General features: G+C 36.3%; 2 protein-coding genes across 4 annotated transcripts in view; both read right to left on the reverse strand.

Moving 5' to 3' along the window:
• Positions 1-5,854: 5,854 nt before the first annotated feature.
• On the reverse strand, positions 5,855-36,031 carry tgfbrap1 (transforming growth factor, beta receptor associated protein 1). 3 transcript variants are annotated; one of them, XR_012407390.1, is made up of 12 exons: positions 35,907-36,031; positions 32,450-33,151; positions 29,847-30,041; positions 22,321-22,475; positions 22,148-22,230; positions 19,915-20,260; positions 17,976-18,033; positions 15,158-15,301; positions 14,465-14,611; positions 14,201-14,360; positions 12,566-13,002; positions 5,855-7,886 (listed from the first exon to the last, which is right to left on the reverse strand). XR_012407390.1 is itself a non-coding variant. In NM_001083554.1 (12 exon segments), coding segments are annotated over 11 exon segments (2,592 nt in total). In that variant the 5' UTR covers positions 33,138-33,151; positions 35,907-35,938; the 3' UTR covers positions 7,442-7,703.
• Positions 36,032-46,403: 10,372 nt separating this feature from the next.
• The window catches only part of fhl2b (four and a half LIM domains 2b), a 25,785-nt gene continuing 99 nt past the window's right edge, over positions 46,404-72,089 (reverse strand). The window contains exons 2-6 of the mRNA NM_001006028.2: positions 67,093-67,267; positions 55,024-55,198; positions 51,380-51,549; positions 50,773-50,959; positions 46,404-47,415 (exon numbers count right to left, since the gene is read on the reverse strand). Of these exons, the coding sequence (NP_001006028.2) occupies positions 47,264-47,415; positions 50,773-50,959; positions 51,380-51,549; positions 55,024-55,198; positions 67,093-67,248 (840 nt within the window). The 5' untranslated portion in view covers positions 67,249-67,267 and the 3' untranslated portion in view covers positions 46,404-47,263. The remainder of the gene's footprint in view (positions 47,416-50,772; positions 50,960-51,379; positions 51,550-55,023; positions 55,199-67,092; positions 67,268-72,089) is intronic.

Here is a 72,089-nt window from a genome sequence, read left to right on the forward strand (position 1 = left end):
CGCATATTGGGCAATCTTTATTGTCGAACCCTGCTTTAAGAAAACTACAATGTAAAAATTATATCCAACCTGCCAAAGGGGCCAGTGGGAGCAGCTGTAGCTGTCCAACCCACCAAAGCTGAAATCTACCCGCATTTGGCGGGTGTTAATGTAAAGCCTTGTATGTGTGTATGTATATATATATATATATATATATATATGTATATATATATATATATATATATATATATATATATATTTATATATATATATATATATATATATATATATATATATATATATATATATATATATATATGTGTGTGTGTGTGTGTGTGTGTGTGTATATTTATATATATACGTGTGTGTGTGTGTGTGTATATTTATATATATATGTGTGTGTATATTTATATATATATGTGTGTGTGTATGTATGTATATGTATATATATATATATATATATATATATATATATATATATATATATATATATATATATATATATATATATATATATATATATATATACACACACACACACACACATATACACATACTACTTTCCCAAGTGTGTATAACTACTGTAAGAAATTATTAGCATTCGATACATACTTTCAGTAGATTCAGAATGAATCTAATTCTGTTTATTTGAAATGAACCTGCTCCTACGTAGGTTTGAGCTACCAGAGCTGTTACTATAACAAAAAGTCTCAGATGAGTTTTAAAGAACGAAACGATCCTGGATCGTGTCGAATCGTCAATATCCAAACAGACCCCAGGAGAAAGTCTTATTTGTTTTGTTTTTTTAATTTTGGCTAGAATAAAAGCATTTTTTAATTTCTTTAAACATTTTAAGGTCAAAATTATTAGCCCCTTTAAGCTGTATTTTCTTCGATAGTCTACAGAATAAACCATCATTATACAATAACTCTCCATTAAACAAAAATTGGGGGAAAAATAAACGGGAGCTAATAATTCAGGGGGCTAATAATTCTGACCTCAACTGTGTATAATTTTTTCCTCTTAAAACATTGTATAGTTTTAGGAGCGAAGTTATTTAGATCCTAAAAAAATTTGTACTGAAAAATTAAGTAATCTTACTGAAACTGTGAAGTGTTGTCGTTAGTTTATTGTGTGCTCGTCATAAATTTACATTTAGAGAACATACCGACATGTGTTGCGTGATATCGATATGTTGGTTGTAGGAGTTACATTTTACCACCTCAGAATTGTGAATAGTGTCAAATGGCGACAACTACAGCGAAGATCAAAAAAGAACAATTCAAGAGCTCAGATGCAGAAACCTTTTAAGTGTCTTCGGGAATTTTCTTCTACAATGAGCATTTTTCTCCACCTCTTATGTATCTGTTCAGTTATTTCATGTTAAAAGTGATCTATTAAAAAAAATCTACTCTTTAGCATTAAAGTGAAATGAAAGGCAAATATTAGAAGAAAATTTTAGATGGTTTTTGCATCTAAACTCAATTCAAGAACGCCTTTTAAAAACGTAGATATTAGCTTAATTGTTGATCGCCATGCTTGTTCTGACTCACTTTTTACATATATGAACACAGAGAAAGCACACGCATCATCACTATTCACTCACAGGAGTTTCATTCAGGTTTAGCTCAGGACTCTGGGCTGGCCATTTCAGTATTTCTCAGTTTTTAGCTTCAAATTAGGCTTTGAGACAGATCTCCTTGTCCTGCATGAGAATTGCTGACTGATTTGATGAAGGGAAAGAGTAAACCACAGAGGAAGCTCCTCATAAACGTCTGCTTTCACTATAAAAACCCCAAACCAAGATATTTGTTCTATAAACAAAACTAACGAGAAGCAATCAGCCGACGTAAAAAGGTAAAGCGCTTTCATTTAGGTATAGGCTTGTTTATTAAAATGGACGTCTTTACATACTGTACATTCCACCCACACTGGCGTAGATTTACAAAGCAACCGACAGTTATTAATACAATATGTACACACCAGAATCTATGTATATTTATAGTTATAAAAGAAGTAAATATAAAGAGACGTAGCAGTGTAGAGGATTCCAGTTGCTCAAGCTCAAAACGTTTAGTCTCATTTTAGACAGTTAAGGGGAGGAACGATTCGGTTCGCATGAATGACAAGTAAAACTTTTGTAAGAGAAATGCGTCAGCAATTCAAAGCAAAGACCCAATAGCGAACACACACACACACAAATCACTACACAGGCATCGCGTCAGATATTTATTCAAGAAATATTTAACTCGTTTGGATTCAACCGACGCAATCTAACGGCAATTCGTAGCTTTTTATTAGTGGCTAATTCGTATGAATTTGTACAATCTAATTCGTACAATTTAGTACGATTTTCTCATCCACCAATGATGGTTGGGGTTAGGGGTGGGGTTGGGTGCCACGCCTCCTTTTTAAAATTGTACAATTTCGTACGACTGAACACGAATTAGCCAATAAACTGACAAAACGTAAAATACTTTGTGAGATCAGGCAGGGTTCAACTTACAGCCGTTCTCGCAGATTTAACCATTCCTTTGAAAACATATCCCAGCTTTATCAGGTTGTAGCCGAAGTTGTTTAAAGTATAAATAGGCAGTGTTTATTCTGTGCTTTTTCACTTATTGCGTTTTTAAATCCCCTACATTTCGATTTTTCACAGACCTATTGTGTTTTCATAGTATTCTCAGGCAAACCCCTCAGTGTCAGTTTGCTATCTTGCTTCTCTAAAAATGAAACTATCGCTAGGCCCACACGGAATTTGCGCGAGCAGAAATCCACAGATTTCCACAGATTTTTAGGCCATCGAGTCTATTTATTTGCTTGAGTAAATGTGAGTGCATTTATATTTATTCAGTTTGTTTCAATAATTTCAGTAATATCACTGACTAATATGAAAGTGTTCGTTTGATTTATTTACAATACAGTTTGTAACGTAATATTTTCTGTCTTTTAATAGATATATGAGAGACTTGCTTTGTTTACCAAACAAGTAGATCTATATGGATTTGCATTGTAAATATTAAATAAACGTTAAAAAAATTGATTGTTTTTCATTTCATGTATTAAGGTTTTATTTACGAAACTCTAAATAATTCCACAAAATTCTCTGCAGAAATAGCAAAAAATGTCCGCAAATTCCGTCTGGCCCTACTAATCGCTAATGTTATCATGAGAAAATATGTTTTGATCATTAAAATCATAGCTTAGCATTCTTATGACATGAGGATTCATGTCCACATCAATACATGCAATGACAAACGGACAGTTGACGTAATATGTGCAACTTTAGCATTTAGCTATAACGTACACAAACACAGCACAGCCTGAGTTGGTTTGATTTGGAAACCGTTTTAAACTGGAGATCACTTGTATCTTAAACTCAGATTCAGCGGGAAATATTCCACCAAATCAGATTAGAAAGAACGAGCAAACATAAATATATCTTATGTTGTGATGTCATTAATCAAAGACTTTCATTGAAGAACTTCTAATACTGTGATGTTTTCCTGATCGGACTGTTGTTGAGTGTGGATATTCTGGGAAATCTTCCCTTTTCATCTTGAAAAAGCACTACTAAATGGTTTAAAAGAGCTGATCAAATTAGGAATATCATCTGTTTTATTTAAGCAGCTCTCCTTCAAATATTAAATGAATGATGACTATCATTTAAGGCTGGAAGCTGTCATTCCCCGAACACAGAGCAAGCAACTTTGGTGTTTGTTTCATGAAAACTATTGACTGGCTTAATATAGCGTAGACTCGTTTTTAATTATTCTGCTTATAGGAAACAGTCAAGACACTGAGTGTTTTGATTTTAAAGGGATAGCTCATCAAAAATATATCATTTGCTGTTAATTTATTCATGTTAGGGCATTAGTAGAAGACTTTGAGCTTAAACTATGGCCTTTGGCGAGTCATGAACTTGGAGCTCAAAAAATGAATAAATACAGGCAAATTTAATCAATCCTAAAATGTCTACCATGAAGGTGGAAGGTGGAAGTTTCTGTTTACTCCAATCCTGAGTTTTAGGTAACAACTTTAACCCTTGTGCACTGTTCAAATTTGCGACTCTTTCGTTATGTTCGGGATGAAAACATCCACCGAATGAAACTGCTGTAAAAATGCAGATTAATATTTAACTTTTTTTTTTTTTTTTTGCATAAATCTGTTAATCAACCTTAGTCCTGATCAAAACTAGTAAGTCAGGGGTACCCAAACTCAGTCCTGGAGGGCCGGTGTCCGACATATTTTAGTTCCAGCCCTAAATAAACACACATGAACCAGCTAATCAAGCTGTTTCAAGGTGTACTAAAACTTCCAAGCAAGTGTGTTGAAGGAAGTTGCAGCTAAACTATGCAGGACAGCAACCCTCCAGGACAGAGTTTGGACACCCCTGTACTAAACCGTTTAGAAAGACACAGGAATTTCACTCTTGAATTGCCAAGTTCATGAATAATGTCATTGATTTGGTGAAAAAAAATAATAATAAAAATATATTTCAATATAAAAAGTAATCGTGGACTGGATGTTTTTTTTTTTTCCTTTTATCTCAGTCTTGGACATGTGAACGATTAGTAACAACATTGGCTTCGATGAATTGTTTGATTTTCATTTTCTCTCCCTAATTTACTGATGGTGGCTGTTTTTACCCCATTGACTAACATTATAACCACATTCGAGGGTGAATAAATACACAGTCTTTGTTTTTGTTTACTCCATGTAGTTCTGAGAGCTGAGATGCATATTTTGATTTTCTCAGACACATCCAAGTAAGTGAGCAAAGGTCACTCTCACACGTACATATATATATAATTTGCAGTTATACTTCATGTGCTTTCACACCTCGACTTTTGTTTCAGAACCTGGCACGTTTCCCCGGTAAGCGTGGTTTGTTTGGCATATGTGAATCCAGCAATCGTGCTCAGATTCGCGCCAAAGCAATCGGTCCGAGATCGTCTGCATGCTTTCACACCTAGACTTTTGTTTTGGAGCCTGTCTCATTTCCCCAGTTAGCGCAGTTTGGCATATGTGAATCCAGCAATTGCGCTTGGATCCACGGCAAAACAATAAGTCCGAGATCGTCTAAATGAGGGGGTCTCGGCTCGATTGAAACGAACTCTGGAGCGGATCGATTGTAGTGAGAAAGCAAAATGATTTGAAACAGGCTATATCATAGTGTATTATGGGTGTGTAATAATACGCATATGACCTATACCGCTATATGAAGAAAGAATTACGAGTAGCGCGGGATGTCATTCCTACTTGTACATGTGCGTTTTGTGTCGAATACGAAGGTGAAAGCATGTTAACTTTTAACGAGAGCTGTTTATCCATTAGGAAAATTGAACAAACTGCAGTCTTGGTTTATCTGTTATTTCTGTCTATAATGTAAAGCCTATAATGCATAATTCTAGCCAACGGCTATGTATGAGAAAGTCTTACCTCTGATTTATATTTGGTGACAATGTCTGTGGGTGTCACCATTCAAAATTAAAGCACAGCTTCTCGCTTATAATGTCTTGTTACTCATCGTCATAAATTAAAACAAGGACGCATGACAGCTAAGTGGGATTCAGAAAAATAAACTGTGAAACTCTGACCAATGTGAGGAGAGTTTACTTTGCTGTGTGAAAGTAAACAGCACCGAGAACAAAGTGCAACATTATAACAATTTTAATCCCAGTTTCACAACAAGAGAATCGATCCACAGGTGTGAAACATGGTGTGAAAGCACCCCAAGCTTTGTTTTTTGTTTTGTTTTTTGGTTAAAGGGTTAATAAAGATCTGAACTGATGACCAACAGTACAAATGACAGATTCAACCCCTTTCCAACAGGGAAAACCACCAACAATCAAAAACGCATGATTACACGGTGTCATCGTTTGAAAATATGGTTATAATTGAAGTCAATGGAGCAAAAACAGCCACCAACAGTAAATTAGGGAGAAAAAAAATGAAAAATCACATGAAAAAACAATATACAAAAGGCAATATTGTTATTATGTCCAAAACTTTGATTAAAAAAAATCCAGTCCACAATTACTTTTTATATTGAAAATACGTCATTGTTTTTTTTCCAGTCCACAATTACTTTTTATATTGAAAATACGTCATTGTTTTTTTTTTGTTTTTTTTGTACCACAACAGTGACATCATTTGTAAATTTCCCAAATTAAACCTTTAATTTTCCAAGCAATTCAGAAGTTTTAAATACATTTTTACAGTAGTTTAATTTAGTAGGTTTTCATCCCTAACATAACAGGAAGGGTAACAAATTTGCCCAGAGTGTATTGTTGAGTTTTCTAAAAAAAAAAAAAAAAAAAAAAAATATTCAAAGCATTTTCTTAAAATACGTGTCAAAATAAGATGTCACAAAAAAATCATTCTGTTAGCTGAAACACAGAAAAGGTTATGGCCAGACCAATCCCAATTCTATTTTCTATTTTTATTTTTGGGTAGGGGTAAGGGGAAGGACTAAGCTGTAGAAATGGGGGTTGGGTCTTAAAATCACCCCAGAGTGGATGAAAACATTCCCAAGAGTACATAAAGGTTTTCACTCTTTGTTGCCATTGTACGTTGGAACAGGTAATGCTCCAACTGAGCTACCTTCCTGGTACCTAAAAACCCAGAATTGGGAGAAAACTCAACTGACTAAACAGTTAATCTGGCTTCATGGTACAAGCTTCAGTAAAAAAATGCTGGGTTCCATTCAATCGATTTGAGTTGGGACAACATGAATGAATTAAGTTAACCCATTAGATTTTAAGTTTGTGAAAGAAAATGCTCAGCAGTTATGTTGTTTCAGCTCATTAGTAGAGTAGTTTGACAAACAACAAATGCAAATTTGAATGTGTGTTATCAAATGAAACTATCTGTGCAAGACACAGAACATGATTTACCAAATGATTAACTTTAGTCAGTCTGATTAACTTTTGCCTGTGATGAAAGTGGTGCTAACTATCTACTTCCATTTTATGAATCACCAAGGACCACTTTAAACTGAAAATCTTCATTAAGGGGATGGTAGATGAAACGGATGATAACATTTACTCACTCGTTCATTTAATCTTCTGTTGAACGCCATAGCCAGAAGAATATTAGCATTTTGCCCAACACTCTTCAGAACACTTTGTTTGGGGTCCAAAAGGTAGAAAAAAATTCTGAAAGGTTTAGAATCTCTTACGTGCAAGTAAATGAGGAAAAAAAAAAAAAACATTTTTGGGGGTGAACTATGAGTTTAACGTTCTACCACTGAATTTAAAAAAGGAAATCTACATCCCAGATAACCTGAAGGCGAGTAAATTAACCTCAAATTGTAACTTCTGGGAAACTATCCCTTTACACAGTTTTGCAAACAACATTTACCACAGACATCACCCATTTAAAAGCAAAGAGAACTTCGAGAAAGCCACTGGACCAGTCATCATAAGGCAATGCTAATAAGATCAACCAAGAGACGATGTCAAGTTTTTAAGATTTTTTTTCTCTCGTTTCTTCATTAAAATCTCATATCCATTGTCAGTGTTTTGTGTACACAGAGGGATTATGGAATAAACAGCATCTCATTCACCCGAACACTCGTTAGTTGAGCGACTCCACCAAGCACAGGGAAAGCAGGTGGCACCAGAAGCTCTCGTTCGTGCTCTGAACAGGTGCCCTATGCGTTGTGTGCCATACAGGTGCAATGCCAGCATCCGTTGACTGCCCCACAGTGCTGTTCAGCTTCATGTGTGGTTGCTGTGGTGGGCATTTTCGTGTGGCAAGTCCAGGGCTTTCTTAGCGACACAGTTAATGTGGACGGGCGTCCCACCGGGCAAGCAGGCGCAGTCGGGCTCACTGAAGGTGTTGTGGCACAGCTGGCATCCCTTCTTTTCAGACACTAATACTGGGCCACCTCGATACTTCAGCTGCACAACACAAAACACAGTGCTTAAAGGGTTAATGATGTGTACTTTAATGCTGGGTTCACACCAAGCCTAAGGCTGCGTCCGAAATCGCATATATCGCTATATTGCATACCTCCAAATACTCTTTAGTAGGCTAAAACAGTAATATTTCAGAATTCATAGTATTGGGAAAAACACTATGCAAGAAGTACCTGGATGAGCTACTATTTTCGTCAAGATTCTGAAGTGCGCATCAGATGGACACTGTGCTATCCTATGATGCTATGCGAGAGAATCCATGAATGGGAGTAAAGCAACGCAACTGAAGCGAGTAGGTCATGTGATAAAGACAAATGGTGGATGTAGTACATCCAAGTTCCATTCATAATAGAAGTAGAACATCATTTTCTAATGGTTGTGTAGAAAATTCTAATTCAACTGTAGTACCAACTCGAGTAGTAGGGGTGTAACGGATCACAGTTGATCTGTGATTCATATGGATCACAACCCATAGTTCGGAACACATATGGCCCGCAGGATAATACATTTTTCTTACTGGTAGATTAATCCTAAATTTGTAACAATTACAGAGAGATCGCCTTTCACGTCATTCAAAACACATGTGTGAAAGCATTTAGATTTCCTGTAAAATTTATTGATGACGGAAGTCGTGGTAGGCTATTCGGGATGTGGTGGGTTTCTTAGGTTATTAAAGGTGTTTTCTGTCTCTACTTGTTTAGCCTGCATCAACGCATTCAGTGTAAGCTGCACAATGAATCATTAAAAGATCGGGATCTCAACACCCACGCAACAAATTATAAATGATGCTGATTTGCATTTGTTTATTATCACAAAAATCAAGAAAGAGATTCAGTCTTTGGACTTTCGAGTTAGTTATGAAGTTACAAATAATCAAATAACACAGAAGTACTGGGAGAACAGTTTAGATATAACCACTGATGTCTATGGTAAAGATTAAAAACTCTGTGATTTGCTTATATTGGCGCTCAAAAATGAAAGTTGTAGGCTGCAATTAAATTATTTAAGCAACAGGTGGCAACAACCAGCCATAAAAAATATAGCACTGAATATTTCTTCAAAAATGACACATCTAAGAATGAAACATGAAGTTTTATGAGTGAATAATTTAGGGTCAATGAGACTAAAAATAAATATGGGTTGTACAAATCATAATGTTAGATTTATACATTTAGTGTCCTCAGCTACAGTAGTAGTAACAGTGGATTTATCACAGTACAACATTTTTATAATTTATTTTTATTCAGCTGATTATTTTTTCATTTTAATTTATTATTTTTTTTAATTACAGGTTCTGAGTTCAGTTTTTTTAATAGTGCTTTTTTAGTGCTGTTTCTATAATAAATGGAAGCAAATTACATTTGTCTCCTCCCCTTTTTTAGCTGATCCAAAAAATGGTCCAATCGGTGACTTAAACCATAATGTGAACTGAACTGAGATTTGTGATCCGTTACACCACTGTAGAGTAGTAGGCGATTTCGGACGCAGCCTGTGATGCTACAGCAAGGAAAGAGACACGCAGTTTTGTGGGAAAGAGGTCTGAACAGAATTGCTTGTTTGTTACGCCAAGCCCTGTCTTTTGGGGTTATCCTATCATGATTGCAACAGAGAAATACTGGGAAATCCCTGTACACTGATGGCATTTCCTGCCGTTCAGCCTTATAATCTTAAAATGTGGCAGGGCAACTTGCCTTGCCTTGCCTAAAATGTGCACAAAATCAACTATTTTGTCATCACTTTAGACATTAGGCTAGAAAATCATTCAAATACTTGCCTAAAGTGACACTTGTGAACTGGCAATGGTTTCTGCTGTTCTGGCATCAGCTACTGATGTGAAATAATGGCTGAAAAAAGTAGTTCCTCGTTCAAAAGGGTTTTTGCACTACGTGTTTGACTTTCTTTTTTTATATACACCATTATGCCATCAAACTGTTGTACAAATGCAATATCACACTCATATAGGAATGGGTACCTAAACTCTGTACTTTATCAGTTTCGGTAATAAATTATTAAAGACCTAAGTATCCATAAGCTCTGACGTTAACGGTTCTTCTATCAGTACTGTAGAATTATTGCTGAATAAACATTACTTACAGTAACAAAATTTAACGGACCAACCTTTTCTAATTTGCAATATTTGATATTCGTCTGCACAGTTGGCAATCTCACAAGAGAATGCTTGTGTTTCCAGCGAACAGGTCACGTATAAAAGCCTTCACAGTTCTCGGCTGTGCGCGCGCACTCAGTGGAGGCTTGTTTTGGCGTTGTTTTCTTGTATAAGCGGAAACGCAAGCAATCTGGCAAAGTGAAAGTATCTTTTAAAAGTGCATTAACTGCAATGAAAAGAAATGAAACGTTTTTGACTGCCTAGCTAATAACGGTAATGTTACATAATCCACATTGTTATGCCAACAGACAATCACCTAAGTTAGTATAATATTAATAGTAAATAAACACAAACATTCGGTTGCAATGAATACAGTATTTTTTTCTGCAGAAGCCTAAATAAATCTTAAGCATTAATAATGGTTTTACATCAGCTGTATTTAGAAATATAGCCTACGAATAGCCTAATAATAAACTATGCTTATTTAAAAAATGATTTAAAAAACAGCTTATTTTCACATTGCAAGATGCTTTAAAACTGTATTAAAAACACATTTAACTCCCAACACTGTTTACTCATTTATGTAAATGCATTAAAGAAAAATCAAACATTAACTCCTTTAACTGCATTTTGTAACTCAAAGAGGGTATTTTCAACTGCAGGGAGCCCAATAAACAAAGACATGTCCGACTTCTGCCAGAAAAGGCAAACATGTTGATTTTTCTCCAGAAGAATGGTGAAAAACAGAGTCATTTTCCTTTAAACCATTGTACATTCTTTTACAGGAAAAACATTATTTATTTGTTTTACAATTATTGGCTTAGTTTTATTTCACATTAACAACTTAATAATAAATTAAGTGTTTTTAATTCTGTTCAATTTGTTTTTGTTGTTTTTTTCATTAAAAAAAAAGACTACAAAAAGTACCGATAAGAGAACCTTTAAAGTTCAGAACCGATAAGTGGTATAAATAAAAACAGTAATACCATTAAAACCTTAACGATACCCATCCCTACACTCATATACTGTGATATGTCCATATACCTTCACTGGTGGGACACTAAGGCACATCACATGCCTCTCACATGCCTCTATATACATATCATATTACTTTTTCTTCTATTTAACAAATTACAGACCTTTTTCTTGACTGCTGCATGGAGGGCGCCATAGCGACCAGAGTCTTCCGGTAGAATGTTTAGAACTTCCGTTTACATCAATAACAACAGGTAAACTGCGCTTCGAAAATGGGTTTTAACAGCGTTTTGAGTGGATTACGGAGTGCTTTTGTGACACAACTTTGAAAGGTGTGTGTTAAAGCCATTATAATCTGTCAGAAGTGGTTCAAGCGCGAGAGAAAAACATTCTCCTAGTTCATATGTCTGCCGTCAGAAATACAGTGTGTGTGTGTGTGTGTGTGTGTGTGTGTCTCTCCCCGGCCTGTCAGCTGTTAGCTCAGCGGCTCTTTAATACACACGCACGCATGCAATACTTCACTGCATCATAGAGCAAAACAGATTACTGGCATGAAACTTGACAGGTATGCAAGTCATGCAATATACAGAAAAGTCCTTTATTGATACTCTGCTGGCTGATTTGCTGTTCAATCTAATTGGAGCCATTTAGGTTTCATTTAGTGTGTTGTATTTACCACGGTTTTTCTTTCATTTCAAAATGTCACTTTATTTTCACTGTCACAGTTATTAAATCAGTGTGTTGGTGGTACAGTACATGAGGCTACATGTGTGTCAAACATTTTGGTGAACTACATTTGTTTGAGCTGGTTATATATTTGAAAGAAAGAGAAACTGATGCCTTTAGCTATGACGACCGTCTGACAACGAGGGGAAAATGTCTCACAGCAGTTGTTTTCCATCCTATTAGATCAAACGTATTTAAATAATCAGTCCAGGGGGTGGAGCTGATCGACAACAGTATTAGTTCAAAGATGATAAAAGCAGGTAAAATAGATTAAATCTATCGTTTCGAAGCTGCCCAAATGTGACTGTTTATATGCAAAAGCTGCCGACCGGAAGTTCTTTGCATTCTCCTTGCGCATACACGCAAAGCATAATGGGTAATTTTGCGTTCTAAAAAAAAAGGTCTATAGCAGGGCTGTCCAAACTCAGTCCTGGAGGGCCGGTGTCCTGCATATTTTAGTTCCAACCTCAATTAAGCACACCTGAACCAGCTAATCGAGCTCTTTCTAAGTTTACTAGAAACTTCCAGGCAGGTGTGTTAAAGGAAGTTGGAGGTAAACTATGCAGGACACCGGCCCTCCAGGACCAAGTTTGGACACCCCTGGTCTATAGCTAAGAACTTTTTGTTTAGTTTTATTTTTTAGTTTGTTTGACCATATGACATTATTGGTCATGCCTCATTTTTTATTGGTCAACCAAATATTTGCTTAAAAGGAAATATGAATTAAAAAACCCTGACTTTTTTTTACTTTATGCTCTTTTTTTTTTACATTTAATTATATTCTGAATTAAAGCTTAATTAGCAGTGCATTTTTAATAAACACAATATTAAAAAGTACTCATAAAAAACCCACCCTGTCATGCAGAAGCTGGAGGTTTTGGGCTCGAGCCAATCCCAGTGCGACCTGTGAAGTGCAGCGTGCGTGAACAGTGGCCCTCATGGCCCCGCACAGAAAAGGACGGAGTAACGGCAGAGACCAGTCTTCTGGGAGAAGCTTTAACACACGCACTGCGTCAAACACTTCAGCGTGTCGGTTAAGCAAGTCAACGGCAGCTACTGTTTGTGCTCCTCCAGGTACATCCGGGTCCAAGTAAACACTCAAGAGTTGGTGGAAAAGGTTCTGACGGTAGGATGAGTCCTGAGACGCAGAGGCCCAGGAGCAGTACTCCTCAGCCGCAGAAGAGTCTTTCAGCTGGTGCACTAAAACGTGTAAAGCCTTGTCGTGTTCCTCTAACTTCCCATGTAGTGTCGCTCGCTCAAGTAGCAGCAGCTCAGAGTCTTGAATTTTACCTACAGGCACACAAGCAGAAGTTACTGAAAGCATACTGCAGCTCTTAAATGGCAGTTCATATATATCTATACGAGTTTTCTTTTTCTGTGAAGATATTTTGAAGAATGTTGGTAGTTTTAGTAGAAGTAAATATATTTAGAATTTATTCACAAAGGATGTTTGAAATGTATCATAATGTACTCTTTTCATAAGACGCGTTTAACAGTCATAAGCACCAATTATCCTTAAGTTTTTAATACTTAGATTTTTAAAATATGAACATTTATATGTATTTATGCATGTACTTTATCATATCGTCTTTGCATCAAATTACAAAAAAATTTATTACCATTAGTGTGAGGCAATGCAATGGAGAGTCTCTGAGCAGGACAGTAAATTAGGCATTGTTCTTTTTCTCTGGCTGCAGTTATCAGTCCCACATCATTTATATCCTTTTTCTAAAAGTGATGGCACCATCGTGAAGTTTTTCTTTTGTTATTCAAGCAAATAGGATTGTAAAAATATTATTTGTTGTACTCTCCCATTTACTGTTCTCTAAGTTTACTCAACTTCTGCTACTGATAAACTCAGAAATGTGAAAAGGGTCCATACTAGGGGTGTAACGGATCACGGTTGATCTGTGATACGTATGGATCACAACCCACGGTTTTGGAAAACATGTGGCCTGTGGATTTATACATTTTTCTTACTGGTAAATTAATCCTAAATTTCTAATGATCAGAGAGAGATAGCCTTTCGCGTCATTCAAACCATATGTATGACGACATCATTAGGAAGAAGTTGTGGTAGGTTATTCAGGATGTGGTGGGTTTCTTAGGTTATTAAAGGTGTTTTTAGTCACTACTTGTTTAGCCTGAATTAAGGCATTCAGTGTAAGCTGCATGATAAATTATTAAAATATCAGGATCTCATTATCCATGCAAAATAAATGATAAATAATGCTGATTTGTAAATGTTTATTATTTCTACGAATCGCTGCATTCAAATCTGAAAACGCAAAAATCAAGAAAGAGATTGAGGGTTTAGTCTTTTGAGTTAGTTATGAAGTTACAAACAAATACTGGGACAGTTTATAGTTTAGATCAGGGGTTTTAAAGCTTTTATTATTTAGTTTTACTTCTATCAAAGTGTCAGCGTGTCAAGTATTAAAATAATCCCTTACAGTCTATTGGAGAGGCAAAAACAACTGAGACCTACCTAGTAGTAACTGGACTCTATACAGATTAGACTCTTTTAGCAACCGTTGTAGTTTCTGACGGGCAGCCGACAGCTGTTCCTCAGAGGTTGAAGGCCGTGAGATCAAACCCAGCACCCTCTCTGCATACAGAACAGCCAGATTTGTGTGATACTTCTCTTTCTGTTATAAAAAAGACAAAAAAAAAAAAAAAAAAAAAGAGTTGGGGAACCTTGGCACAATAGCACAGCACTGAACTAAGGAACATAGATGTGTCACTCTCTTACCTGAAGTTTCTTTTCTAGCACAAGGTGTTCTAGAAAGAGCAGAAGGGCTTGACTGTGCTTCTGCAAATATGTAATCACATCATCTGCATTCAGCTGGCCCCTCCTCTCTTCTGAGGTAGGCCTTTTAGTGAAGATCTGGACGCCAATCTATATGTGATTCAGAATATAGATAGTCTGTTATGACCTCAAGTCTTTTCTATCCGCTTGTTAAAGGAAGACTTTTTTGGAAAAAGGCTAATTTTACTAAGCAAATTTTACTAGTTTTTATAGAACGATGTGACTAAGAACTATACCCTCATTCTGGCATAATAATCAAGAAACTTCGCTGCTGAACCATGGCCTAGACAATAACAACTATTCATTTTCTATCAATCATACACAGTGTAACTACAGAAAAGTCAAGCTTTAAAGAAGAATTTTTTGAATGGGATGCAAATGGTCTAATATAATTCAATGATCTATGCTAAGCTAAGCTAAAAGTGAACCCGCCAGACCTGAAGATCAACTAAGTATATTCAAAATAGTAAAGCTTGACTGTTTAACTTTAGGGGATTTTTAAAACTTTGGCATCTGATAGAGCATTTGGAACCAGATAAATGTGTTGCTTGACATCAGACTTAAACAAGCAGATTGATAAGAGTTAGATTTCGCTCTTATTTAAGCAGTTTGTTATAGTGAGGATGAAGTACACACCTTTTGATCTTTTTGTAGTGCCCAGTCTGCATACCTCCACACAAGGTCAAGGTTGGAGCAAAAACTAAGAAAATCCACAACATATTCAAACAGATCTGGTCGCGTTGAGTCTTGGAGATCTCCATTGACAATCTTAACCCACATCTATAAGAAAGGACCAAAAATACGACTCTTAGTCAACCATTAGCTCATAAACCATATCCAGGTGTAAAGTTACTACACCTAATTGCATCTTGCTTAAAAAAAATAAAACTAATTTAAAAACAACAAATAACAACACTTAAGAATAATACACACAAACGACACAAAATACATACAAAACAAATTAAAATAAATACATTAAGGTTCTCATAGTGATAAAAACTCAGTATTAATGTACCCTATGCATGAACCCACTTATCATGGGGGTTTACGGAGATTGCTCCAACTGGCAAAGAGTCAACAGTTTTATCTGAACTTTATAAATTTGTATATCTGAAATTAATAATGATAATATACTATCAAACCGGCCTGATATACACATTTTCCTTCCAACTGCAGGCGCAGTAGGTAGTGCTGTCGCCTCACAGCAAGAAGGTCGCTGGGTAGCTGGTTCGAACCTTGAATCAGTTGGCATTTCTGTGAGGAGTTTGCATGTTCTCCCTGCGTTCGTGTGGGTTTCCCCCGGGTGCTCCGGTTGCCCCCACAGTCCAAAGACATGCTGCAGGTGAATTGGGTAGGCTAAATTGTCCGTAGTGTATGAGTGTATGAGGGTGACAGGGCGGCTGGAATGTGTAAAAAAAAAAGTCGTTATCATATGGACAAGTCTAAAATCGCTTGTTCCAAAGAGCCGACCCCGCAACTATATAGGACCAAGGACAAAGAAGAAAAAGAAGAGTTTAACAGCTAACTGCAATTTGACTGCATTATATTTCAGTAAAGTGTTTGCAACGGAAAAGACAGAAGTTGTTTTGAAAGATGTTCTGAATAGTTCACAAAATCAAAACAGTGAATCAATTCATGAAGGAATTGGTTTGACTGTTTCAAAGCTTTAAAAGCCTTAAAGGTGAAGTAGATGATCTGCCTAAATGCTAACCAGTTAACATACTGTAATATCTGACACACAGTCCCTCATTTTCCACCCAAAGCAACGCCTCCTGAAATCACGAATGTGCACATTAAAGATGACAGAGACCCACTAGATTATGATCATGCCCTTTGCCAGTTAGAAAACTTCATAGTACTTTATAATACTACAATTCTGAATGGCAAAACTGTATTATATCTACCACGTTTTCAGTTGGGTAGTTAGCAAGCCAAACTTGTCATAATGTGCAATATTTTATGCATGCAAGGATTTGTCCTAAAGAGACAACTGTATGCTTAGTGGTTGGCCGGCGGCATGCAGAAATTACACTTATTACTAAGCCACACTTACATGCCATTTTAGACCGAATATTTAAAGTAGCATGGTAAATAATATTAGGGGGCGCGTGACAGGTTTTCATTGTACAAAAATGAAACAAAGGGGTTTAAATAAAAATCTTTTTAAAAAATCAAGGCGGAATAATGTCAATAACTTATGTTTTGTATTTAAACAAAAAATAATAATCTACATTCTCGACGCTGTAAAAGGTACTGCATGAAATTGAAAACATCAATCTTTCGCTGGAAGATTTCAGTGGCTGAACGGCACTTCTGTGCATATAGCCCATTCGTATAACAACACATTCTACATCAGCTTTGCGTGACTAAAATACTTTTTGAACATAAAACTACATGTCTAAAAGAAATACTTCCGCCATGGTTTTATCCTACCTCCAGTGTGCAAAAGTGATTTCAATATTGATTCAGGATCTTTTTTAAGTTTTCATTCAACATCTATTTTTACTGCTGTGACTGTCTGATGTGCAGGTGAGTGCGGCCAATCGAACTGAAAAAGATACACATCATGCAGGCTGATTAATGGCCAATACACAGCCATTTATAGACTACAAGTCTCAACCCGTGTGTGCATTAGATTTGCTGATTCTGCAGTGCATTCCTTCCAAACCCGACAGAAACTCCTCATTAAATTGTTAGTGGACATTTTCTACAACTTCATATATGCTTGAATGCAAGTACAAATAGTATCCTAATGCAACTTTTAAATTACATGATATGCATACACCATTGATTGATTGGGGTTTATTAAGTGTTTTAAATAATAAATTATAAGAATATAACAAAACATGGATACATTATATTTATCAAATTGACAATAGGACAAGAATCGAAAAGTAAAAAAATCCGGTCACACTTTACAATAAGGTTCATTAGTTAATGTGGTAATTAATGCATTTACTAACATAAACAAACAATGAACAATGCATTTACTACTGTATTTGTTCATGTTAGTTAACGTTAGTTAATGAAAATACAGTAGTTCATTGTTAGTTCATGTTAACGCATGGTGCATTAACTAATGTTAACAAGCATGGGCTTGGTTGTTAATAAAGCATTAGTAAATGTTCAATTATGATTAATAAATGCTGTACATGTGTTGCTCATGATTAGTTCATGTTAGTAAATGCATTTACTAATGAACCTTATTGTAAAGTGTTACCAAAAATCCTAAGTAATCAAAATATAAAATAACAAAGTAACCATTTTCAAATTATACAAATAATAACCTGTGAACCTATGAATGATTTATTTTGAGGTAATCAAAATTATGCTGTGGAGTTATAGCTGAAATTGCATTTAACTACGAAATTGTGACATTTTATAATAAGTAAACTTGAAAAGCTCATCACCATCATTAAAATATTCATACAACAAAGTATCAATCTCATCCAACCTGTAAAGCAGCAGCATCTTGTCCATTGTAGTGATATAAAAGACCAAGAGCATAATACCTAAAGAAAAAAAAAACACACAAGATTAAAAGTTAAATCACACATCAGGTATGCACTGCCATGGCCACTTAAAACCAAGACCATGGATTATTTACAATTTTTTGACAGAAATCACATTTAAAGTGTTTTTAATACCAATTTTGTTTGTTCATTTTCAGTTGTACAAGGGTTTTATCTTTAAATCAGACCTTTTTGCTTAATATAATTTTTATGATTATAAACAGAAGGAAGAAACACACGCACACACACAATACCTGTCAACAATGGGATGTGAAAATAAGTGTTTGTTCATTTAAGACACTATTAGTTGAAAAATATTTTTGCAGAAAAACATTTAAAAAACAATGAAATATGAAATATGGAGGCAGTGCTTTTGCGAGCTGGCCATGGCTGACACGTGAGTGACTGATCGCCATTGAAATGTAGATGTTATATATAGAACTTTTCTCTTCACATTTTTTATTTAATCTGCATTCATATACTTTATGGTGCTCCAAGAACTGTAAAACCTAAAATAAATTTACATAAAAGTATATTTTTTAAAGCATATGTGTGGTGGAGGGTGGTCAAGTTCACTCCATCCCCTGAAACGTTCTAATAATGTTTTAAATGGGATGCTAAGGAGGACATCAACATAACAATAAAATGTTATGAAAACTTTTAGAAAAATGTTTAAACAAAAAAATGACATTCATAGTCAACATAAATGGATCATTCTTTGATAATAACACCATTCTGAAACTGACAAATGAGTGACTGGTCGTGATCAAAACGCAGACGTCACATATAGACTGTCTTGTCTCTTTGAATTTCTAACTCATTCTGCATTCATATAGACTCACTGGCCGATTTATAAGTACACCTGTCCAACTGCTAGTTAATGCAAATTTTTAATCAGCCAATAGCATGGCATCAACTAAATGCATTTAGGCATGTAGACATGATCAGGACAATCTACTGCAGTTCAAACAGAGCATCAGAATGGGAAAGAAAGGTGATTTAAGTGACTTTGAACGTGGCATGGTTGTTGGTGCCAGACAGGCTGGTCTGAGTATTTCAGAAACTGGTCTGATGAGCCTCGATTTCTGCTGTGACGTTCGGATGGTAGGGTCGGAATTTGCCATTAACAACATCAGAGCATTGATCCATCCTGCCTTGTATCAACAGTTTAGGCTGGTGGTGTAATGGTGTGGGGGATATTTTCTTGGCACACTTTGGGCCCATTAGTATCAATTGAGCAACGTCTCAACGCCTGTCCATCACTTTAAAACCACAGTGTACCCATCTTCTGATGGCTACTTCGAGCAGGATATAACGCCATGTTATAAAGCGTGATTCATTTCAGACTGGTTTCTTGAACATGACAATGAGTTCACTGTATTTAAATGGCCTCCACAGTCACCCGAGCTCAATCCAATAGAGCACCTTTGGGATGTTGTGGAACGTGAAATTCGCATCATGGAAGTGAAGCCGACAAATCTGCAGCAACTGTGTGATGCTATCAAGTCAATTTAAACCAAAATATCTTAGGAATATTTCCAAAACCTTGTTGAATCTATGCCACAAAGGATTAAGGCAGTTCTGAAGAAAAAAGGGGGTCCAACCCGGTACTAGTAAGGTGTGCCTAATAAAGTGGCCAGAGAGTGTATGAACACAACTGTGCAAAAAAATATGTTTTTGTTAAAAAGTATATGTGTGTGCGTGTTTCTGTACGCGTGTGTTGGGGGTGGTGGTCAAGTTCACTTCATCCCCCAGCACATTCGATAAACCTAAATGGTTGCCTCATACAGAAATGGTGTTAGTTTCTTAAAAAGACAAACTGGCAACGCTTTATGGACTGCTTTATTTAATGGCTACCGAAAGACGAATAAAAGCGAGTACCCACTTGTGATGCTTCTCCAGCCAAGGGGCACTGTCTGCCAGGAGACAAGCGTTTTCGGAGGCCAGCAGGTCCAGAAGACTCTCATGGCTGGTCTCTGCGTACAGCTTCAACAATGCAGTGTCTACATCTTCATGGAAACCATTAGCGATGTCGCTGCTGCGGACCTCGTGCAGGTAGCTGATGAGGAAACGTTTGAAGCGTTGTACCTTCTCCTGGTCTCCTTGCGTCAGGTGGTTCAAGTCGGCAAACTCGTGAAGGGGCGGATGGCACCGTGTGAAGGAAGAAGAGGCAGGTAGGAGAAGCGGATAAAGAGAAATCAGCTCCCGTACGTCAAGCTGTCCCTTCCTAAGATGGGTGTCAGATAAAACAGAGCTTCTTAGAAACATGCATTGTTGTTTTTGATTACAATATTTTTGTCAAATCATGTAAAACTGAAATAAAAAATCTAAACATGATATGAAAACTTGAATAACTGAAACTTGACATCTTACCAACGTACTGAAATAAGGTTAGGTCATGTAATTAAATTACTATATAATATAATATAATACAATATAATACAATATAATATAATATAATATAATATAATATAATATAATATAATATAATATAATATAATATAATATAATATAATATAACATGTAAGACTTATGAAAACCACCAGTCCTACTGCAACCAAGCTACTCTAAGATGTGATCGAACTGACATTTCTTTGTATGGGAGTCGTCGCAAGGAAACCAATGTCCATGGCCTCTAACGTCTGTCGCTAACGCACCTTTTGAGGTCAGAGGAGTGAAGTTTAACCGCATAGCACTTCGCTAGCTAGCCGTTTGTTACACTCACCCCTAAACCTCACTCCCATCCCGGATGAGCCCCCACATGTCCAACTGCACCTATCTTATTCTGAGCTGGGTTCGAACCAGCGATTCTTTGTATGGGAGTCGTTCGCAATGAGGTTAAAGACCATGGCATCTACTGTCTGTCACTTAAGCACCTTTTGAGTTCAGAAGAGTGAGGTTTACCTTCATAGCACTTCGCTAGCTGGCCTCTGTAACAATTACCCCCTGCTAAACCTCACTCCCATCCCGGATGAGCCCCCACATGCAACCCACCAGTCCTACTGCACCCATCCCATTCTGATCTGGAATCGAACTGGTGATTCTTAGCATACGAGTCTGTTGCTCTAACAAGAAGGCTATAGTCCATGGCCTAGTGCACCTTTTGAGGTCAAAGAAGTAAGGTTTACGTCAAAGCACTTCACGAGTTGGCCTCCGTTACATTTAGCCCCTAAACCGAACTCCCATCCCAGACGAGCCACCAAGTGTAACCCAACGGTCCTACTGCACCCATCCCATTCTGAGCTGGGATCGAACTGGCGATTCTTCTTATGGGAGTCAGTTGCTCTAACAAGCAGGCTAAAGACAATGGTCTCTAGCATCTGTCCCTAGAGCTCCTTTTGAGATCAGAGGAGAGAGGTTTACCTCACTCTATAATATGATACTCTTAGTGTTGATGCAATAACATTCAAATTAGCAATTGCATATTTGCAATTTTATAGCAATAAAAACATTAATTATTGTAAAAAAATAAATAAATAAATAAAAATGTCCTTTCATGATTATTAACAGATACAAGATACTTTTGTTGTATGAGCGGTGTTTTATGCACTAGCAAATGTTCCAACTAAATGGAATATTTTTTTTAAGTAGATAAAAAAAATTGCTAACTAGTGGTTACCTTATTGTTAAATTAAAAAATAATAACTATAAAACCACAAAAACTAAAACAGAAAATAGTGAAAAAAGACAGAAAGAAACATTAGTGAAACCTGTCCATTTGCTTCAATTAAGTGCCCGTTTTAATAACAGAAGTGTATGTTTTTTTTTTTCCTTTTAAATCATTCCAGGTGCATCTTCGAAATATTATGATTGTGCTAGCAATCTGTGATTCAAATGAATGAATATTTCTTTCCACATGACAGATGTAGCGGCTTAAAATACATGCCGAATTCAGCATGGTATATCCTCTGGTATTTATGTCGGCCATTTAATCACCAATTAGACAAGTTTCTGTTCTCCATCCATTAGCATACGACGATTAGGGTCAGGTGCACACAGGGATAAGAAGCAATTAGCAAAGAAGTTAATTAACTCCATTCAGTCATCCTCTGAAACATCTGGGCCTGAGTAGCAATTACCAGTATTAATTACACCACAAAATAATGTACTTCACCTAAAATGCTCTTTTGCTTCTAAAAACTGAAGCTGGCCGAACTGGATGAATCCTGCTTGTTGAAGAATTCTCCTGTGCAATATCTACAACACAAACAGAGAAAATGATCAATCCTTTCTCCAACTGAGAAAAGCACTCTTCCTTCTCATCGTTGTCAGAAAAGTTAGTCATACCTGATATTTTTCTTTGGGAATGTTTCTCTGTGCCGCCTCTGTGAGGGTCAGTGCCTCCTCCACTCGATGGCTTGTCAGTAGATCTTGGATCTGACGCTCCAGAGGAAGAGGCACCAGCATGTACACAGCTTTTGATGAGGCCACCACCACCTTACCTGAGAGAGAACACCAGAAAAAAATACATATACTGTAAATAGAGAATGATTGTTATCTCAATATTATTTTCCCTAAATTAAATGCCAACAAACATTTGATAAAAGTTAATGCTTATATGATGAAAACTTTGCAAACTGAATGGTTTTCCAGGACTGAATCAATGACAGATACAGTGATGTTAAGTTTCTCAGATGAAATCAAAATCACAATTTAGCAAAAGCTGAAACTGTCATGCACAGTTCTGTGATCAGCAGTAATCTAACATTCATAGGCCAGGGAATGCACAAGTGTGCAAACTGTAAACATACCTCAAAGAAGAAAATCAAGAAAAAAAAATCTAAATGACATGATATCACAGGCAAATGTCTTCTGACCGAGTGCACCTTAAAAGACATGAATGACACTCTTCATAGAGCGTGAGATGCAAACAACTCTTTAGGATCTACATAATTTGTAAAATAAAGACTTGCAGGTTAAGGAAACAGCATCAGAGGAAGCTGCCACGGGCCTTGGTGTAAATGAAAAGTACAAAAAGTGTAGATAGATAGATTGATCTGTGCAAAAGCTGCCGATCTGCTGTGTGCTGCTGACACACTCCACTCGCACATGCAGTGTGAAACAGGCCGTAGGAATCGATTCCAGAGAGAGTCGCAGTGGATTCCAAAAATCTAGTCACAATACATCGATTTATTGATGTTTAAACCAATACATCCAGCCCTAAATTGAATAAACAGAACATATAACTGCTTTCATTGATTCAGCATGAATAATAAACACAATATATGACAATTTATGGTAGAAGAGTTCTTTATATAATTGTCCTGATAATGAACTTTATTACTGCTTAGGATAAAAAAACGTTGTGTTTCTTACTTGCGTTGTGTTCTTATCTTCGTTTGGAGGATTCATTTCAAGCACTTGCTAAAGTTATAAAGTGAGTTTGAAGTAAAAGACATGTTAATAAATGTGGTATTTTCACAGTTTTTGAAGCATTTACTTATAAGTGCAGTACTTCACTAAGAAGACAATGGAAGTACATTTCTCCCTATTAATAAACCATTAACATACTTTTAGCTCAAACTCCTAATTTGCAGCTTATTAAAAGTTATTATGGTTGTAGATGGGTTTAGGTGTTGGGCAGGGTTTGCGATATAGTATAAGATCATGAGGATTATGTACTTTGTAAGTACAAACAAACAGTCAGTATCTTAATCAAAACCAGGTAATAAACCACTAGCTAAAAGCGAGAACTGGTCCCTAAATGTTACAGATTATCTTCGGGAACTGATGTTTAATTCCAGAGATCTATTGAAAAAAGTGATGTCAAAGGGATGACTGTGTTTACACAAAACAACAGTTTCACATTCAGGAACCATTAATAACCATCAATAAAAGCTTTAGCATAAAGTCATGAGACCATGTGAGAACTGACAAATGTATATGATTTAACAGCTTGAAAAAAAAAATCCAGCTTGTGATGGGCACAATAATGAGTTTTTGACGCAAGATGTATGGTGACTGACCTGATCTAGGCTTGTCATAACAAATTACATCAGGTGCTACAGAGTAAATTGCCTTCACTACACCTCTGCACAGCTTGCTTTATTAAATGTGAATAACTCTTGTGTGTGTGTGTGTGTGTGTGTGTGTGTGTGTGTGTGTGTGTGTGTTGTTGTTGTCCTGATTCAAGCCCTATCAAGCTCAAGCAAGAACTGACAGGAGAAAATTTCCTTGCTGCTTTGTAGGGACATTTACCTCAGCACTTCAGAAAAATCAATACGTGTAAACACTAGACTGCAAGACTAGTAATTTAAAGTAATATAAACTAAGACACAGTAAGTCTTTATATATAACTGATTAAAGCAGTGACATCTCTGCTGTTTCTTTTAAGTATTTTCAACATGATTTCATTTTGCATCTATTGTGGGTTTTGAAAAACTAACTACACTAAAAAAAATGTTTTTTGCTTGTTCAAACTACTTGATTAAAATGAGCTGAAACAACAATTCTTGAGATTTCATTGGGACAACTTACCTGTTTTATGTTCAATCCACATAAATTTGTTAAAAGTGTTAGATAACTTAATTGGTTTGTGTTAGGTAAACATGAATGAATTATGTGGAACCCTGTATTTCAGTTTAAACAGGTGAGACTGATTCAGGATTTACAAACGTTACATCATACATATAATTAGGCCTGTCACAATCAATGTGTCGACTTATCGCACAACATATGGACATGACCTCAGTCATTTATGGTGATGCAACATTATTGCCTATACGTAAAAATCAAGCAACATTTCGTGCAATCTCTCTATCTCTATTGGAGGTGTCAGTACAGTTAAAAAAAAACACTATAGTATTTTCTATAAATTACTATAGTATATTTTCATGTGGGTGTCTGACAATTGAAAATAGATCTGGTAGTAGGTATCGCAGCCGCGGTTACTTTTTACCTTTTTAATATTTTTAACATTCAGAGAACTCATAAATTAGAGTGAAGCGATGCAACTGAAAGGGGTGGGTCACGTGATGATTACAAAATGGCGGATGTAGTACGTCCGAGTTGAAATCATACTGCTCACATTCATACTGTATAGAACATACTTTTCTAATGTACAAGTAGAACATTTAAATTCAAATGCAGTACCTACAAAGTAGAAGGTGATTTCTAGGCTCTCTATGTTTTGCGGATACTGGTGAATGGTAAAGCAATACAACATTTTAATTTGGTCTGTACATGACTATTTCAATCAGTCAGTAGCTACGTTTCTATTAACCTATTCTTATGTGCATTTTGGATATGCGCATAAAAAAAATAATAAAATAAATAAATAAATAAACAGTTAATGGAAACTCCAAGATGCGTATACATTTTGAAAATGAGCATAAACAATATATGGGCATAACTGAGTAAGATAAACTTTTTATTCGGTAAAAAAGATGCGTATAAACTATGGAAACAATTTTACTGAACAAATTCCAGTATGTGCTAGGGCTGGGCGATATGGGCAAAATATCAAATCCCTGTATTTTTAGGAGGAATGACGATATACGATATATATCCGGTATTTTTCCCATAAATGGTTACTTGAGAGTTAAAGCCTTTATTAAGACTTTATTAAACATTTTTGGAGCAAAATATAATTCAAACACAGGGGTTTTCCTTGCTGCACAAAAAACTACAGCTGCACAAAAACTTTGATAAATAAAATACAGTACAGGTTTTTCTTCTGCTTAAACTGTTGCAAAACATTACAAATTATAAACAAAATCTTTGATAAATACATACGGTACAGGTTTTTTTTTTCCTGCTTAACACTATTCACAGCACTAATGTGCTGTTGTGCAAATAACAAAGTAAACAGAACCATAGAAAACCACAGGATAGAAAAGAACCACATTGAATGTAAATATGAAACAGTATTTTATGTCACATTTACAGTGCTGTTATAAGTAATCCTGTATACCACAGCTGTGTGATTTATAAACAACAATTAAATCAGCTGTATGCTCTTTAGTTACACATTTACATGTATTTATTTTGCACAATTATTAAACAGTGCACATATCCAAGACCTCTAAAGAGAAGCCTTTCACTCCATGTAAAAATCATGTACATTTGTTTTGTTTTGACTTGCTTTACTAAATATTAAATAAAAAGATGAAAATGAATAGATTATAGATATGAGAAGTAACGAAATTGTGAGTACTGTGATGAAATGCTGGTTAAGCAAATAAATGTAAACTGTCATTATAACAGACCATAACGCAGAGCTAAATGTGTTATAACATAAATGTAAAGAAGAGACAGTCGTGTAATAAATGCTGAACTTATAATCAGTGAATAGGAGGTGGTTTCACTTTCGAAATGTGGTATAAATTTGTCCCATTTTGGCGTTTAATTCTTTTGAACACATTCAGGTGTTGCTTGGCAATTTGATAAAGCTTCCATGTTCATTCTTGCTATCAATTGCTGAAGAAATGATCGTTAAAAGGTTTCTAATAAACTGCTGTGACAGCTGCGGGCGCTGACAGATGCGTGTGAACGCGAGGGGGAGTCAGATTTGCTCCAGGAGACAACAATTCGATACAACACCAGCACTGCATGTTCCTCCATGTCGCTTCAGTGATAGGTCGTTCTTGAACGAATCGTTCATTTTGAACAAATCTTTTTATGACTCATGGAGTGAATTATTCATTTGCACATGCGCAAATTTGTGCAAGTGGAGCTTGCGTGCTACCTTGGAGTGCTCCGTTTCATGCAGAATGCGCACGTGTGGCCTCAAACCATATCGATATGAACGATATTGGATAATACTGCATCGCGTTGGGGAATCTTATCGATATATCCCCAGGATATACCACCCAGCCCTAGTATGTGCATTAAAAAACAATGATGTAATTTTATTATAAGAGATCAAGTGATGATAAAAATGTGTGTGAATGGACAAACCTGCAGACTGAGCACACTGTAAAGCATCTGAATTGTTGTTTTAAACGCCTTAACCATTTCAGTATATTTATTATATTATTAATTACCTCCAGAATCAAGATTGTCTGCGCTCCACGTCTGACGCCTTCAAACACCACCGCACGTTTACTGCGTGTCAGGATTGCCTTCTGAGTCGCAAGTCATTGATTAAATGAAGAAAAGATTGACGCAGCTTTTTCTACCACAGCAAATTCAGTTTTTACTGTTGATGTTTGCCGCCAGTTAATCCGGGAGTGACAATTTTGTTCTCTTTGACTTGTGGATTAGATGGAAACAATGCTTTATTCGCACATTTTCTATGCAGTAATCCAGTTTTACACAAAGTTAATTCAGATTTTTTATGAAAACATAGCTAATGTTTGGTATGAAAATGTTTTTTAGGTTGCATGAAAAATAGGAATCATTACCCCTTAAACATAGCTAACTTACCAAAGTGGACTGAAAAATAAACATAGGACCAACTTAATTTTAGAGCTGAGCGATTAATCGAAAAATAACCGAAATTCAGAACCTATAATTGATCTAATTTTCTTAGGTCGACTTTATCAATTATATTCCCTACTTTGTGTGGAGTCACGTCACCCTGCTCTGTTAAGGCTGATTTATACTGACTTATATAGAGAGCACACGTATGGACTTCGGTAGCATACCCATACACCTTTCAAAAAACGTAAATACACATTGCAAAGACACGCAGTGCAAGCCCTGTGACTGGTCAACTTGGTAGCGTTGACATGTGGGCAGCGCAGAGAGCCGCGGGACAGCAGAGAGCCAGTTGGAGCGGGTGTTTACAAGTGTGGAGTCCCGTGGAGGAGCTGTTTTGTGTTTACCTTATGATTAAAGTTGTTGCACGTCCGCCTGTTTCCCCGTGAAGAAACTCAACAGTCCTCTGTGAGACTCAAACTCTCACAGAGGAACATAAAAACCCGGTGCCAGCTAGCGTTTTAGGGCCTACTCACACTATGCCATCCGTACCGTGCCCAGGCCCGTTTCCCGGATCGTTTGAGAAGTGTGAGTGCGCTGAATCGGGCTCAAGCACGGTTCACTTGGCCGGCCCTGGCCCGGTTGGAAGAGGTGTGCCTGAGCGCGGTACACTTGGGCTTTGGCGCGGTACGCTTGTGTGTGAGCGCGAAACGCGCCAAAGCCCGAAACCGAAAGCGAGACGTGACTTTTAAGGGACTGTTTGATATGGATTTATTAATCATTCTTACTGTTCAGTGATCGCAAACTGCCGTAGTTTATTAAAGACGCAAACTCCTCACAGCACGCCAGCTGCGCACCTTCAGCAGATCTCCTCATTCCTGCAGCACGAGAGCTTTGATTGTTTATGAGCGCCAAAAGTGGCGGATCTGTCCGGTAAAATATCTGACTGTGTGTCCCCGCATCCCTAAGGACTGTTTGGCGAAATATTTGACTGCATGTCACTGCATAACAAACGACTGAAAGGATATAACTAGAGAAATCTCCACTGTGCTGCTAAATGAGAGCGTATGGCAAGCCGTTTTAACATTTAAACCTTGTTCTGGCTATCCATAAATATATTTAGAGATATAATTATATATTTTGACAAGTCATTATTATAATTCGACTTGTCAGAATGACAATTAGAGATATCTGCAATTACAATTGTACTAGTACGAAATCAGATTGGAGATATCTGCAAATATATTATGACTAGTCATATTCCTCCATTGACTTCCATTGAAAAATATTTGCAGATATCTCTGAGTTTTGACTCGTCAAAAATCCAATTCAAGATATCTACAACTGTAATTCGACTATTAGTAAATTAATTAGAGATATCTTCAAATATATTTGTAAATATCTCTAAATATTACGAATTAAAGACATCTGTATGACTAGTAAAAACTCAGTTAGAGATATCTCTAATTACAATTGTGACGAGTCAAAACTCATTTAGAGATATCTGCAAATATTTTTGAATAATTGTTATTCTGACTAGTCGAATTATAATTATGACTAGTCAAAATATAATTAGAGATATCTCTAAATATATTTATGGAGTCAGAACAAAGATTTAAATGCTAAAAAGGCTTGCCATAGAGAGCGCTTCTGAACAGCGCAGCAGCGATGACGTAAGCGTGCCGTGGCCCGGTATGGTGTGAGCGCGGGCCGTCGGGGGAGACGGGAGGGGGGACAAGCGTGCTTTGGCCCGGTTCGAGGCAACTGTACCTAGTGTGAGTACGGCCTTAGAAGTGTTACTACAGAGCAATACAAACAGCACACTGAATTATACCAATGCACGGCTACGCACAAGGCAAGCACCGTAGGTCACGCAGATCACTCGATGCAGATGTATAAATTCGGCTTTAAAGTCTGAGGGTGATTTATTCTTCTGTCTCCACTTTGCAGTCACATGATCTCTGGTCAAGTAAGATGATAGACCCAATTTTGAACCTAACTTTGCACTAAATTGACGATGCAATTGTAAACTCAATAAATAATCACAGATAGATGTGCTTCCTTCAATTACTTTAAAATCAAGTATATGCACCCTTCATTCAAAAATCTCTGACTTGTAATATGTGAACATACTGTATTTACTGTACAAAACTTGTCAGTAAACTATAAAGGCAAAAAATATATTTATAAAAATAAAATAATCGTTCATTAATTGTAATCGAGTTAAAATGTTCAATTAATCTAAATTTTAATTTTAAGCCAAATCACCCAGCCCTACTTAATTTATTACTAAAAATTGTAAGATGTTAAGTTGAAAACAGTTAACCTATTAGGTGCAAAACCTAATTTTCTCAGTTTGACACTTTTTACAGTGTATTCTAGTTTCTCTACTTCAACAATGAATTAATGCACGGCTGAAATAAATGCTAAATGTACGAGAACAGCTCTTTTACCTTCAAAATCCTGCAAGAGTTGTCCATCTCTGAATGACAGCGTCTGTTTTAGCTGCTGGTCCAACATGCTGTGAACGGTCACAAAGCCTTCATCCAGAGCGACCACATAAGGGAAACACACAGCTGCCGCGATCACGTTCTCGGACCAGCTCACCGGTGCACGCTGGGATATGCCCTCAGCATTAGCAAACATCCCTGAGGGATCAAGATACAGAGATGCGTGACTCATCACAAACAAACAAAAACATGATGACAGTCATAGATGAGAAGACGCTTCAGATCTTAGGTTGGGTGTGGCTGAAAAACGCATATAAAAATAGAAATAAAATGAAAGCATTCTCTCTGAAAACAATTTATGGTACAGACTCCTTAAAGAAGGATCTATATAAAATGCAGTGTTGTGACTAAAGGGATTCTCAGCTGAGAATTCAGACCTCAATCACTATTGTATCTACCAGAGTCCAAAAAAGATCTACCATCCATTTGGAGGGTGGGGGTTCTGCGTACATGAGGGTCTGCATGCAGAGAGCATGAGATTTTGAATAGTTTCTTTAACTTTAGCATTTAACAAAAGAGTGGTAATATTTTGTCCATCTTTTGTCTGGCTGTAAAAAAAGGAAGAAGATGGAACAAGAACAAACTAAACTATACTTCTGAATAGGGCTGTGCTGATTTATTTGATCTTTGCCATGATGCCAGTAAATAATATTTTACTAGATGTTTTTCAAGACACTTCTATACAGCTTAAAGTGACATTTAAAGGCTTAACTATGTTTATTAGGTTAACTAGGCAGGATAGGGTAATTAGGCAAGTCATTGAATAATGATGGTTTGCTCTGTAGCCTTTCGAAAAAAATATATAGCTTAAAGGGGCTAATCATTTTGACCTTAAAATGGGTTTCAAAAAATTAAAAACTGCTTTTATTCTAGTCGAAATGAAACAAATAAGACTCTTCAGAAGAAAAAAAATATTATCAGACATGCTGTGAAAATTTCCTTGCTCTGTTAAACATTATTTGGAAAATATTTAAAGGAAATAATTTTCAAAGGGGCTACTAATTCTGACTTCAACTGTATATTCAAGTACACAGATAATTGTTAAACAAATTCTCACCACTTTTCCAAAACATTTTGGGTTTATTTGTTTTACCAAAAACTTTTTCAGACCTGGAAATTGTCTTTTCGGAATTTCATAACTTTTCCAGGATCGTTTAAACCCTGTATATCATATGAGAGACTTGCTTCGTTTACCAAATAAGTTTGTGTAATAGTTACAAATGTATTATCTTTTGATTTAATTTATTAAGATTTTAGTTATGATACTCCTAAAATCATTACGCATAAATCCACAGATGTTTCACAAAGTTCTCAGCAGAAATAGCAAAAAATGTCTGCTGATTCTTTCTGGCCCTACTCATAAGTAGGGTTGTAACGGTATGAATTTTTTACGGTATGATAATCGTCTAAAACAATACCACGGTTTGACGGTTTCGCGGTATACGGTATGTTACAAATGTTACAAAATAATAGAACAGTGAAGCAAATTTGACTTTTTCCAAATAATATATTTTCAGTTACTATAAACAACACCACTTACAATGTACAAATAAAAAATAAGAAAATAATAAATAATGTGTCAAAGTCCAAATAAAGTCCAAATAAACAGGGTGCAAATCCTCAGTAAAAAATAGATATAAATATTTACTATACTATAAATAGTTACATAACGAAACTAGATTCAATATGGAACATCCTTAGGTTTTATGTGCCAGCATGGATATGGTTGTCTATCGATATGGATTTGGATATGGCTGTCTGCAATGCAGACAAACAGCTGCACCTTCATTAGCGTCTTTTGAAAACAGCAAGAGCAGCAGTTCGTCTTTGCTGTGTCACTGTTTTGTCATGTTTCTGTGCTGCTGTGGATGCAAAAGTACTTAGTATGAGAATTATTTCATGCAAAACTTTTTTTTTTGCGTTTTATTTAGCCGCGCATAAATGTATGCCTATCTCTCATTCTGTGTTATTCAAAAAGCTCACTGTTGGTCCACAAACAAAAGCGAAACCTATGCTTATTGGTTGTGATATAGCGAGTTTGAACCAATCTGGGCATGGAGGAGGGACAATGCATCAATGTATCATGTCTGGTTTGTCCAGAGACACAGTGACGAGCGTTTCTTTGTCAAATCAGCGTTGTCAAATTTTGATGACGTGACCGCACTGATTTCGGAGCCTCTGAAAGTCCGCGAATGTTATGTGATACAGCACTGGAAAGCTGAGATTCTCTTCTTTATGCCAATCTTTGAATTGTATGAATCAGATCAGCAGATCAAAAGTTATTAAACATTTAGGAGCAATACTTATTTTTAGCCGCGGACGGCTGTCTCGGTCTTTAAGGGTTAAAACCGTTGATATGCAATTGTTCATGGTATGATAATTGTGCACGTTCAAATCGTGGTAGACCGTCATACCGGTATATTGTTACAACCCTACTCATAAGTAAATGAATAGAATGAATAATGGGCTAAAATAAAATCAGCAGATTACTGCAGATTCCAAGTGGGCCAACTTATTACCAATGCTGTTTGGGTCATTCAACTCACCAAGTCCGCCTGGGGCAGCAAGGAGAAATTCCTCACGACCGATCCTTTTAACAATGGGCTTCCTCTCCTCACAGTCATAAGGGAACAGATCCTGAGAGGCTCCTGTGCTGTAGTTGAGGATCATATACTGTGTAGACAGGGCCAAACAGATATTGTACCCGTCCAGGCTCAGGGCACAAGGCTGCTCTGGTGTGGTCACTTCCTTTAACATTTGCACTCTGTCCTCATGGACTGTACAAATCTGGACGGCCCGTCGGCGTGCCAAAACTACAGCCATTTCCACACAAAACGCATCCCCGGTCACTGGATTCTCATTTATGCAAAACGCAGTCACACCTTTGAGCTTTGCACCTCCAGTGGGCACAGGCTCCAGTGTTACCATGTCCACAACCGTAATAGCCGAATCACAGAGGACGATTAGGCGCTCTAAAGCAGAGGCAGCCTTCAGCTCCACCACTGGCTTCTTCAGGCCCAGGTATTTGTGGAGGAGCTTTTGAGCGTTGAAGGCCAGTTTACCTTTAGCTGTGGTGTGCTCCTCCAGGAGGAAGTGATGGATGAAGCAGTCATTGGTGCCTAGGTACAGGTGTTGGCCGCAGCACTCTATGCATTCAATGTTTATCCGCACCTTCTCGCCCATCACCTGCTCCCGCTCCACGGCGGGAACCAGCTCAAAAGCTTTTACACTCATGGTGCCACCCACATCTATGACGAGAGAGTAAACGAAAAAAAAAAAAAAAAAAAAACATCAGGTTTAAACATTCACAACAAGGGCCTGTTCTACATTTATGAAGGTATCAAAAAATGGCGAGAGAGTAAAGAGAAGCAAAACATCGGGTTTCAAACCAAGGGCATAGGTTTATTATGGTCTCAAAACTTAGGTAACACTGTAAAAAGTGATTATTTACTTTACTTAAACTCGCTGCTTTAAAAGTGACATGTTGACTTTACTTAAAAAAGTGAGTAAACCAATTTTTAACATGGAATTGTTAACAATTCACACTATTAACTTCTGGTTTATTATCTGCCTATTTTTATTTATTATCTGTTAACTAGTAGTTCTAAATTATGATCTTATACCACATCTCTAATCCTACCCAATACCTAAACCAAATACTTCCTTAAAGTGCATCTGGAAAGTATTCAAAGCGCTTCACTTTTTTCACAATTTTTTTAATGCTACAGCCTTATTTCAAAATTAATTAAATTCATTTATTTCCTCAAAATGCTACACACAATACCCCATAATGACAATGTGATCATGAATTTTTAATTGTTGTAAATTTATTAAAAATAAAAACCTGAAAAAGCACATGTACATAAGTATTCACTGCCTTTGCTCAATACTTCGCTGATGCACCTTCGGCTGCAATTATAGCCTCAAGTCTTATTGAATATGATACCATGAGCTTGGCACACGTGTTTTTGGGGGGGAATTTTAGCCCATTCCTCTTTGCAGTACCTCTCAAGCTCTATCAGAATGAATGGGAAGCGACGGTGTACAGCAATTTTCAGATCTCTCCAGAGATGTTTAATAGGATTTAGGTCTGGGCTCGGGCTGGGCCACTCAAGGACATTAGCCGAGTTGTTGTGAAGCCACTCCATTGATATTTTGGCATTGTGCTTTGGGTCATTGTTCTGCTAGAAGATGCACTCTGAGGCAGGTTTTCATTCAGGATGTCTCTGTACATTGCTGCATTCATCTTTCCCTCTATCCTTACTAGTCTTCCAGTTCCTGCTGCTGAAAAACATCCCCACCATGCTTCACTGTAGGGATGGTATTAGCCTGGTGATGAGCGGTGCCTGGTTTTCTCCAAATGCAACGCCTGGCATTCACTCCAAGGAGTTCAATTTTAGTCTCATCAGACCAAAGAATTGTGTTTCTTATGGTCTGAGAGTCCTTCAGATGCCTTTCGGCAATTTCCAAGTGGGGAGTGGAATTCGTCTGGCCACTCTACCATACAGGCCTGATTGGTGGATTGCTGCACAGATGGTTGTCCTTCTGTAAGGTTCTCCTCTCTCCACAAAAGAACACTGGAGCTCAGACAGAGTGACCATCGGGTTTTTGATCACCTCCCTGACTAAGGCCCTTCTCCCCTGATCCCTCAACTAAGATGGCCGGCCAGCTCTAGGAAGAGTCTTGGTGGTTCCAAACATCTTCCACTTATGGATGATGGAGGCCACTGTGCTCATTGGAACTTTCAGAGCAGCAGAAATTATTCTGTAACCTTCCCCAGCCTTGTGCCTCAAGACAATCCAGTCTTGGAGGTCTACAGACAATTCCGTTGTCTTCATGCTTGGTTTGTGCTTTGACACTATATACAGACTGGTGTTTGCCTTTTCAAATCGTGTCCAATCAACTGAATTTGCCACAGGTGAACTCCAATTAAGCTGCTGAAACCTCTCAAGAATGATCAGTGGAAACAGAATGTACCTGAGCTCAATTAAGACCTTCACGGCAAAGGCTGTGAATACTTATGTACATGTTTTTCAGTTTCTTTATTTATCTTTTTTTTCACATTGTCATTATGGGGTATTGTGTGTAAAATTATGAGAAAATAAATGAATTTAATCAATTTTGGAATAAGGCTGTAACATAAAAAATGTGAAAAAAGTAAAGTGCTATGAATACTTTTCAGATGCACTGATTTCATGCCGAATGTTCAAAGTGCCATGGTAAACAATATAGGGAGTGTGTCACAAGCTGTCATTGATTGAATGTGTGAATACAAAACCTCAGTAGAAACACTACTTTAATTACAAAAGTTCATCATGAGAAAGAGACAAATATCAATTACGGAACCAGTCAATATTTTGACAACACCCCATCCCTTTAGTGCATCCCTGCGATAATCAAAATGGCTAACATATATTACAAAGAAATAATTCCTTTGAGTAATGACGAGACTAGCCAGTTTTGAAAGAGATTCACGAGCGTTTGCTACAGTTTGACACATTACCAAAGCATACTGTAAAGCAATAAATCACAGTTCTGACAGTAAACTGTGGTTCTGTGGTTTGTATTCCACACAGAAGAATTAGCACGTATAGCTTCCTCTAATAACCCTTTAATAAAACTTTAATTATTTTAATATGCGAAATAATTTTCTGTTTCAGTCAAAGGTCACGATAATGAAACCACAACAAAAAGATGCATACACACAAACTCTCAATTCCTCTTTCAAGCACCAGCTTCAAGAGACAGAAGTGCTTTTGAACACCGTCAATCGCGGCTGTGTATAAAATACAAGTCACACACCCAACTAGACAGCATTTGTTGAGGTTTTCTAAAGTACGCGTCGGTTATGTTATAAAAGCAATGTTGTTAAGACAGCTCGGTAGGTTTTAAGACACAGCCGAGCCTACGCGTCTGGTGTGTGTATGTGTATGTGTATGCGGCACGCAGTGAGTGCAGGTGCTGCGGCAGGTGATGTGAAACAAAGCTTAGTGTATATCGTACCCCAGCCGTGACCAGTGTGGTCCTGATTTCAGAGATGCCAGCGTTTTCACGGCCTGCCCGTTTCATTCAAGCGCCCCACTCCTCCTCCCTCACTCGCTCTCTTCTCTCTATCGCTCACTCTCTCTAGCGCTTCCTGTTTCTCCGCCGAAATACATCCGGCCACGTGATGAAGGTGGGTTCTGGCGTTGTTGCTAGAAGGGATACAGCTGCGGTCTAAAGTTAACAAGAGGCATTTATTTATTATATTTCGCATTAATTGTATTTTGTTAAGGTCTACCCCAAACCTAAACACAACCATCACACTAATGTAAAAACTGTAATTATACAGAGTATTATTCATATTATTTATTAAATTGCCAATTAAATTGTATTTTATTAACGTCTCTTACTAAACCCAACACGTACAGTAATGTAAAAATATTATTTATTGTTGTACAGTGTCACAAAACTTAGGCTATATTGACGTGTGTATCCGCAGCTGTATCTCATCCAGACTTCATCTAGACGGGATTCAAGATTTGAACTGCTTTTTGAAAATGAAATATCAAGTCAAAACGTAAATTGGGTTGCAATTTGAATTTTTGCGTTATTTATAATACAACAACATTGTCAAGTACCGAACAGTAGTTGTCAACTTTAAAAAGTAGTATATGTTTTAGGGTCATTGTCACTATAAAGTTTCCAGTGATGGGTTGCAGCTGGAAGGGCACAGATGTAAAACATATGCTGGATAAGTTGGCTGTTCATTCCGCTGTGGCGACCCCAGATTAATAAAGGGACTAAGCCGAAAAGAAAATGAATGAAAACACTATAAAGTGCCTTTGATGTCCCACAAGATTAAATCAGTCCCAGGGGGCACAATAGATTGTGCTGTCGCCTCACAGCCAGAAGGTAACTGGTTCGAGCCTCAGCTGGGTCAGTTGGTGTTATTGTGTGGAGTTTGCATGTTCTCCCTGGGTTTAAGCTGGGGAACAATAGTCTGTTACGGAGGGGGAAGAGAGGGAAGAAGGGGAAAGAAAGGGAGGAGAGGGGAAAAAAGAAGAAAAAGAGGGGGAAAAAGAGAAGAAAAAAAGGGGAAAGAGGAAAATTTTGTTTATATGGCCATTTTAAGCAACAACATTTGTGTTTATTATAAATGTTAAACTTTAATGATAATTGTATTTTTTTATTTAGTTTTTAATAATTTATTTACAGGTAAAAAAAGTTACTCTGTACTATTAATATTTGATTTATACTTTATTGTATTAGTTTCTTAAATATATATGTATTTAAGTACATTTCTGCTAAGTATTTTTCTAACTATAAAGAAACTACAAACTAGTTTATTTATTGAAACTTACATTATTTTCTGGACTATTACACTTTGTGCATATTTAATTTTTTGAATTATACTATAACAAAACACAACCAACTCAAAAAAAAAAAAAAAAGCAGAGAAACAGTTAAAATTACCAAACATTTCTTTCAAATTTGTCATAACCGATTATTTACATTTGCAATATTACGGCTCAACAGCAGTGCAAACAAATGCAAAAGAAGAGAAAAAAATTACACACAAATAAAGCAATCTACATAAATAAATACAAAATGTGCAAATAGATTAAACAAAAATAAATAACCACACAAAATGAAAGAAGCAAAGATAACTTAAATTCTAAAATAAATGATAAAAATAAAAAAAAATACAAATTTACATTTCTTTATAATTTTAAATAAAAGTTAAAAAAACTATAAATAAAACAAAATACCCCTGAAAATATTTAAATGTCAATATTTTTCCTACGGGTGCTCCGGTTTCCCTCACAGTCCAAAGACATGAGGTACAGGTAAATTGGGTAAGCTAAAATTGTCCGTAGTGTATTAGTGTGTGTGCATGTTTTCCAGGGATGGGTTGCGGCTGGAAGGGCATTTGCTGCGTATAAACGTGCTGGATAAGTTGGTGGTTCATTCCGCTGTGGCGACCCCTGATTATAAAAGGGATTTAGCTAAAAAGAAAATGAATGAATGAACATAATGCGAAATAATGAAATTCTAATGTTTTTATATAATTAGTTAAACTTTTACACACATGCAGGTAGAATTATATTCATTCATTCATATTCTTGTTGGCTTAGTCCCTTTATTAATCTGAAGTCGCCACAGCGGAATGAACCGCCAACTTATCCAGCCGATTTTTACACAGCGGATGCCCATACAGCCGCAACCCATCTCTGGGAAACATTTACACACACACACACACACTCATACAGTACGGACAATTTAGCCTACCCAATTCACCTGTACCGCATGTCTTTGGACTGTGGGGAAAACCGGAGCACCTTGAGGAAACCCAAGCAAATGCAGGAAGAACATGCAAACTCCAGACAGAAATGCCAACTGAGCCAAGGTTTGAACCAGCGACCTTTTTGCTGTAAGGCGACAGCACTAATACTGCGCCACTGCATCGCCATAGGTAGAATTATAAATGTTTTGAAATATGTTTTTGTCAATTTTTGGCATATTATTTCATTGAATGGATGTGATATTGCCATGTCCCACACACTGCTTAGCCAACTTTAGAGTTTAAAAAGTAGGTAAATTAGTCAAAAATTATTCTTATTGTCTTTAACTATTTTGGATAAAATAGGTATTTTTGACAACTTTTATTTTGTTTTCATTATATTATGTATCCTTGAAATCCACCCTGTCACGATGTGGTAAATGCCCCTTTAAGAAACCCTCTGATGTACTCATTGGCATCCTCATGCCCATTTTCTTCAGAGGAGGTTAATACATCTGCTGTGCACACAGTAAGTATCTATACTTATGTTTCCTATTTTCCCTCATATTGTGTTTGAAACTGAATGTTGTCAAGCTTAACATGTCCACCCTGTCATAGTGAAATATTAATAATTATAAAAATTCCGAAATAAAATGTAAACTGTGTTCAAAGAGCTTAAATATGAAAAAACTTTACCAGCTGCAGGTACAGCCTGTGTTGAATAAATGAATAAATAAATATTTAGCCAAAAATGTCTGCATTGTCCACCCTGTCACAATTCCTTCCTTGACAGGGTGGACATATGCATTGTTATTGACACTTCATTTAAATACCTATTTATTTATTTAATATTTTATTGTTAATTAGTTAATGATTTTATGTTACAACACTTATACACACACATACTACACCAGTAGATGCAATACACGAGTGCACATTACAAACCTTTTAAATAAATGATATCCAGTCTAAATAAATGATATCCTTTTGAAGTCCATATAATGAAGCTCATTGACTGTTTGAAAAAAAAATACATGCCAATGTCCACTCTGTCATCTTTTCCACCGTCATGTTCAACTTTTATGAAAATAAACAAATCTTATGTAATTCCTAAATTGACCAATAAGGGCCAGTTATATTGTTTAAAAGTTTCATAAAGTACTTTAGATGTTGGGTTTTATTTTCAAAAGAACCTGCAACGACTGCATATTTTACTGGGAAATAAATGTTTTGTCCATTATTTCATTATTATAAATAGACTTTTTCCATAATCTAAAAAAAATGGGTTGGTAAAGGAACACATTAGTTTTCTGAAAATATACATTTTATAATCACATTGCAATGAAAATATACTTAAACTACTTTAAATTTGTCCACGGCAGGGTTGACACAATTTAAGGTTTGTTTACAGTTTGTCTGCTTGCAGTTTATTATTAAAAAGTGCAGGAGCTTCACCAACATTCATTTTTGCCTAAGGGCTAATTAATACAACAACTATGTGGTTAAATCAAAAATCTCAACTTTTTAAAAAAATTCTAATATCTCAAAAGCACTTTATAGTGATAATGACCCTTCAGTATTTAATGGCCTGTGAGTAGATATTAAACTTCAAAGGCCCCAAATAGTGATCACGAAAATATTGGAACTCTCCAACCTCACTATTTCTTCCCAATAATTAATTTAGGCATTTGGTATAACAAAATACATTTTTAATAGTGTTTATTTTATTCTAATGTGTGTCTTATTTTAAGCCATCTCAGAACCAAAGCTTGTTGAGGACTCCTGGGGGCCCCTGCTGTTCAGTTTGTGTTCCCATTCTGCCTTTAATTTCAAAACATACATGTACAAATCAGATGACATTTAGTTTTTTTTATTATTATTGTTACTTAGGTAGCTAAACATGAACTACAACTTCGAGGATGTAAGTTTGCATGGTTATTTATTCGGACAACTTGTATCTCTGTAGGTAACAGAAGAAAACGTAATATGACATTTTACCTCTAGAGGGAGCAATAGGCCATTTTTCCACCTTTATGTAGTTTTTTTCAGCTCATAAGGTTTTACGCTTTTGACAAGGGCAATTATAGTAAATAAACTAAGCTAAAACCATAAAGCTAAAAAAAATCTTTACTTGAAACTCAATAAATGTTCATTGAAATAAAGTCATAATAATATATAAAAGGTTAAACTTACTTTTTTTCATATATACAGTTGAAGTCAGAATTATTAGTCATCCTAAATTATTAGCCCCCTGTATATTTTTCACCCAATTTCTGCTTAACGGAGAAATTTTTTTCCACACATTTCTAAATAAGATACCAGTACTCAGCTTAAAGTGTCATTTAACGGTAATATATAAATATTATTTAAAAATATATATTTGTAAGCATGTCTTTTTTGTGTGTTTACCTTAACTTAAGTTGTAGGTTTTAGCATGTTAAACTACATTAAAAAAATTATATATATATTTATATACACACACTTAAATGGTCAAAACAAAGTTATTTTGTGATTCGTTTTTGCCCAGCTAGTTAAAAGTTACAGTAGTCTATTTGTATATATATTTCTGAGTAAAGAAACATCTTAATTTGCTAATATGTACAGTGAAGTTCTATTCGTTTACGCTGGTAATATAAGCTAAAAAATAAAACATCCAGGAATTTAATTAATAATTTGTTTATAATTGATCTGGTGTTAATGTATTTACAAATATTGTTTCATTATGTAATAGCCCAGAACTTGGTTGTACTTTCATTACCAAAGATTAGTATGTAATGTGACAAATTAATAATAAATGCATTAAATAAATAATCGAAGCTCCTTGCAAAACGATACCAAAAAGTTACATTACTTGGCCAATAAACCAATATATTACCTGCATAAGGCAGCCAAAGAAATCTTTTGATTAATTAAAAGAGGCACCAGTAGCAAGTATTAAAGGATCAGTTAAATGAACATACTTTTGATTAAACCAACAGGACACCTGCCATTTGATATCAATTTCTCTAGATAATATGCAAAATATTTGTGTGTGTGTGTGTGTGTGTGTGTGTGTGTGTGTGTGTGTGTGTGTGTGTGTGTGTGTGTGTGTGTGTGTGTGTGTGTGTGTGTGCGTGTGTGTGTGCGTGTGTGTGCGTGTGCGTGTGTGCGTGCGTGCGTGCGTGTGTGTGTGTGACAGTTTATTGCACCTGTGTTATGTTGAGCTATAAAATACTGCTAATATAATAAAATCAGCTCTTGGTAGGATTAGATTAGCATAAACTGAGCTTGCTTTAAATAAACTAAAGAGACAGATGCGTGATGAATCAGACCTTTGAGTTCTGTTTTAGGATTGCCTGAAAGATAAGAAAGAACAGCTGAGGCATATATTAATGCACTGAATGTGAGTCATTTTTTATATTATTGTAGTGATCTCCTGTAAGCAGAAACGAGGCTTGTGCAAATGCCTTTTGAAGAAGTTTATTATAAGCGTCAGCAATCACACAGTCTATAAATGACAGATATTGATTGATGAGTCAAAAGCAAATGTTAGTCACAAACAACATTAGCTAAGTTATTAATAATTACATAACTGAAATTGTGCTTACATTACTTTTTTAATTACTTTGCATGAAAAGTCAATCAATTATTTCATCCAATGCAGTTTAAAATCCCTATAAATGTATAGACAATGGAAATTAAACTTTTTGATTTGTTTAAATTTGAGTTAGTTTATTTTTTTTTTTTTACTTTAAGTGGTTGCAAACAATTTATATGAGCTGAATATAAACAAATGAAGAACATTACTCAATTTAATGTTTAAATTCAGCCCTTATAAATTGTTTGCAACCACTTAATGTAAAAATGTAGTACATCCAATGATTTTTTTTCTGTGTGCTTAAGAAAATCTAAACATATCTATCAAAGCATGACATGTTTAAAAGTGATGACATCATATTTCATACAGTATGTTCCATGTTGTCGTCAACTTCTTACATAGATATATACACTAGATATCGCATACGGACCCTGAGCATGCTTCAATAGCGTCGCCACATTTGTACAGTGCTTTCCCAGGACAAAATGGTCAAGACCAAGACTAAAGCCAATGTAAAGATGCTGGACTTTTGCACTGTGTACGGGTGTTGTAACCAGAAAACAAAGAAAACAAAGCACAAAGGCACAACATTAGGTAAGATTTAGTTTTTTATGTTTTTATTTTATGTTACGAATTTTTGTGCTAAGCAAGTATTGATGAAATACAGTCTCTTACTGCCCTGACCATTGGGCAAAGTAGCACCATACTCAATACCAGGTTAGTACTGTTGAATAAAATCAGCAAACAATGCAAATGAAAAATGACAACAAGATGCTGCGGTGCTAGAAACTTGTATTGTTGTCGGGTAAATGAACAAGTTGCTCATAACAGGGATTCGTTCACAAACGAATCACTCCCTTCGTTAGAATGAGAAGTTAAAGCGGCATAGGGAGGTGTGTTTCAGGACATGGATTAGATCAAATTTAACAGAAAGGGAGGAAAACATATTTCCACGCACACGAAAACTCGCTCTTTGTCAGCAATGCTCATGCAGTCACTTAAATTAAATCACTCAAAATGATCATTTTCGTAATTTAAAAAAAATAATTGCATACTGACCACTGGGAAAACTCCCAATCATGGATATATGTATATATGTGTATATATCTATGGCTCTGCATGGCCAGTCCTCCACTGCACTGTGATCCCACATTCCTTTCAAAGGAGCACTGCTGTGTACTAAAATGGTGGCTCTATTGACGCATTCCTTCTAATTGACAATAACAGCGTAGGCGACATCTAATGTAAATATGTATAAATTTCTAATTGGTTGATTATTTCAATGGGGTATATGCACACAGACTTTACATTTTCAGACAGCTAGCCTGACAGCTTCCAGTGAACTGTCTTTAAGTTATGTCTTTAAAATATAAAAATGTAATTTATGGAATTTCTGCACTCACCTGCTGATGGCGCAAGAGTTTACACTCTTTTCCTCTAGTTTTATGACTGAACAACTAATGCTGACTTCAGACTGCATGACTTTAGCTCCGAATTTGACTCGTCGACAGGTTTTGAGAAATGGCTAACAAATACCTGAAATCACAGGCAAATCGGTGCTCGTTTACAATCACACAGTGTGAACCAAGTGTGCCGCAAGCCTGCGTTTGAGTGAAGGTCTCGGCCGTTAGATCGCCCCCTGGGGGCTGGCTGCAGTACAAGTCATAAAGCCCGCCTCCTCCGTGTTAATGAAGGAGACTTGAGCCCAAATAAAAAAATTTATTACACTTGCAATAAAATGTCCCGAAAGATGGTTCTGGTCGATTAAGGCACTGGTTATTGTGCTGAAATAGGTGCAGATCCTCATTTTTGTAAACAGTTTGTTTTTAGCAGTAATTTAATGCTGGGCGTGTCATCGTCATTGACAGCGGTGATTGACAGTTTCTCAAAGCAGCGCGTCTGAGCTTCGGCAGAATACTGAAGTGTTATTATTCGATTTCTGTGATATTTTACTATGACAAAATGAGTTCAGCAGTAAACTACAGTTTCTGACATACATGATCTGGTGGAACACTGTTTATTCGCTAAGGTCAGAGCTTTTTTCGGGCTTTATTAGTTTGCTAATACACGCCTAGCCACCCAGATAGCAAAATACACTGGGGCCAGTTCTTGCCTGCCGGAGACTTACCCCTCAGACTGACTACCTCTGCTGGACCTACTCCGGATGCCTGGACTCACTGCCCGATTCCAGCCTGAGTCAATTGAGCCAGATGCGGCGGCCGAGCGAGCAGGCGCTGCCGCATGCGAGCCGGAATCAGCCCGCGACGCCGCGACTAGGTTATGCGCTGATGCCCGGAGCTGGCGCGATTGAATCTTCATTATATAAAACCCTCACATTTGTTAACGTTATTACACCCATTTTTGTTGATATAACAACAAACGCATGCTACTATGTGAACGCAAAGTGTATCACTGAGTTTAACCTTTGAATAAAGATGCAAACAGCATAGCAATTATTTAAATAAAGGACAAAATAAATAACAATAAACCTGTATCGATTGCACAAGTATTAAATAATAATAATAATAAATACGAAAATGACAATAAAACTGCACAATAAAATAAACCCATTTAAGTACGGGGTATACAGGAGATCGTTAGCAGTAATTCTCTTTGTGTTTAAATAATAATCTCCACGTTGACCTCCTGTAAGGTTATTTGAACTTGCACGTCTCTGCATTTTAAGTTTTGGCATGTTATTAAGTGATCTACTGAATTTGCTGTTATAAATCATTATAAGGTTCTTGAAATCGAATCTTATATAACCTAATAGAGCTGTAAATGTTAGATATTATTTATTTACATCATTTACTGTTGGCGTTTTATTTGAACACTCCAGCTAACATTAAAAAGAATGTAAATTCCTCGTTGCCAGATATAATGAAGGCATCGAATAAACCAAATGAAAACGGAGGCAAAAAAAAATTAAATAAATAAACAATTCAAGCGAAAATGAATAAACAATATACTAGTGATGTTACAGCAGATAGACGTTGTATTAATAGTGCAAAGTTTTTTTGCACAAATTGACAAATTGCAGGGTTGGGATGTGTAAATATCCTGTTGATATTTAGTAATCTTGCTGTATTTATCTTCTAAACGCACGATTGTTCCCGCATGGTAAATCGTTATGGTGTGTAGGCTATATTTTGGGTTCTGTTGATGGCTAATTAAAAATAAAAACCTTTCTAAAAATGTATGTGTTGTTTATATGTTATTGTTCATATTTTACAAGTGTTATTTCTACCCCTATGAAGATAACAAATACCAACAACAAATATAACAATAAGAGAATATATTATTTGTGCTCATATTCAGGCTAGAGTGTATAAAAGATCGTTTATTTCTGCAGTCCACCATGTATTGCTTTTATTAAAGTTTAACAGCTTACATCACACCGTTTTTAAACCGTATATTATTGTGTTTTTTAATGTAAGTGCTTCTATTTACATCAGTGAGCGTTTGTTATAGTGCAGACACCGGCAGTCGAGTGAGAAGTTCGGGGGGCGTGGTTGATTTTACATAAAGCGTTTGGTTGGAAGCTCGACTCCGCTCATTATCGCGGCTCCTCCTCTGGCTCCATCAGACAGTCCTTCTGCGCATGTCTGGCTCCAATTTCAGCAGTCTTTTGCGACAGTTTGTGCCCGTCAAGCAGGCGTTTTGCCCTCAAGGCGTTCAATGGCAAAAGGGGCTGTCGCGTCGTCCATATTTTTTACAGTCATTGGTGTGAACTATCAAAGACGCAATATGAGAGAATCGCCGATGAGTCGCAGACGCCCATGAAATATTTGGCGTGATAAATATCTGGATCTGTCGGCGGTTCAAATCATGCCGTGTGAAATGAGTTTTGACTGAAATTAACATCGTCGATTACTTATAGCCAATGTCAGAGTAGCATCAACTAGTATGGGTATCTGCAGGCCAGAGGGAGGCTGGGGGAGAAGTTAAAAGTGCTTATTATCAGTTTATTTGGACCCAAGAATTGAAAGAATATTAGTGGAAATTTGACAGGAGCACTGTGTCTGTCTGATGTGTCATCTGAGCAATATCACAACTGGGTTGAAAAGTAAAAAAAAAAAATGTTGAGGAGAAATTGCTAATTCTCCTCAAAAGCCAGGTGAGCAAAATAAGTACATTTTCTGAAGCTAAAGCCTTCTTTTTCCATTATGTAGTTAATAACTAAAGAAATATTACGTGACGTCGCATTGTTTTCATGTCACTTCTGGCGTTTGTTTGGTTGTGAGACGTAGTTTGGACAGTTGTCTGTGATACTTCCTATTGTGAAGTCATGCAGCGTGAAACCCCCTGTCGCCTATCCATCCTACAGTGTAAACACAGCACCGACAGAACGCTACCCCAGATAGTCATGCAGTGTGAAAACATCCATAACATGACTACTTTGAAAATCATGCAGTCTGAACTCGGCATAAATAAAAGCTTAAGTTTATTTAACTGATTGTATTTTAATTACATTACTATGTCAATGCTGTAAAAGAAACTTTATAAACTTTAAAATAGTCACATTAACCTTTCACCGGAAGTTTACCATTGGCTGAAAAACACTAGCTGTGCATATAGTAGGCATGGGTCGGTATTAGATTCTGACGGTATGAAAACCTTGGATAAAAATATCACAGTATTACTGTTTAAAAATATATTATTTTTAAATGTCTGGGTAAAAAAGCTAAAAAAAATTTTTTGCTTTAAACACAATGTATTTTATCTTAAGAAACTTTTAAGATATTTTGGGATAGTAAACATGTCAGGCTTAATGAATCTTTGATTTCTGCTGTCTTCTTTACAGTAGTTTCAAAAACAGATTTCATAACAATTTAAGACGGCATCTTTGGATATCTTTTCTGCTGGAGATACTGTTGTCCTTTAAAACTTCAAACAAAACATAAAAAAAAATTAAATCTTACATATACGGTAGGAACAGTATAGCAGAAAACTTTGGCTACAGAACCTTGACTTTTACAAACCGCGATATTCCTTGAAAACATTTATCATCCCATGCCTAGCATATAGCCCATTCATCAACTAGATAAATGTAACCAACTTTAGTCGAAAAATATAATTATTCAGCAAAATATATATGTATAACAAAAAAAATAATACAATTAATCTGAATATTTAAGGCTAGTTCATGAGTAAATGTAGCTAGATTACCTAAAAATTAAAAGTAATTCCTTACTTTACTTTTGGAAAACTCATATAAATACAGTAACTATTACTTTGTAACTAATTACACCCAACACTGGGCACAAGCAACTAGTAAATAGGCAATAACACTTCCAAATAAAACAGTAAATATGCTTTATGTCTTCAGAAAATGCATGTTTCTTTTAGTTGACGATTTTAAACAAGACACGATTTTAATACGAGGCCTTGGCATGCACAGGCCCCTTTAAAGTGACTTATCTAAATGGGACTTTTGTTAGACTAATACATCAGCTTTGATAGAATTTGTAACTTTGTTAAAAAATAAAATGTTAGGAATTGCAGTGCCGCGCTGTCTGCTCAGATGTCTTTTCCACATTCGGGACACAGAATATCATCTCTCTCTGTCAGGAATCCACGGCCCACCAGAGACACTGAGCACTTCTTGCAGTTGAAGCAGTCGTTGTGCCACTGCCTCTCTTCAAAAGAGATGTATTTGCTTCCTCCCAGACCTGGAAAGCATATGAAGGCAGCAAATTTTAAAGACGATGACTCGCGCTCTGTGCAGCCTTAACTGCAGCTCGTGCTGTTATTGAACAGAGATGAAAGTCACTTCATAACCATAGCAGCCGTTTGTCGACTGAACTAAATTTATTTTTGATGTCTTGGTCACACTGTTTGAAGGGCCGGAACAAAGTGCCTCGGGGGCTGGATTCGGCCCGTGGGCCGCCAATTGAGTAGCCCAGATGTAGAGAAATATGTCAGAATGGGTTTCATAGCGCAGTGCTTTCCTTGTCCAGTGTGAAAGCTGCTTCCCACCACACAGTGCTAAAAGGAGAATAACTGCATTTCCAGCTTTTATTTCCCTCTTTTAGGCAAAACCTTGCAATTTATATAAAATAGCAATTTCTACTGATCATTCTCGGTGGCTCAATCAGGTGCAAATCACTTGAAACCTTGATCTCACAGCTGCACAGACCCTGGTGTAGAACAACATTATTAGCGGAATATGTCAGTCACTGTCTTTGAGACATTTTAGCTTACACTTTCTTTTTTTTTAAGTGAAAGAAAGTGGACACCAGTGGTGGAAAGGGTACTGAAAAATCATACTTAAGTAAAAGTACCATTACTTGCCTAATATTATAGTACCAGTAAAAGTATTTGGTGTAAATATTACTCAAAGTATGAGTAAAAAGCCCTTTCAAAGTACTCAAGAGTAGTGAGTATTACGCTGTAAAAAGCTGATGCATTTACATGTAATTTTAGGATGTGTGTGAACGTAACATTCTGTAGTGTATTTAGTTATTTCTGAGCAAGCACACAACATCATATGACATTAAAATTAGATTAGATTTAGGTTGTGATGTCAGTTGACCAAAATTCTATGTCTAGCTAGCTTCTAAGGACAATGTTATTTTAATGTCCAAAAATGACATTGATATTTGGTTGATTTTAGGTTGTGAGAGAGAAAGTGACCAAAATCCAACGTCAAGCCGAAATTTTAACCCAATGCCATTTTGACATCAAAAGCTGACATTTATTCGTCAGGTCTGGAAACCAAAACCTAACATCTGATAGACGTCATAGTGGTAACGCCCACACAACGTCAAGCTGTAACATCATTAGACTTTCATATGTGGTTGATTTTAGGTTGGACATTGGACATTGACATCGGCCTGACGTTGAGTTTGACATTAACCCAATTTTCTTTTCCAAACAAAAATCTCCATGATGGTGTAAAGTTGACGCACAACGTCAATCTAAAGTCATGTTGACTTGGGAGGGTGGGGGGGTGTTTTAGGTTGGAGACAGGAGATAGACCAAAACGGGAGATGGGTCTGAAATACGGGAGACTCCCGGGAAAAAACAGGAGTGTTGGCAGGTATGCTTACATCTGGCCCACATACCGCATGGAATGATGGCACTTGGGCAGTCTTTTCCCATTTGCCAGAGCTGGGCCACAATTAAGCCATAGCAATATCACATATCAGCCAGAATTGAACCAAATGAACCAGAACTGACCCTATTCTGGGCGACAATTCGCTTTTATTCGGGCCCACACCAGACACTTACATCTGGACATCATACTGAATGGCTCTAGGGCAGTCCGCTCCTATTTGTCAGATCTGGGCCACAAATAAGTCAAAGCAATACCACATACACTATTAGCCAGAATTCCACCAAATGAACTAGAACTGACCCTATTCTGGGCCACACTTTGCTTTTATTGTGGCCCAGATCTGGCCTACACCTTACACTTGCTGGGTGTGGCAAAGTACAAAAATCCCAGCATGCATTGCAGTATGAATACATTATATAGCTTATTGATGCTCCAGTTTTTATCATTCGATTTTGATTCTGCCATTTACGTTGACGTTGTTAATTTTGTCACTTTTATTCTTCTGTTTGTGACTTCTTTTGCTATTGTCACCGTTGTTGAGGTTCATTCGCTGATTATTGATGTATCTTTGAGCAGAAGTTGAACCATAGAATTTCTTTAGCTTAAAAACCTTCATATAGCTATAAACCTTGGTTAACATCAGTGTTTTATAATATTTCATTACAGGTTGTTATTCACTTAATTTTTACAGTTTTTTATATATATAAAATAAATAAAATAAATTTTATTGCCCAAAAGAAAATTTATATTAAGAGGTTTAGGGTTATGAGCCCAACTAAAGCTAACATTTTTCTCCATGATGGTGACTTTAGTCTAAGGGGTTCACATATGTTTTAAGATAACATCTTCTCTGGGCCACTATATGCTAACGGCTCCATTAGCCAGAGTTTACAGTGCTGAATATTTGCCAAACTGGCCCACATATGTTTTAAAATAACTGGGCCACATTTGCCAGATTTTCTCTGGGCCACAGCCTCAGTAGACAGAGTTTACTGTGCCAAATATTTGCCAAAGTGGCACACATATGTCTTAAGATAACTGGGCCACATTTGCACTTACACGTGTGAGCCACTTTAGGTTTAGACCCAGATTACCCTTAAATGACTATGCCACATTTTTGCCAACTGTGGCCCACATTTGTCCTCCATGATTTGGCCAGAATTTACCATTTTCCAGATGGGCCACATTAGGCTCACATTCAGATTGCATTTTGCCATAAGTGCCAAATCTTTGACTTAAATGGCCCATATATGAATTTCAATCTTTGGCCCCCCTTTCCCATTGTACAGATGGGCCACTTCAGGCTCGCATTCATTTTGTCTGGGCCGAAGGAATATCACTAGTGCCGCATAACTGCCTAAAGTGGCCCTCATTTGTACAGTATGCTCTCTGGGACATCATCCATCTTTGCTGTTGTTGTTGTTGTTGATAGATAACCAGGTCTACCCTTTTTAGCAGTACTTCATTTACAACATACTCAAAAGCATAGTTCCCCAAAAATAAAATAATTTACTCAAAATTCATTTGTTTCAAACATAATTTGAGTATGTTCAACACAAAAACACAGGTGTGCTTGAACCACTGACCAATTCATAGTGATTTTTCCTACTTTGGATGTCAATGCCTCATGATTTCCAACATTCTACAATATATATATATATATATATATATATATATATATATATATATATATATATATATATATATATATATATATATATATATATATATATATATATATATATATTTTTTTTTTTTTTGTGTTAAAAAAAATTAATAAAGGTTTAAAATCACTTAAGGGTTAGTAATTTGAGGTCAACTATCCCTTTAACAATACAGAAGAGAACTTCTGTTTCAAAAAAAGTAAATTGTGCTTATTCTTCATAGGCTTGCATTTGGTGCTTATAAGCACTTTCAACAATAAGGACGCACAAAAATAAGGAGATGTAAAAGTTTTGGTTGTTCATACCGCTGATCGGGGTGGTGCAGGCAGCACACTTCTTGGCATACAGATTGCAGAAGCAGTTGAGGCAATAGGGAAAGTCATCACGAGAGGTGAAGCGCTGGCCAGACAGCTGCTGCTTACAGCCAGTACACAGGAAGCAGTCTTTATGCCAGGGCTGGTCGTGATAGGTCACGCCCCCGGTGGTGATTGGCTGAGAGTGAACAAATTTAAATTTTATTTGTCACAATACACATTATATGCAGTAAAATGCTTATACAACCACCAGTGACCTTCAAAAAAGGTTATATTATTATCATAAATATATTATCATTAAGTTTATAAATTATGGAGTATAAATACAAACAAAATTCTGGAATATATAATTATAAGTTATAGCTATATAACAAAATAAATATAAAAAAAACTTAGCTTTACAAACAAACGTAGAGAACATAGAAGTGTTTTTAATAAAGTGCCTAGTGCATAGAGAGAAAGCACATCCGACAGGTGGTTTGTCAAGCCCACTCACCTACATGAAGCACACTCAGAACTACACAATATTTGATTGAGGTTTGATGTCATTTATTACTTTTTACATATTTAACGTGTCAAGTTGTGTTCCAGCTGTTACCTTCTTGCATTGCACACACTGCAGAGCAAACTGCTTCTCGTAGCACGGCACACAGTAGTTACTGTTGTCCTTAGGAATGAAGCTCTTGGTTCCAATGGGCTGCTGACAGCGCTGGCAGGTAAAGCAGGTCTCATGCCAGCTGTTCCCCTTATGCTCCATCTTCCTGGAGCCTGAGAGAAACAGAGGAAAATGCAGACAGACAAATAAATTACTTGTCTGGATAATAGCCAGGATGTACAGTACATAGCCTGTGCATCTAAGGGTTCACACAAAAAAGTATCATCTTTTGCAATTTAATCATAATGTATTCAAGTTCTTATGAGGAGTACAAAATGGTGTAGCTATAAAAAATGTGCATGGGTGTGTTCGCTTTTTAGATTTGTATTTAATTTATGAAGGTGCTAAAAATGTAATTGTTAAATATATATATATATATATATATATATATATATATATATATATATATATATATATATATACATATATATATATATATATATATATATATATATATATATATATATATATATATATATATATATATATATATATATATTTTTTTTTTTTTTTTTTTATTAGTATATTTCTGTGTTCGGTTGTTAAGGCAACTTGTAAATAATAATAACAATAATAATCCGTTCGGACATGTCTGCAAACATCCAAACCAGAAAGTCTTTACTGTAGTTGATGTGCTGTTTGAATGTGCATTGATCAATGTCATATGTAAATGAAATCTTATTAAACCTTCTTCATATGTGTCCATAGACCACAAAAAAAGTCATAAATGTATTTTTTTACCCCCAGGGGTCTAAGGGTGTTTTGTGGCCATGGAAAAGTTTTGACATGCACTGACATTTGTGTTATCTTTAGTATCTTAAAAACATATTATTGGCTAAATTGTGATAACACTGTAAACAGAACAAGCTAGGCTACAATAATATCTAAGCAGCATGTTTGTATGTGTTTTTGGGAGAGAAACGTTTATGCGTGGTTAGCGAAAAACAAAAATTTTGGAGTCACTGAAACAAGGCCATGAAACACATAGAGACCATTTGTTCACAAGACTTTTGAGAACTGGATCTTGTAGCCTAGTTTTCTGAGGCCGTACTCACACTATGTACAGTTGCCTCGAACCAGGCCAAAGCACGCTTGTCCCCCCTCCCGTCTCCCCCGACGGCCTGCACTCACACTACAATCGGGCCTGGGCACGCTTACGTCATCGATGATGCGCTGTTCAGTGAGCGTTCTCGCTCAGCACAGAGGAGATTTCTCTAGTTATATCGTTTCAGTCGTTTGATATGCAGTGTCATGCAGTCAAATATTTCGCCAAACAGTCCTTAGGGATGCGGTGACACGCAGTCAGATATTTCGCCGAACAGATCCGCTACTTTTGGCGCTCATAAACAGTCATAAAGCCCTCGTGCTGCAGGAATGAGGTTTGCTGAAGGTGCGCAGCTGTTGTGCAGTGAGGGGTTTGCGTATTTAATAAACTACGGCAGTTTGCGTTCATTGAACAGTAAGATTGATTAATAAATCCATATGAAACAGCCCCTTAAAAGTCACGTCTCGCTTTCAGTTTCAGGCTTTGTCGCGTTTTGCACTCACACTACAAGCATACCGCGCTAAAGCCCAAGTGAACCACGCTCAGGCCCACCTCTTCCAACCGGGCCAGGACCAGCCAAGAGAACCGTGCTTGAACCCGATTCAGCGCACTCACACTTCTCAAACGAGCCGGGAAACGGGCCTGGGCAAGGTACGGATGGCATAGTGTGAGTAGGCCCTGAGTCACTTTTTGAGTGAAAATGGTCTATGCGAGAAAGCGTGAACTATCATCACTGATGCAGTGATTAATTCTTGAAAAGACAAAGACCTGCATAATGAGCTGCATGAAGAGCCATCAGACAGGTACAGTATGTGACTAAGAGGGAAAAGTTTCAAGAAAGAAAATGAGAAAGAAATAAGGTTTTTTTTATTTGCAGTTTGTTTAAAATATATTTAACTATCACACAAAATAACTTGCGATTTATACACAGAATTTAATAACGTAAGGTTTTGTGTTTCAGGGTGACGGGGAGATTGCGTCTCTTTAGAGGACTTAAATTTAACTATTTCGTCATATGAATTATTTTTTTTATTTTAACTTTTAAAAATGTCAAAATTTTGGTGAAAATCTTCCTAGTTTCGTAGAAAATATGCATATTAGTGTTTCAAAAACAAACCATGAGATGTGATTGTTTTTTGTTGTTGTTTTTTTAATAATAATAATTTGTTATTTTATTTTTGGTAAATTTTTATTTAAGTTTATAGTATCCTTTTAAATCAAAGTTTGGTGCCCAAATTTGGTCCTGGAGAACAAGTTTTCTGCAGAGTGTAGCTTAATCTTACGTTTCAAGCAACTAGTAAGAGCTTGATTAGCCAGCCCAGTTGTGTCTGATTGAAGATTAAACTAAACTATACAGAACACCAGTGCTGCATCTCAATTCACATAAGCTGCGTCTCAAATGGCACAAATACACTATGCACTCATCCACTATGTACATATGCACTTACACACTCAACAGCATATTATATGTATGTAGTGTCATCTCAAATGGAGCACTAATGTTTTTTACTGAGCGGAAATTCAAACAGTTTTGACGGTTGCCAAATCAGTGAAATAAATGACCAAACTATCAAATAATACCGGCCATCAGTGTAACCGCAGTCACCATCGGGAGGCGCTATAATCACTCTTGTAAGAGAATTTTGCTTTTACTATCCAAAATAAATAAAGTTATCCAACATGTGTGCCCGAAAGCTCGGCCCCTTCCGCTACACGAGCAAACCTGTGGTCGTTGAGCAACAAAGCTAATGCGAATCCGCCTCTATTATGAAGTAAATTTCACGCATGAATGAAACAAGTAAACTTAAAATGCTCACGCGTCTAATAGGGTATATGCCGAGCTAGTGCTGTTCCCATGCTCATACACTTCCGGTGACCTGTAATTGTGAACTTTTTTCCATTTTATACGGTTCCTTATACAGCATCGATGTTATAATGTCATTAAAATACATTCAGTTAAATAAACTTTAGCATTTATTTGGTTGCTCAAGCGTAAAACGAGACAAAAAGCTGTTTACTCGCACGCGCCCGTCAGAATCGGCAGGCTAACGCAGGAGCTCCATTGAATATACTGGGGTAAAATAAATGCTCATATTATAAAGATATGGCGGGGGAAATGTAATTTAATGCAGTGCTTCCTATACAGTCTGAGATCCACTTTAAATCGGACATCACTCAGCTAGTGGAGATCGCTGATTTTTAAAGAAAACAGACCTTAAATGCACCGGATTTTGCATTGGCATTCAATTCGCCGGAAGCACTTAACCCAGGTTACTGGCAAATTAAAAGTCCTATTAGCATGCTTCGGCATATACCCCACAGTCCTGAATGTCAGTCCTCATGAAATTCAGCTATGTGATTGTAATCAGTGGTAAACTGGAACTGGTGTGTTTGAAGTGCATGATGGAGTATGTAGTCCGGTTCAGTAGCGGAAGTGTAGAGTTCCCTCTAGAGTGTCTGGTGGGCGCTTAACTTGGTGACTGTGACAAGGTCGAAATAAGATAATGTGTGAGAATCAGGCCAAGCAAATGTGTTCACTCACCTGGCATGATTGTCTTCTTGCATTCGAAACATTTAGAGGAATACTCATTGGAGTAGCACTCGGTACACAGTAGCTGCTCGTCCTTGGTAGAAAATGGCTTGTCCACAAGAGAACGGTGACATTTGAAGCAGTGGAAGCAGTCGTCGTGCCAGTGCCGGTCTTTATAAGACAGATCCTGAGTAGAGAAACGCATAAAGGTAAAGACTTTGAACCTACATTCTGTCACACCTGCATTAAACCGAATGTGCTTTGCCTCAGTGGCCTTTTTCAGCTTTTGAACATCTAATTAGGGAAAGCGAGAGGGTAAAGGGTTCCTCAATGTCAGCTTCACAGCGGGTCACTCGCCAATGAGAGCCGCAGGTGCTGGAGCCCAGTGTGATCTGCCAATTGGAGTGTGTTAGTGAGAGTCGGTACTGAGCCTCAGGAGGAGTGTATGACACCGGTGGTTTAATTATCCACCAATGTTTGAGAGGGAGAGAGTGTGTGTGTGTGTGTGCTCGTTAAATTGCTGGCCCAGGGTGATATGAGGTCATGCTGATGGGCTGCTATGGGGGAGCGACGGGGAACTGGGCCAAGGACGTGGCACACAGATGTGGCAACACCTCAGGCCTGTCCTCCAGACCAGAGATTCAGCCTTCTCATCAGGACTAATGACCATGTAATATGACACTAATGACAGAAGCTCACAGGAGCCTGTAGAGGGAAGAGCAGGACACCACACACTCTTAGGGTGCTTTTGCATGACAACTATAAATTAAAAATGGAAAGGATTTCTTTTACGTTTTTGGGAAGTTTGGGGTATAGATGACAATGTTTTCAAAATGATTACATGGTTCAAGTGATTTAAAATGCTGTGTTAAACATGTCTGGGTAGTAGGTGCTTATTTTATAATGCGCATATGGTCCTGTAGCCCTCTGTTGTAGTAGCTGTCAAGTAATCATGCATGCCAATGAGAAATTTATATTTATGCAGATGATGAAAACTTTTTCCACTCTACAGAATCTTTTGTGCAATGGAAAGTTTTCATAAATATTATGCTCGTTTACCAACAAATAACTTTTATACAATTAATAACACATTCATTTACAGTACGTTCAATTTGTTAACATTAGATAATATAAAACATTCTTATAACATGTTTATAAATCTAATTTAATATTCATTTTAAAATGAAAAACAATTTTTGAATTTAAATAACTAGTATTATTAAATGAAAGTAATCATGAACTAGCAATGAACGGCTTTTTATGAACAAAAACATTTAGAGTATATAATAAATGCTATACCATATGTACTGCTCATTAATATCAGTTAGTAAAGATAGTAAAGCATTTCTGGGTTAGTTTATCTATAAATAAAAACTCAGTCATCATTTAATTTCCAAATCCATAAATGTCCAGTACACTTTGACTACCACTAATTCCTTTAATATCAACTCAAAATTATCTTTATTGTAAATTGCATGCATTTTACATTATTCATTTAATAATTAATTGACATATATTGTTTTGAGTGGTTTAACCAAAGTCTTCATGAGAGAGTCACTTGGTATGATAATATATAGAGCCCCCTAAATTATTAGACCCCCCCTCCCTTTTTTTCCCCCTCCAATTACTGTTTAACGGACAGCAGATTTTTTAAACACATTTCTAAACATAATAGTTTTAATAACTCATCTCTAATAACTGATTTATTTTATCCTTGCCATGATGACAGTAAATAATATTTGACTAGATATTTTTCAAGACACTTCATTACAGCTTAAAGTGACATTTAAAGGCTTAACTAGGTTAATTAGGTTAACTAGGCAGGTTAGGGTAATTAGCAAAGTTACTGTATAGTGATGGTTTGTTCTGTAGACTATCGAGAGAAAAAAAATAGCTTAAAGGGGCTAATAATATTCATGACATTGATGAATACTGTAAAAATTTCCTTGCACTGTAAAGCATAATTTGGGAAATATTAAAAAAAGAAAAAAAATTAAAAGGTGGGCTAATAATTCTAACTTCACCTGAATAAATTGCTGTATAGAAGTGTCGTGAAAAATATGTTTTATAATATTATGTACTGTCATCATGCCAGAGATAACATAAATCAGTTATTAAAATGTTTTCTCTGTTAAACAGAAATTGGGGGAAAAATAAACAGGGGGGCTAATAATTAGGACTTCAACTATATATATATATATATATATATATATATATATATATATATATATATATATATATATATATATATATATATATATATATATATTAGGGATGCACAATATATCGGCGCCCATATCGTTATCGGCCGATAAACGCTATTTTTAAGATTATCGTTATCGATCCGATGTCTAAATTAGGCCGATATATTTAAGCCGATAAATTACGTAATTGTACAGACCTGCGTACCGCGCTCGCAAGGCCGGAACTTGTTCAGACTTGTCCAGTGCACTATGGAGCTCTCCTTTATTCCTTTAAAGTCTGTCCTTTCTTCACGTGGCATTGCTGTGCGTTAATAACTCAGTAAGTAACCACTTTCCTTATCATTGTAGATGTGCTTGATTGAGAGTCATTGTGTATTTTGCTTAAAATCGCCTCAGGAAAAATATTACATGTGTAAACCTTTCCTGCTATGTCTCTTTGTTGTGTTAAGAGATATCAGGGGAGATTCACTTATTACTCCAGGGCCGAATAATATTAGTTTCAGGGTGAACTCTTTTCGTTGCACCTGGTGAATGAAAGAGGACACATGTACCTTGGTCCAAAATATTTAGTACTTTCCGTGTGGTACAACAAGTAAGTCACCAAAGAGGAAACATCACAGAAAATGGTGTCATTGCTTAAAAAACGCTCCTCTTTTCTCTCTCCCTCTCCCTCTGTCTCACACACACCCCAAACCGCAGCCCAGTCCAGTTGAAGGACCCGCACATTTTACAACATCTATAAACATAACGGTTGTTTGTAGTCTGATTATTTGTTATTATCAACGCGTTGCTTGTCATGTGTTGTTGATGTAAGATGTATTCAGTTTGATCGGAATATTCATATTGATTATAACGAGGGCGAGCTGTCACCGCACACACACTGTAGCACGGGGGAGAGGCGAGAGGTGAATCCAGTCAAAGGGGCTCTTAACTAGCTGCTCATTCTGTCTTTATATTCTGCTCTGTGTTTGTCATAAAGTCAGCTCAATGCAGGTTTTGTATCAAAATCTGACTCTGATGGCAACTCTGCCTCTACAGTTGAGTAAAACTCTCAGCGGTTTATCATAAACTTTTCATCGATCATTTTCCCACGATTGACGGCAAGAACGAGCGCAGAAGCAGAGTGTCTGATTGACAAGCAGCAGCTACATGTGATACGTCAAAACGCCAAATAGGAGGAATCTGTGCCGCATTTTCTAAACGTACTAAAACGTACTATCTGTATTTAGCTGTTGGCTTGTACGGTGGCTCTAAACTGTCAAAACACCTCTGATAAAGGCTTTTTCAGACATGACATATTTGTACATGAGTACATCCCTGTAACATGTTTTATTCATGACCATTTGAGCTGGTTTCAGTCCTTAGCTCTTTCATTTTCATCTTATTTAAATATATTTATCTTGCTTGTTAATTAAATACCATTTTGTTGTTTGAACTATTATTTTTATGCAACAATCAACTTGCATGTTAATTTGCTATAAAGAAAAGGAAATATTTTTTTGCATGCTGATTTATGTGAAATCGTGAATATAGGTCTATAATTTAAAATATTTATGATTATCGGCCTATACATATCGGCTATCGGCCTCCAAGTCTGAAGAATTATCGGTTATCGGTATCAGCCAAAAAATCCATATCGGTGCATCCCTAATATATATATATATATATATATATATATATATATATATATATATATATATATATATATATATATATATATATATATATATATATATATATATATATATTTTTTTTTTTTTTTTTTTTTTCACACATATAAACACTTGTGGAGTTTTGGTTGCACTGTCTTTTAATGAATAGACAAAAATTTTAATAAAGAGTGATTCCAGTTGACCATGGAACACAATATACCATACACAAATGTCAATGTTTTGAAATTGAGAAATCACCAGAAAGATGAATTAATAAGCTTTACATTAATGTTATTTGTCTAGATAAGACAATATTTCTTTGTATTTGAAAATCTAGAAGCTAAGGGTTAAAAACACAAAATACTGAGAAAATAGCCTTTAAAGTTATCTTTATGTAGTGCTTAGCAAAGAATTTCTAATCAAAAATAATTTCTGATATATTTACGGTAATAAATTTACTAAATATCTTTATGGAACATGATCTTTACAAGAAAAATCAACAATCACTGTCTATTGCCAAAAATAAACCCACACAACATAAGTTTGTAACGATGCAGAGGATTGTAAATGATGACAGATTTTTTTTTTTCATTTTTCCATCGAAGGTTAACTGTAACTGTAATATGTTTGTATTCATAACTCAGGGTTCAAAAGTGATGCTTATCTTAATAGTTTCAAAGCATTTGTCAAGCTTAATGTAAATGTCTAATAAGCTGATTATATAAATTATCATAAATTATGTAACCATTACAAACACTGGGCGTCATGGTGGCGCAGTGGGTAGCATGATCATCTCACAGCAAAAAGGTCGCTGGCTGGGTCAGTTGGCATTTCTGTGGAGTTTGTGTGTTTTCCCCGTGGTAGCACGGGTTTCCTCCGGGTGCTCCGGTTTCTCTCACAGTCCAAAAACATTTGGCATAGGTGAATTGGGTAAGCTAAATTGGCTGTAGTGTATATGTGTGAATGAGAGTAATTAAGTAATGTAAGTAAAAATATATCATTTATTTTACTTTATTTCTGGTGAGTTAATAATTAAGCAGTTTTAGCATTTTAACATTACATTTTGTATACATTTGATCTTGTTTGACATGTTAGAACATGGAAAGTAACTAAAATAAATGTCTTTCATGAAACAAATTAATTAAATTTCATGAAACAAATACACCAGTTCATGGACGATAATGAGAGCTGCTCTTTGAAGAGAGAAGTAGATTGTATTTCAGAAATCTAATTAGACTAAATTAAACAAATTAACTGTTTAAATTTTTTCCAGTGATGGGTTGCAGCTAGAGGGGCATACGCTGTGTAAAACATGTGCTGGATAAGTTGGTAGTTCATTCTGCTGAGGCGACCCCAGATTAATAAAGGCACTAAGGTGAAAAGAAAATGAATAAATTATAAACACTGTAAAAATTGCCCTGATAGTAAATCAACAAAATTTATGTTACATCTGATTTTGATAAATCCTAATGATTATCGCATTATTTAACTTCTATATTTTAATGTGCTTCTCTGCTTGTAGGAAAAGTTGTTTGTGATGAGCTTTGGTTCATCATATGACTTTCTTATCTCCATATGCTTATGGGTGTGTTTTAGTGTGTGTAACAAAGGTAAAATGTGTAGATGTTAGTACTTTCCAAAAAAAAAAAAAACATTGGTGCGTGACACTATAAATTAATGAAATAGCTTACTGTAGAACTCAAAAAAATTAATTTACGGTTTCTATCATATTTTTTACAGTATAATTCTGTCAACCACATCTGCCAGTTTTTACCCTATATTTTATTGACTTTTTTACTGCAAAGAATGTTTTACTTTGACTTTGAAATGGCAGAAGAGCTGTGTGCTCATTCCTAAGGTGAAAAGGATCTAGTAGTCCCACAAAAGCTCATCTGGTGACTTTGTTCAGTTTTAGATTCACCCCATGGGCAGTGATTTCCTGCTGGGTTGAGTCCAGAGTGCATGGACTGGCATTCACACTGCTCTGCTTTAGATCTTTCAGCTTTCAGAGGGCTCCAAATCATTGTGTGCACTGTTACTAATTAAACACGGTCAAACAGTCAGCGTCAAGACCGTCTTGCTGTGAATATTGAGCTCTGAGTATAACACGTATAGTCTAATGTGTGAGTAATGTAAATGTGCATATTAATCTTGCTGTATAAGTACACGCCTTTTAAAACAGAAGTGCTCTTAATTGTTTTGAATGTTCATTTGTTGTGTACTTCAAATCTGCACCTGCAAATAATATTGCTCCAATATGTTATTTCTTCAGTTATGTTGGATCTAGAAGATCTTGTGAAGAACACTGGCTGTAAACCAACCAATCAGTATTCACGCTGGTTTGAAACATGATTAAATTTGCATTTTGGGCTGAACTTGCTCTTAAAGAGATAGTTCCCCTAAAACTGAACATTTTGCCATTAATTATTCACTCTTCACTTGTCACAAACCTATTTGCCTGTATGTTTTTTGTTGAACACTATAGAAGATATTTTGAAGAAAGCTGGAAAACCTGTAACCATCGACCTCCATAGTTTTAGATTTTTCTACTATGGATGTCAATGGTTACAGGTTTTCAGCTTTCTTCAAAATGTATTCAGAAAGAAGAAAGAAGCTCAGAAAGGTTTTAACAGCTTGAAGATGACCAAAGATCTTTTAAGCCTAGTAAATGACTGTTTCATATAATTTATAAACATTCATAGCTAATAAAAATGACTTTGTAATAATGTCAAATTTAAAGTTGTGTAGGGGCGAAGCAGTGGCGCAGTAGGTAGTTCTGTCGCCTCACAGCAAGAAGCTTGCTGGGTCGCTGGTTCGAGCCTCGGCTCAATTGGCGTTTCTGTGTAGTTTGCATGTTCTCCCTGCGTTCGCGTGGGTTTCCTCCGGGTGCTCCGGTTTCCCCCACAGTCCAAAGACATGCTGTCATGATAACCAGCGATCGTACTCCATAAGATCACTGGATTTCACTCTCAATAACCATGGACTACAAATCCACCATTTCTGGACTACATTTTCATACATGCACTCCGCTCACACTAGAGATCTGCGCGGGACTAAATTTTGAATCCCGCTCCCGCCCCGCACCCGCCAGGTTTTAGCCGGAACCCGACTGCTCCCGCTTATATTAAGCACTTGATGTCCCGCTGCCCGACCCGCTCCGTTTTCTATCCGCCGCGCCCGATCCCGCTAAAGAGCGGGGGGAGAACAAAACCGAAAATCACCCAGTTATACAGTCCAGACAGCCTATAACAAGCTGTCTGTATAAACACACATGCACAGCACCAAGCACACACACAAAGACTAAGCTTTCTCTCTCTCATTCGCGCGCGTGCGCCCTCTAACACACACTCATAAGCACCAAGCACAAACAGGCAAAGCTCTCGCACGCGCACACACACACACATATCTCTCATTCGCGCGTGCACATACATACACACACACACACACACACAAACTGCAACAAACAAGCTAAACACAGCATCGCGCTATTTCATTTACACACATACATACGCGTGCTCACTCGGGAGTCGGGAGCAATATTGCTAGACAGTCCGCTCCCGTCCCAATTTAAACCCGTTACCGACCGCTCCCGTGATTTATTCGAAAATTTATACCCGCGCCGTAGAAATCTGGTCGGGTCCCGCAGTGCCCGCGGGACAGCCGCGGAAATGCAGACCTCTAGCTCACACTCACACATGCTTCCTCATCTAGACTGATTACACTCACACCACCTGAGGATTGTCAGAGACTGATTGCACACACTATTTAAGCAACACACGCACTCACTCCCATTGCCGAGTCTTGTTAACTGTATAGTAACACTACAACACGTTTTCCTTGTCTTGTTTCTCTGTGCTTTGACCTCAGCCTTGTTTACCTTTTGTCTTCGTCTGCCGCCTGCCTTCTGACCTCTTGCCTGTTATTTGAAAACGATTCTGGACTGTCTCCATAAACCTGTTTGCACCTGTATTGACCATTGCTTGCCTGACCACTGATTAAACCTGCACGTGGATCCACACTTCAGTTGTTTGTGTCATTCCCCGTGTAACACATGCGGTACAGGTGAGTTGGGTAGGCTAAATTGTCCGTATGAGTGTGTGCATGTGGATGTTTCCCAGAGATGGGTTGCAGCTGGAAGGGCATCCGCTGCATAAAAACTTGCTGGATAAGTTGGCGGTTCATTCCGCTGTGGCGACCCCGGGTTAATAAAGGGACTAAGCCGACAAGATAATGAATGAATAAAAGTTATGTAAGTTTGACATCCAGTGGTTAAACTAGGTATTGCATTCCTGGATCAAAAAATTGCAAGTGCAGGTTGCCAGATTGAGGACAAATATTAGCGATTCTGACAATCGAGCCTAAACGCTGATTTAAATTGTGCTCCTTATAAAACGTACATATAATAATGTTTAAGAGGTTTATTATATATTAATTAGATTATAAACCTTACCATTTTGTTAGTGAGTGCACTATTCTGTGCTTCTGAATGCCTGTATTTAAATTCCTGTCTTGTTTCGTCTGGTGCAAACAGCCTAATTGCTTATTGCTGCAAATTTCGCCACATAGCGTGTTGTTAGGACACATGGTTACAATGTAACCTGCTCACCTAATGTTTACGTTCGTAATATTTATATTATTTTCTAATTAATAACCACATGTGGAACTCTGAATCTGCATCTCTGAGTAAATAAATTAAATATGTGGTTTTCCAACAAGACAACCCGAGGTGAAGAAAAATAGTTAGCTTAAGTGGCAGTGGGCGGGTTAAAAGAACAAAACAAAGACAGTGTTCAGGACATTTTTAAAGCAGAATTCTGACTTAAACACTGTTTTACAAACAAACAAGAATGTTCACTTGGCATCTTCCTTAAATATCTGCAAACATATCATGATATGTTTATGTTTTAGAAGAGTCAAAAACGTACATACAGCAACTTTAAGTAAACTTAATTTCATGTATACTATTATACTAAAGCATATGTAATGTATTATAATTTTAACCATAATGTGTTGTTCAATATTAGATATTAAGTTACTGTATTTTAGATGTACTAAATTGCAACTTCTTTTTAGGTTTATACAAGTACATTTTTAGTTTAGTAATTTATAAAATATCAGTTACTAAAATAAACAGGTTCCAAATAATAATAATAATAACATAGCGTTTTTTACAGTCTAATATTAAAATGTATGTCCAGCTTTCTTCAAAACTTCTTCTCTTTGTTTATCAGAACAAATGAAGGGTGAGTAAATGATAAACTATTCCTTTAAGTGAGTAAAAATTTGGCATAAAGTTGCTGCAGACTTGATGATGTATTTCCAACTGAAATAAAATAATGAGTAGGGGTTGGGTTTTATTCCTGTGCTCCTCCTCTTGTCTTTCACTCATAGCGAACTAACAGTTGAAAGGGCGTGGCTAATCATCAGAGAAGGATTTCCATTCCAGAGGAGAAGCAAATGGTTGGATTTTGATTAAAGATTACCTAAACAAACAGTTTGTTTTAGTTAGTGGACTAACTTGAACTGATTGATTGTTAACTTTAAGACCAACAATGTGCACTAGCAAAATAAACATGGCAAAGTCTAATTTCATGCAGACCTTAAGCTATTTGGGGGCTGTGAACTAGGTGGCTCAGTGGTTAGCACTGGCGACCTCTGATGAATAAAGGGACTTAGCCGAAGGAAAATGAATGAATAAATTAATAATTTATTTGCTAGTCAAAATGCATTTAAATGCATCATGTCTCACGCAATTAAGTGTCTGAGGGGTCTTAAAGGGGTCTTAAAGAGTATTAAAAGTTAATAAATCAATGTAGAGAAATTTATGGGCTGACAGATGTATTTAGAGTTGTATTTTAGGGTTTTATATCAATATTAGCATAAATAAGAGAGTTTTTGAAGTTTATTGACATCCCTTCACTCCATAAAAAGTGTTGTAAGAGCTTATTGATATGACACAATGCATAAATGTGCATTAAACACTTATACTTGATAATTTAGTAAACAGGCCTTAAGCCTCAACAAATTTTACTTGGCATGTTTTGAAATGCAAGTAATTGTACTCTGATTGTTTAGCTGGAAGCATTTGTGTTACAACTAGTCTAAAATGTAGGGTCAGTAAACTGAGGGTAAATTTTAGATGTGGATTTTATAGCTAAAATTCCACAAAACAAACTTAATAACTTAATAACAATCTTTGGTAAATTACCCTTTAATTGTGAATTACTGAGGTGACTCTACAATTTACCTTATAACAACATATAAGCATAAGGCATTTGTATATTTCTATTACATATTGTTATTACGCAATGCACTTATGTAATTCTTGTTACAAATGTGTCATTTTTTTGTGTTGTTACAAAAGTCATGTTACACATTTGAACTTACACATACTATTCAGTGTACTTTTACATGTGATCAGCATTACACAAGTAAATACTATGTACCAATGTGTACATACACTGTAGTTACATATTACTTACTCATATAGTTACCGTGTAAGTTCATAGGTATAAGCATCACAATTTAAAGTGGGACAGATTTTTATTCAGTATATGAATAATGTTTTTGTTTCTTGCATCATTTTTTAGTAAATTTACTGTAAGTTAAAATCTTGCCAGTGTTTCCGGTTCAAACCTAAAGTGGTTATAAGGTCTTAAAATGTATGGAAAGAGGCTTAAAAAAGGTGTGGAATTTCACTCTCTGATTCCTGTATATACTCTAAAACAATACATTTGTTTCACACTAAGGTTGGGTTGATAGACAATGCCATCATCCATTGCCGATGGCCGACAGACATCACGATGCTGAGCCGGCATCGCGATCTTCCGCCCTGCCCCCATCGCAGCAGTAACCCATTCGCGAAAACGCCCAGTTTATACAAATATGTCTTACAATGACTTTCCTAATCAACCTAACCCAGTTAAGCATTTCAATGACACTTTAAGCTAAATAGTATCTTTAAAAAATATCCAGAAAAATAGTATGTGCTATCATCATGGCAAAGATAAAAAATTCAGTTATTAAAAATTAGTTATTAAAACTATTTTGTTTAGAAATGTGTTGAAAATAATAATTTTGACTTAAACTGTATACATTAATCCATAAATATTTGGACATTGACACAATTCTAACATTTTTGCTCTATACACCAACACAATGGATTTGAAATGAAACAAACAAGATTTGCTTTAAGTGAAAAAACAAAGTAAAAAAAAAAAACTATCAGAGATATAGCAAAAACATTAGGCATGGCCAGAACAACTGTTTGGAACAATCCTAAAAGAAAGAACGCACCAGTGAGCTCAGCAGCTCCAAAAGACCCAGAAGACCACAGAAACAACTGTGGTGGATAACCAAAAAAATCTTTCCCTGGTGAATTAAACACCCTTCACAACAGTTGGCTAGATCAAGAACACTCTCCAGGAGGTAGGTGTATGTTTGTCAGAGGTAGCAATCAAGGGAAGACTACACCAGAGTGAATACAGAGGGATCACCACCAGATGTAAACCATTGGTGAGCCTTAAAAGCAGGAAAGCCAGATTAGAGTTCTAAAAAAGCCTTCACAACGCTGGAACAACATCCTATGGGCAGATGAGATCATGATTAAAGATGGTGCTTCACAGTGTAGATGGAGAATGACCAAAAGCGTACTGCAAAAAACAAAAAAAAAAAACAAAGTGGTTTTGAAGGGAAAGAAGTGGAATGTTATGCAATGGCCAAACCAATCACCTGACCTGAATCCGATTGAGCATGCATTTCACTTGCTGAAGATAAAAATGGAGGGAAAATGCCCCAAGAACAAGCAGAAGCTGAAGACAGCTGCAGTAAAGGCATGACAGAGCACTACCAGGGATGAAACTCAGCATCTGGTGATGTATATGCTTTCCAGACGTCAGGCTGTAATTGACTACAAAGGGTTTGCAACCAATTATTAAAAAGTTAAAGTTTGATTTATGATTATTATTCTGTCCAATTACTTTTGGTCCCTTAACAAGTGGGAGGCACATATGTAAACTGTTGTAATTCCTACACCGTTCAATAAATACCATCATATTAAAGCTGACAGTCTGCAGTTAAAGCACATCTTGTTCATTTAATTTCAAATCGATTGAAATGTTGGTGTATAGAGCCAAACATGTTAGAATAGTGTTGATGTCCAAATATTTATGGACTTAACTGTATATTCATGTTTAGCAAAGCAGAAAATGTGAAGTTGAACATACTCTGCTGTTGCAGCCAATGGGCTTTTTGCACTCCTCGCAGGTATTGGAGTAGAGGCTTTCATAGCACTTCACGCAGTATGGATTTTCATCCCGCAGGACGTACTTCTTCCCGAACAGAGACTCCTTGCAGTAGTGGCAGTCATAGCGCTCCGCCATCTCCGGTTTTAAACAATCCCTGAAAGATAAACAAGTTTTAAATAGTGCAGACAGGTTGAAAGGGTCATTGAAAATGCCATTGAGAGAACGGCTTAGATGAAACTTAACTAGTAGGCCTATAATACCGGTTCTTAACATCTGCTAGGTAAAGGCTAACTATATGACGCAAACTTTCTAAAGCAAGAGTGGAAGAGTGCCAGTGTATTAGTCTCAGCTGTTGTGTCTCCCCTCAGTAAAGCCCTGCTAATATTCCTGCGTTATCCCTCAGAACTGTGTCCAGACTAGCATTTGTGGACACAATGCTTATATACACACTCTGATCTACACACCAACCTTGAGGCTTTTTTTCAGACAGTGTCACATTAAAACTCATCTTAAAGGGTCACTTCAAGTATGGTAATTTGGTTAACTGACTATATCACAAATAGACCACAGTATTTTGGACAGTAACTGTGTGTCGCAAGTTGTAATGAGTACCACTGGTGTTCCTCAAGGAACAGTTTTAGCTCCATATTTACTTGCATTCTATTCATCAGATTTTCAATAGAGCTCCAAAAATTGTCATCTACAGAAGTTTTCTGATGACTCTGCAGTTGTCGCTTATATAAAGACTCATGACGAGAGTGAGTATACCGTAGGCTGCTTTTAAAAAGTTTTGCTGACCAGTGTGAAACAAATTTTTTAAATTAAATACCAATAAGACCAAATAAATAAAATTTAGAAGGCATCCACAACAAGCGGTGCCTGTGATTAGAGTCAGCAATTGAGATTTCTTCATCATATAGGTAGCTGGGTCTGAATAACAAGCTAAATTGGTCTGTAAATTCAATTTGGTGTATAAGAAGGGTCAGTGTCACATTTCTTTATGAAGACGACTGAGGTTTGGTGTGTGTCAGACATTGTTAAAGACTTTTACTGTTAAAGACTCTGTGGTGTCTTCTGTGATCCTGTACGCTGTAACCTGCAGTGGAAGGGAACTGTTGGAGAAGGAGAAAAACTAATTAAATAAGCTTATGTGGTGTGTACTACCCACTATAGAAGAGATTGCACATGTGATGATGGACAAATTTGTCAGTATGATAAACCTCGATAATCATCCCCTTTTTCATTTAGTCCAAGCGTGTGCAAACTCTTTTAGAGCAAGATTAATTTAACCCTGGTGTTACAGAGAAAGATACAGGAAGTCGTTTTTACCAACGGTGATCAGATTATATAACCAAAATCATACTAGACAAATTATGCTGAATTGTAATAGTATTAGATATGGACAAGAGTCTACTCGTTGTTTGAAACTAAGGTGTGCAGTATGTAATTTTATTATTGTTTTTATATTTACGTAACTTATTTTTTCAACATTTAGTATGGAGAGCTTTGCTGTGAGCTGTGACATGAATTTCCCTTTGGGATTAGTGAAGTCTAACAAAACAAGAACAAACAAACAAACTAAATTTAGTAAAAGCGCTCTGCGTTTCTTAGCTATCCAGTGTTCAATGGCAGGTCTGTAGCCAGCCTGTTGAAAAGAGTGGTTCTTTTTCTAATTTCTATTTTTTTTTTTTAAACTGAAATTGTAGCTTTTGTTCATTAAGCAAATAACAGCCTGGCCAGGACATTCATTTAGAATTTGCCCATTTGAATAAGCAAATAAATAAACAATAGTAATGTAAAGCTTCACAATTTCTCTAGATTTTTGTCTTGTTAAAAAAGTTGAATTGAAAATTCATGGATAACAATAACCTGATTATACTAAAAGTCACACCTTTTATTGATAATATTTTGTTTCATGAATAAGGTCCAAGATTTATAATAAAAGTTACTTGTAAAATGTTTTCTCTATTTTACAACAATACAGTAGGTCAGTATAGTAAAAGATGACTTCACTTTCGTCAGATTGTATGTTTTCTTGCACAGATGTTATAAAAAATATTTGCATTGGCCAAAACTGATTGGCTGAAATCATGACAGCCAACAGAGGATTCTGCTTGGTCTTAAAGCCTTCTTTGATGGGTTATTTTCACAATTTATGAAGGAATAGCAGTCAAAATGTGACAATTGAGCTCAAGTATGGGACAAATTCTGGACCCTGGGTGCGGGCCTGAATGGCTAATGTTTGCACTAAGATAGGATTTTCATTTTGGAAATAGTTTAGTTTAACAAGTACATGATTCTTCAGATATGAGAACTGAAAAGAAAATCTGGGGCCAGCATCAACAATATGGATGTCTTTTAAAATGAATAAATAAATAAAAATAGTGTTTGTCCATATTTTGCTCAACTTTGTGTTGAAAAAGTCCAGAATTTACACAATACACACACACACACACACACACACACACACACACACACACACACACACACACACACGCACACAAAACTTATTCTTATAACAAAATATAAAAATATTCTTATAAAAATATTTTCAAACCTGAATATATCTTGCACCTACTTGTCTTAATTTGAGTATAGTAATCATAATTTTTACTCCAAGCAATTAAGTTTTTTTAATTCCTCTTCCCCCAGTAGCAGTTGATGGCTAGTAGATTGGATATTTCTTTAGAGTAGGGGTACAATCATTTTAAGTTATATATTATATAAATTATTTAAATATATATGCTAAATATGAAATGCCAAATGTGAAATGTCAGAAGTGTATGCTGCAAATGAAATTTCCCTACAGGGACAAAAAAAGTTAACTAACTTACTAATGTGTATTTTACTGAATAGACCCACACAATCTGGATCATGATGGTAAACCGAATGAAAAAACAAGCATGACAATACATTAGTTTCAAAAACACTCCTTGGCTAAAGTGTTTTGTGGTTACATTTAAGGGAAATGTAGAAAAATAAGTTTTCAAAACTTTCCAAAACAGCTCAAAACCAACTGTTTGAGTGTGAAACATGATGTATATGATGTTTTGAAGCCAAAATTGACACTGACACTGAAATTTGATTAAGCACACAACCCTAGTATAAGTTTTGGTTTGTATATTGGAGAACCAGCAACCTTCTAATATCTAACCTCAAGCTATAGCCATCAAACCACATTAAAGTGAGATTTTAATTTAAGACAGAAGGTCCGAGAATCATGCCTTATTGACAGTCTCTCTTTGACACCTGCAAATGATTAAATTTGGTGATTCAATTTCAAATGGTTTCCACCTGGAGTAAATGCAGTTTTAATTTGGATCCCTTTACCACTTCTGTAACTTGGTGAACAGCTGTTATAAAGCTGCTCTATTCAGGAAACATCCTCACAGTGTGTTCATCCGATATGTTGATGTCAATTACACATAAAAAAAAGAGTCAAAAATGCTAATCAATTTGATATCAATTAGCTACATTGATTTTAAAAAGACATCAAATTGATATCAAACATCAGCATTAAGAAACATTTCAAAAATTGTATTACAGGACAGGACGACCAGCCTGATCTGGCGAGAAAACGTACGTTTTTTTTGTTTTGTCACTTTATTGGCTAATTCGTACAAATTCGTACGAGTTCAGACGTATGAAAATGTCTGATTATAGAAAGAAGGCATGGCACACAACCCCACCCCTAAACCCAACCATCATTGGGTGATGAGCAAATCATACAAAATTGTACAATTAGATTTGTATGAATTGAAATGTTATTTATTTATTTATTTATTTTTGACGAAAAGATGTCTATTTGATGTCTTTTTGACATCAATATAGTTTAAATAAATTGTAGGGATGAAAAATAAGTCAATTTGTAATTTAAGCTTTCATATGAATGAATTTTTGGTGGTCAAAAGCACATCAATGTGTGAATGTCAAATCGACTGGGATTTTTAATGTTTTTAATGTCAATGTTAAACTTGATGTCATTTTGATATCAAGGTGTCGCTCTTGTATCAATGTTACAGTAAATACAAGGCCAATTTGAACATTGTTATATGTCATCATCACTATGACCCTCGAAATAACTCAACAACAGATACACACAGTCACCTAAATCGGCACTGTGAACACTTGTTACATCTCCCTGTTGTTTTTGAGTGGATTCTTTGATCTCAGTCTGGCACCAACACTGGCACCATATCAAGAGAACTCTCTGTAGTTCCAGCTGTCTCCTGCATGTCTCTTACTATCAGTAAAGAGCCATTTCCCTCCCCTAATTTCAATCAAACACACATATACATACACAGTGCCTGAGATTGGGTTAAATAAGACTGACACAGGCAAGAGCTTAGCTGAAGACTCAGGAGAGTCATGTGAACTACTTCTGAAACTTAATGAAGCCCCAAACAAATCCAATCCTTTCCAAATAGACCACAAGTGACACATGGAAACGTGCAGCTAATTAAAGACTACAAGAGAAGCTTTCAGCCATAACTGGATAATGGACTGACAGGTGGTTGTAAAGAAGCCAAAAAAGGACGTTTCTTACAAATGTAATCTCAAAACGAAAATGTACTTGTACTAAATGTGTTTTACAAAACCCTGGGATGTCCACAATTGCATTTAAGCAACAGTGATCATGTTGATATTTTTTAAATACAGGCTATTTTCAGCTCCTTACTCTGAAGCAATTGTTCATTCTTACATTCATTTTAATTGATCAAATATGGTTGAGTCATTGAAATTAATATATATTGTATAAAAGTAAACCATCTGTACATTTATATATAGAATATTCTTTTTAAATAAAAACCTGAAACAATTTTTTTTGGAATACACAGGATATAAAACTGACAGAACAGAGACTATGTGAAATGGCTTCCTATGCACTTAAATACAATGTACAGAAAAGAACATGATAGAGAACCATTGAGAAGAGAAGAGAAGAGAAGAGAAGAGAAGAGAAGAGAAGAGAAGAG

This window comes from Danio rerio, chromosome 6 (genome assembly GCF_049306965.1).
Source record: "Danio rerio strain Tuebingen ecotype United States chromosome 6, GRCz12tu, whole genome shotgun sequence".
Lineage (NCBI taxonomy): Eukaryota > Metazoa > Chordata > Actinopteri > Cypriniformes > Danionidae > Danio > Danio rerio.